This window comes from Borostomias antarcticus (assembly GCF_949987555.1).
Source record: "Borostomias antarcticus genome assembly, chromosome: 23".
Lineage (NCBI taxonomy): Eukaryota > Metazoa > Chordata > Actinopteri > Stomiiformes > Stomiidae > Borostomias > Borostomias antarcticus.
In genome coordinates, this window is record NC_140256.1 from 20,066,097 (window position 1) to 20,138,185 (window position 72,089).

Consider the following 72,089-nt stretch of genomic DNA (forward strand, 5'->3'; position numbering starts at 1 on the left):
GCCATTATGTGTCTCTGTACAGTTGTGAAATATCTAGAATAAATGGGTTTAAAGTGAACTATGTGGTGGTTATTTGATTAACTTGTACTGAGCTACAAATTCAGTTTTGTGTTATGGTAGAACTGCTTAGTAAGAACTGACAGTGAATGTGGTATGTACTGTATATCTCAAAATCTCTGCTAAGAACCTTCACAACGCATGTCAGTGTGACCAAACCTGACCCAATCTCACTATGACATCAGAGGTGAGTCACACATGATGCCTGGCCTCACAGTCGTGCCCCATTCCCAGCACACCACTGCTCCTCTGACCCACTGACACCACGGGTAGGCGCTGTTTCATATCAGCTCAGGGATTGATAAGAGTGGATGGCTGAAATAATGAGTTATTTACTGGAGATAAAGAAGGTCGTTCCTGATCTATCTGGTCGTGCCAGATATCTCCGTCCTTTCAGCGCTTAATGGTATATTTCACATGAGCTGCTGTCATAGAAAGCTTAAGAGTGACATTAGGTTCTGCAGTCTGGCTGTAACTGGCCCTGATAACTTCCCCTCTACTATTGTTCTTCACAGAAAGCAAAGCTGAAAGTGAGGTTGGGCCATTATGATTCAGTCAATACAATTAACATTCACCTAAACATAAAAACACCATTGCAACAGCAGTAATGAAGTGTTGTTGGGTTCTAGTCCACCTGTAGTTTTGCTCTTTCACCATCATGGCCGGTCACCTGGATCTGCAGAGGAAGTGGCCATGTGCAGAGACAGAGGCAACTGTGAAAATGACTGAGAGAATTTCATGGTTGACCCCTCAGACACAGTGGACCATGGGCAACCAGAGGAAGAAGAAAGATGGCAACCTCAGAGATTCCTATGGATTTAAAGTATGAAAAAGTGTTTTTGTGTGTTTCAAATTTGGAAAGAACAACTTCCCATCCAGAGTTGCCATTTGTGGTTTATTGAGTCACATTGTTATCTTCCATCCTGCAGATGTCTGAACTGTTCAGCCACCTACCAGTGAAGAGGACTCTCACTAGTGGGGAGCGACCAACCAGCCCCACCCTCCAGACCTCCCCCACCCCCCCTGCAGTCCGGGGCGATGTGCGCTCCAGAGCCCTCCTCCCAGACTGCATCCGGAGACTCTCTGAGGCCCGCTGCAGGAGGCAGTGCCACCAGAGACCCTCCTCCACACCCAACCCCGCCCCCGCCCCGACCCCCACCCAGCTCACCCGCCCAGGAAAGGAGTCACCTGATTGGTTCTTCCTGCCCTATCTGGTGGCAAGAGAGGCTGAGCTACGCTGTGATTCGCTCTCCTCTGTCAAGGATCTGTTGCAGAAGGGGGAGTTGTGTCCAGATATTCTAGGGGTGCATGAGTGGACAGAGCGAAGGTCGAGTGAACCCTGGAGGAAGGCTCCTGTCTCAACGATTTCTATCCAGCCAGGTCAGATATGATGAGACTTAGAGGCAGTACTAATCCAGCCAGGTCAGATATGATGAGACTGAGAGGCAGTACTAATCCAGCCAGGTCAGATATGATGAGACTTAGAGGCAGTACTGATCCAGCCAGGTCAGATATGATGAGACTGAGAGGCAGTACTAATCCAGCCAGGTCAAATATGAGACTGAGAGGCAGTACTGATCCAGCCAGGTCAAATATGAGACTGAGAGGCAGTACTAATCCAGCCAGGTCAGATATGATGAGACTGAGAGGCAGTACTAATCCAGCTAGGTCAGATATGATGAGACTGAGAGGCAGTACTAATCCAGCCAGGTCAGATATGATGAGACTGAGAGGCAGTACTAATCCAGCTAGGTCAGATATGATGAGACTGAGAGGCAGTACTAATCCAGCCAGGTCAGATATGATGAGACTGAGAGGCAGTACTGATCTTGTGTCTGTCACAACATGGCACAAATGATTCCAGATCTGTGTAAGTAAATCAGAGCCCGTTTAGAGAATCTGCATGTAGCTAACTCTGAATCATCTACTACAGTCTTACTGTAACTCTGAATCATTCACTACAGTCTTACTGTAACTCTGAATCATCTACTACAGTCTTACTGTAACACTGAATCATTCACTACTCTCTGCCCCATCATGGTGGACATTATCAATTCCTCACTCGAATCTGGCATAGTAGCCACCAGTTTCAAAACTACCTCAGTCACCCCCATCCTCAAAAAGCCTGGTCACGGGGGGCTCACACGCTTGCGTTTGATGCGTGTCCGTCAACGTATGGCGGAAGGCGTGTCTGCCGCACGCAACAACAACCAATCACATTGGCCAAAACTGCGCTCGCAACAGCCAGTAGATTATCCGATCCTGCTAGCGCGAACTATTTTGAAAACCCACCCGGCTTTTCGTTTAGTGCTCTCATGGATGCTAATCTGGTCGAACGTGTGCCGATCGTCTATGCATTGTGGTTGAGGCAACGTGAACGTGGTGCCCGCAGGTATTGGGTACATCCTATCCTGCAAACAAACAGCGATTGTCCTCCATCTTGGTATCGAAAAATGTGAAAATCCCGCCTTGCGATGACGTCTTTCTCCGTCAAGACATCTGATTGGTCGGCAGCTCCAGCAACGCATCTGAAAGTTGAACATTTCTCAACTTTCGACGCTAGCAACGCAACGGGACAACAACGGAACCAGAATGCCATTCGGCTGCAGCCACTGAAAGTGAATGGCATCCGTCGATGTTGACACATCAAATGCAAGCGTGTGAGCAGCCCGTAACAACCGGCTGATCTCCAACCTTAGTTTCCTCAGTGAAATCCTGGAAAGAGCAGTTGCCGCCCAACTCCATCAGCACATGTCCAACCATGAGCTCTATGAGACCCTCCAATCTGGCTTCAGAACACACCACAGCACAGAGACTGCCCTAATAAAGATCACCAACCATCTCCTCATCGCTGTTGACTCCGGCCACATCAGCATCCTTATCCTTCTTGACCTCGCGGCAGCCTTTGACACAGTCTCCCATTCTATCCTCCTCAACCGCCTATCCAACCACCTAGGCCTCACCAGTACAGCTCTCTCCTGGTTCCAGTCGTACCTCTCCAATAGGAAACAGTTTGTCACCATTAATGGCTCCAGCTTCCTCCCAGCCCGTTAACCAAGGCGTGACTCAAGGCTCTGTGCTTGGACCCCTCCTCTTCACCATTTACATGCTCCCCCCTCGGTCGGATCATCTGCCATCACAGCCTGAACTTCCACGGCTATGCTGATGACACTCAACTGTATCTCAGCCCTACACCATCCACTCAGCTCCCCCCACAGTCCCTTGTCAACTGCCTGCACGAAATAAAAAATATGGATGACTTCCAACCTATTCCAACTCAACTGTAAAAAAACAGAGCTCATGGTTGTGGCACCCAAGGCGCTGCTCCGGAAGGTTGGACATTTTCTTCTCCAGGTAGACGGCTGCTCCATGTCTCCATCTCCTGAAGTCCGCAACCTGGGTGTCATTCTGGACTCCACCCTCTCCTACCAATCACACATTGAATCCATCACGATATCTGCCTTCTTCCACCTATAAAACATCTCCAGACTTCGGCCGTCACTCTCGGACTCTGTCACTGAGACCCTCATCCATGCCTTCATCACCTCCCGCCTGGACTACTGCAATGGAGTCCTGTTCGGGGTACCCAGTAAAACCCTGGACAGGCTCCAGTATGTGCAGAACTCAGCCGCCAGGGTTCTCACCCACACCAAGCCCTGGCAGCACATCACCCCCACCCTCATCCAACTCCACTGGCTTCCAATTAAGTCCCGCATCTCCTACAAACTCCTCCTTCCCACCTATAAATCCCTCTTTGCTCTTGCCCCTCAGTACCTATCTGACCTCCACCAACATGCTCCATCCCGGAGCCTGCGGTCCTCGGACACGGGTCTGCTCTCCATCCCCCACACCAGCCTGCCAACCTTTGGAGACAGAGCCTTCAGTGTGGCCCCACCCTCTGGACCTCTCTCCCCTCAGAGATACACCGCCCTAACACCCCCCTCCCTCTGGAACTCTCTCCCCTCAGGGATATGTATTGCCCCAACCCTGGACACCTTCAAATCAGCCCTCAAAACCCATCTGTTCAACAAGGCTTTTGGCCTGTAGTTGGTTAGGTAGTTAGCTAGTAATTAGTCAGCCAGTTAGTTAGTTAGATAGTTGTCTGTTTTTTAGTTAACTAGTCAGTTAGTTTGTTAGTTAGCTAGCTAGTTAGTTAGTTAGCTAGTTAGTTTAGTTAGCTAGTTAGCCAGTTAGTGTGTTGCTTTGTTCTGGTCTGTGTGCTATCTGTCTTGTCTCTTTCTTTGACTATGTAAAGCGTCCTTGGGTCTCGTGAAAGGCGCTATATAAATTAAATGTATTATTAGGTTACAGATTACACTATTTCTTTTAGTTTTTTAATAATTTAACTTTTAATAGTATTTTTTGTGCCATTGAAACTGCTGGTGGAATGTTCAGTATCATTATGTTTTTAGAGTGGTGGCAGCTGTTGCTTTGAAAATATTCACACATTTTGTAAACTGCTGGCACTCCTACAGTTTTGAAAGCTCACACACGTATTATACATCAAAACGTTCACACAACTGTGCTGATTCGTACAATGTACTGTAAGTATCTAAGTTGTGTGACTTATAGTTTTCACGGTATGACGATTTGTTCGGCAACTGTGCTCCCCATTGAAACGTATGGTGCCGGACTAACTTTTGAGCAGCTAATTTTGCATTTTTACCCCTTTTCTAACTTGTCGCCATGCCTACAGTTTTAACAGCTCATACACATATTATACATCAAAATGTTCACACAACTGTGCTGATTCGTACAATGTAAGTATCTAAGCTGTGTGACTTACCGTTTTTGAGAATTGACGATTTGTTCGGCAACTGCGCTCCCCATTTAAACATATGGTGCCGCACTAACTTTTGAGCTGCTAATTTTGCATTTTTACCCTTTTTCTAACTTGTCACCATGCCTACAGTGTTTAAGCTGTACGGACATATTATACATAGAAATGTTCTGCACGTTCTCAGGATTCCTATGGTATCAATATTTAAGCTGTAACATTTATAGTTTTCGCGATAGAGCTGTCTGAAGCGGACCATGTCTAGGATCAGAGTGTCAGTTGGGATTAGAGTGTTGGCAGCTGTTGCTTTTTTTGAATTTGTGTGCATGTGCAGCCTCTCTTAAAGATACAGGCACCCTATTATAACTAATGTGGTAGCACAGAACTCAGCCAAAGTGGAATAGAGACTCATGATCTTCACTGGTGGGGGCCGGTGGAGATCAGGATAGTCTCATCAGGCTAGCACAGAAAAAAATAAAATTAATACTGAAACTAAAACTAAGCATTTTCAAAAAAAAACTAGCAACTAAAATTAAACTAATTCAAACTAAACTGAAATTGAAAACCTAAAGTTAAAATGATGAAAATAAAAACGAATGAAAAAAGCAAAACCATTATAACCTTGGTACTGCGTGTGTGTGTGTGTACTTCAGGTGTGACGAGTGAACGATACTTTGAGGATCTCAGGAACCTGCAGAGGAAGCTGTTCCAGGGGCTCCTGTGGAGGTCGGCCAACCCCCCTCTATCCAGGACCTCAGGGTTAGAGTCACCTCTATCCAGGACCTCAGGGCTAGAGTCACCACTATCCAGGACCTCAGGGCTAGAGTCACCTCTATCCAGGACCTCAGGGCTAGAGTCACCTCTATCCAGGACCTCAGGGCTAGAGTCACCTCTATCCAGGACCTCAGGGCTAGAGTCACCACTACCCTAATCTGAGTACCCTGAAGCTCTTGATGTGTCAAAAACGTCTGAGAAAAATTTTTGATATTCGTGGACACCAATGAGAAGACTTGGATTTTAAACGCAAAATATGAAGTTGCCCACGCAGTCAGCGGGCTGTGTGGGGAGGCTGATTTGGCCTCGCAGCTTCGAGTCCAGCTGTCGGTAGCATATCTGGCACAGATAGTGTGATTTAGGCTACTTGGACTTTCCTCCATTTTAACTCACTTCACAGAGTTGGCTGGCTACAGTTTTGTATTTTTCTGGGCTGGATGAGTTTTTCATTTAGTCCTGACTATACACTCCTGATGACATTACTTTCAAATGCATGTGGATTTATGTTTGGTTGTTTTCTTGCAGACCAGCGCTGCCCAGGACCTTACGCACCATCAGCCTCAGACCCACCGTCAACGCCAGCTCCCTGCGCTGCTCCCCCCCGCTCGCCTGCCACAAGCACATCATCCACCCTGCCTTCCCATCGCCCCCATCAACACACACATAACACACTTACAACTCATACACACACACATATACTCATTATATACACACATATACAGTACACACACATACACAACACATATACACACATATAACACAGACCAGTTCATCAATATGATCTTGTATTCAGACTTATTTCAGTAGCGTAGCAGCCTGGAGGTTTGTGTGTGTGCGTATATGTGCTGTATGTGTGTATGTGTTGTATGTGTATATATGTTATATGTGTATATGTGTTATATGTCTTTATATCTGTATATGTGTTATATGTCATATGTGTGTATGTGTTATATGTTATAACACAGGCTTCTGCACCATTGGTCATTAATAAACCTTGAGATCATGAGAAACATTTTTTTTCAGCTGTCATTTTCCTTGTTTCAGGTCTTGGTTCGTCTTCTTTAGCAGGGCGGTACACTATGTGCGTGGGGTTTGTGTGTGTGTGTGTGTGCACGCATGCACGCACGCACTCACACACACACGCGCGTGCATCCGTCCGTCCATGCGTGCATTTGTTGAGTGTTTCACATTTCACGGATATTTCACTTGCGTTTTCTGTGGTTAGTGTGATGTGGACTGTGGTTAGTGTTGGGCTTGTGTGTGAGTGTATGTGGACTGTGGTTAGTGTTGGGCTTGTGTGTGAGTGTATGTGGACTGTGGTTAGTGTTGGGCTTGTGTGTGAGTGTATCTGGACTGTGGTTAGTGTTGGGCTTGTGTGTGAGTGATGTGGACTGTGGTTAGTGTTGGGCTTGTGTGTGAGTGTATGTGGACTCACTCAGCAGGTGTTTCTGTGTGTGTTTAGACGCGCCTCATCTCCCCAGAGAGCCGGCTGCTCTAATGTCTCCCTGAGCTGAGATGACCTGGCGCCCATCAGGCTTCTGCTTCTCATAAACACTATAATGACGACACTGTCAGACTGGAGAACCACTTACAGCCGCTCTGCGTCTGAGGGAGCAGCGTGTTCAGTCAGTCTGACCTTTACTGTGGGGCTCATCATCCTCCAGCCAGCGCCGTCATCACTCCACAGGGAGGGGCGGATGAGTCCCATCCTTCTCATTTAATCTGGGCAGCAAACTGTTGTTATTTGAAAAGAGGACAAACAAGGAAACATATTGTGAAACCCCCTTTGTGAAGATAATAGACTCTACCCTTACTTTGAAGTAGAGCTGCTTTGATGTGAGGGGGGTTGAGCTGAGCAGTGCTTTATATGGCCACTGGAGGGGGCTCTCCACTAACATGCAATAACATTCACCCATTCAAAGGCTCTGCAGAGGCATAAACCAGTGCCTTAACCATTTTTCTAAAACAACTAATTTGTCCTCAGTCTCAAGGAACACTGCAGTGCAATGTGGCCTTTATGTAGGTGTGTGCGGAACGTGGCCAGACAGAACCACATGTTCCTGCATCAGAAGTGAAAGTAGCGCTGGGGCCCGAACCCTGACCCTCTCTGCCAGCTCATGGCAGTCGGTAGGGCAAAGTCCCAGGTCAGAGTCCCAGGTCAGAGTGACTGGCAGAGTCTTTCTATCACACAAGCACATTGACGCAAGAGAGACAAACAGACTAAATTCAAATTGACACACTCAAGAACACAATTTTCGCTCTCTGCTCTCTCTCTACTTCATACCTTCCCCTCCTTCTTCCCACCCATCTCTCTCCTCTCCCCCCTGTCTCTCCTTTCCACTCTCTCTCCTCTCCCCTCTCTCCTCTCTCTCTCTCCTCTCCTCTATCTCCTCTCGCCCCTCTCTCCTCTCCCCTCTCTCTCCTTTCCCCTCTCTCTCTCCTCTGCCCTCTCTCCCCTCTCTCCCCTCTCTCTCTCCTCTCCCCTCTCCTCTGCCCTCTCTCCCCTCTCTCTCTCCTCTCTCTCTCTCCTCTCTCTCCTCTATCTCCTCTCGCCCCTCTCTCCTCTCCCCTCTCTCTCCTTTCCCCTCTCTCTCCTTTCCCCTCTCTCTCTCCTCTGCCCTCTCTCCCCTCTCTCTCTCCTCTGCCCTCTCTCCCCTCTCTTCCCTCTCCCTCTCCTCTGCCCTCTCTCCCCTCTCTTCCCTCTCTCTCTCCTCTGCCCTCTCTCCTCTCCCCTCTCTCTCCTCTCTCTCTCTCTCCTCTCCCCTCTCCCTCTCCTCTGCCCTCTCTCTCCTCTCTCTCTCCTCTGCCCTCTCCCTCTCCTCTGCCCTCTCTCCCCTCTCTCTCCCCTCTCTCTCTCCTCTGCCCTCTCCCTCTCCTCTGCCCTCTCTCCCCTCTCTTCCCTCTCTCTCTCCTCTCCCCTCTGCCCTCTCTCCTCTGCCCTCTCTCCTCTGCCCTCTCTCCCCTCTCTTCCCTCTCTCTCTCCTCTCCCCTCTCCCTCTCCTCTGCCCTCTCTCCCCTCTCTCTCTCCTCTCCCTCTCCTCTGCCCTCTCTCCTCTCCCCTCTCTCTCCTCTCTCTCTCCTCTCCCCTCTTTAATCTCTCTCTCCTTTCCCCTCTCTCTCTCCTCTTCCCTCTCTCTCTCAATTAACAATTGTTATACTAAGATCCCCGTAAAAAATGGGAAGAGAGAAAAAATAAATCATCATATAATTCATAACATTTAAGGAAATAGAAAACAATAAAACAATAAACCCTTGCTCTGCTCGAATGTGTGTTTGTGAGAGGTTGTGGAGTGTTTGTGTGTGCATGCATGTGTGTGTGTGTGTATGTTTGTGTTTGTTTTTGTGTGATGTTGGTGTGTGTGTGTGTGTTGATATTGTTATATTAGTAAGACCAAGGGATTACTCAAAATGAACAGATCACTTTTAACAAACATAAAAATAAAACAAAACGTATAATAAAATGATCACTATTAACAGATATTACGGATACATATCAGCTGTGATTGTGTGTGTGTGTGTGTGTGAGAGTGTAAGTGTGTGTTTGCGTCAAGATATTGTCATACAGTATTCATGTTTAATCGTGTGTCTCTCAGTTTGTCATGTGGTCACATATCTCTCAGCTAGGTGTGCTGTGTGTCCCTCCTAATAGGATTTGTAGTTTCTCATTTTCATCTAACTCTGTGAAGTGTGGCACCAACAAATTAAATTTATTAATTCTAATATTAATTAGTTCTCATATTCTTATATTTGTCACATTTTAAGAGTATTCTGTTCTCATATTTTTAGATTTGTTACATTCTCTCTCCTCTCTCTCTCTCCTCTCCCCTCTCTTTAATCTCTCCTCTCTCTCCTCTTCCCTCTCTCTCCTCTCCCCTCTCTCCTCTCACCTCTCTTTAATCTCTCCTCTCTCTCTCCCCTCTCTCCTCTCTCTCTCCTCTCCCCTCTCTCCTCTCACCTCTCTTTAATCTCTCCTCTCTCTCCTCTCCCCTCTCTCTCTCTTCTCCCCTCTCTTTCCTCTCTCTCCTCTCCCCTCTCTCTCTCCTCTCCCCTCTCTCCTCCCTCTCTCTCTCCTCTCCCCTCCCTCTCCCTCCCTCTCTCTCTCTCTCTCCTCCCCGTCTGAACTGAGCTGAATGAGTGGACCAGAGGAGGGGCTGAGCACCACAGACCAGACGCCTCAGCTGAGCAGGACTGAACCACAGACCAGACGCCTCAGCTGAGCAGGACTGAACCACAGACCAGACGCCTCAGCTGAGCAGGACTGAACCACAGACTGACCACATAGTGACCAACTGGCTGAAGACAGCTTCAACAGGAGGGACAGAAGGGACACTTCATACAGGTGACTTCATCCATTTACTTTGATGAGGAGAAATATCAAAACTACCTTTAAAAAAAAACTTGTATCAGTGTGATTAAATAATCTCAATATGATGCACAGTGGAAGATAAAAGGACAGAAAATGATCATAGAAAAGTATGTTTAACTCTATTATCTGATGCAATGTTCAGATAATCTCTAGTTTCAAATGATTACAAAAATAACTATATATTTATTACTCCCCATATTTTCTCTGAGTGGAGCAAGCTGAAAATGTAGTTAAAACCAGACAGTATGTTCACTGAGCAAGACGAGATTATGGTCAACCTGCTGCTCCTGATCTAGACCTGATAGATTCTGTGTGTTGAAACATTTTGTGTGTTGGTAGTATATGAATATCATATGAGATATATTCGGTGGATGTTTGAGCTTTTATTTAGCAGAAGTGGAATGGTTGGGAAGACCCAGGTGACATTAATGTTACATTAATTTACCAGGCTTAGTATGGACAACATGATTCACTCTTTGCTAAAGAGCTTTTCACTAATAGGTAGCCTAGACTAGGTGTGTGTACCAGCTCAGTGGCCTTGTGGTTAGAGTGTCCGCCCTGACATTGGGAGGTTGGGGATTTGATCCCCAGCCGAGTCACACCAAAAACTATTTAAAAAAATGATACCCAATACCTCCCTGCTTGGCACTCAGCATCAAGGGCTGGATTGGTGATACGTCATGTCAAGGGGGTGTACTTGGACTGTACATCAAACTCCCTCACAATCAGGAATCAGGAGATAGGCTCCTGCCTATAGCCCACTAAGCCTGAGAACCATTGGTTCTTACAGGACTGTGTGTTATCTGTTACGGAGTGGACATCTTCTACACCTCATGTGTTTTGTGACGGTCTCATGCTGTTTGTGTCTTGTCCAGAGTTGGACAGATGTAAGCTGATGTGATAACGTGGTGGACCATGTTGTTGTGTTAGTGGTCTGGTGATAACGCGGTGGACCGTGTTGTGTTAGTAGTCTGGTGATAACGTGGTGGACCGTGTTGTTGTGTTAGTAGTCTGTTGATAACGTGGTGGACCGTGTTGTTGTGTTAGTAGTCTGGTGATAACGTGGTGGACCGTGTTGTTGTGTTAGTGGTCTGGTGATAACGTGGTGGACCGTGTTGTTGTGTTAGTAGTCTGGTGATAACGTGGTGGACCATGTTGTTGTGTTAGTGGTCTGGTGATAACGTGGTGGACCGTGTTGTGTTAGTAGTCTGGTGATAACGTGGTGGACCGTGTTGTTGTGTTAGTGGTCTGGTGATAACGTGGTGGACCTTGTTGTTGTGTTAGTGGTCTGGTGATGACGTGGTGGACCGTGTTGTTGTGTTAGTGGTCTGGTGATGACGTGGTGGACCATGTTGTTGTGTTAGTGGTCTGGTGATAACGTGGTGGACCGTGTTGTTGTGTTAGTGGTCTGGTGATAACGTGGTGGACCATGTTGTTGTGTTAGTGGTCTGGTGATAACGTGGTGGACCATGTTGTTGTGTTAGTGGTCTGGTGATGACGTGGTGGACCGTGTTGTTGTGTTAGTGGTCTGGTGATAACGTGGTGGACCGTGTTGTGTTAGTAGTCTGGTGATAACGTGGTGGACCGTGATGTTGTGTTAGTGGTCTGGTGATAACGTGGTGGACCGTGTTGTTGTGTTAGTGGTCTGGTGATAACGTGGTGGACCATGTTGTTGTGTTAGTGGTCTGGTGATGACGTGGTGGACCATGTTGTTGTGTTAGTGGTCTGGTGATGACGTGGTGGACCATGTTGTTGTGTTAGTGGTCTGGTGATAACGTGGTGGACCGTGTTGTTGTGTTAGTGGTCTGGTGATAACGTGGTGGACCATGTTGTTGTGTTAGTGGTCTGGTGATAACGCGGTGGACCGTGTTGTGTTAGTAGTCTGGTGATAACGTGGTGGACCATGTTGTTGTGTTAGTGGTCTGGTGATGACGTGTTGGACCGTGTTGTTGTGTTAGTGGTCTGGTGATAACGTGGTGGACCGTGTTGTGTTAGTGGTCTGGTGATGACGTGGTGGACCGTGTTGTTGTGTTAGTGGTCTGGTGATGACGTGGTGGACCATGTTGTTGTGTTAGTGGTCTGGTGATGACGTGGTGGACCGTGTTGTTGTGTTAGTGGTCTGGTGATGACGTGGTGGACCGTGTTGTTGTGTTAGTGGTCTGGTGATGACGTGGTGGACCGTGTTGTTGTGTTAGTGGTCTAGTGATGACGGGGCCCCCCACGCCTGCCGGAGCCCTGGACTGCCGGCCCGTCAGAGGCGGGTCCCTGTGTAACGAGTCGGCCCCTCTGGAGGGCCAGGGGCCGCCGCTGCTGGTGGACGCCTGGCTGGTGCCCACCTTCTTCTGCCTGATCATGCTGCTGGGCCTGCTGGGAAACTCCCTGGTCATCCATGTGGTCACCAAGCACCAGCAGATGAAGACTGTCACCAACTTCTACATAGGTACTGTAGGCTACTGCTGCTATGTCACCACCATCAACACGCATAACGGAAGTCACATTCCTTATATGTAATGGGTGAACCATCCTGAGCCATGCAGAGTCTGCTCATTTATTCTTTCTTTTTTTTCCATTGTTCCTGGAGGAACTGAGGAAAGTGTTTAGCCTCACCACCATCACTTATACAATGGGTAGTTCTGACCTCGCAAGCTGATAGCTAGCGTCCGCGTTACGTCTTAATTTAGCAACGCTAAACGTGTGTGAGTGTGTTTGTACACAGGACTGCGAGATACGTTAGTGCAGCTGATCAGTGGTGGTAGTGCTTGTAGTTAGTGCTGCTTCTGCACGCTACTCTGCTTTCAGCTACCACCACTGGCTAGCCTTCCTTACTGACTGCTGGCTAGCCCTCCTCACAGACCGCTGGCTAGCCCTCCTCACAGACCGCTGGCTAGCCCTCCTCACAGACCGCTGGCTAGCCCTCCTCACAGGCTGCTGGCTAGTCCTCCTCACAGACTGCTGGCTAGCCCTCCTCACAGGCTGCTGGCTAGTCCTCCTCACAGACTGCTGGCTAGCCCTCCTCACAGACCGCTGGCTAGCCCTCCTCACAGACCGCTGGCTAGCCCTCCTCACAGACTGCTGGCTAGTCCTCCTCACAGACTGCTGGCTAGCCCTCCTCACAGGCTGCTGGCTAGTCCTCCTCACAGGCTGCTGGCTAGCCTTCCTCACAGACTGCTAGCTAGCCTTCCTCACAGGCTGCTGGCTAGCCTTCCTCACAGGCTGCTGGCTAGCCTTCCTCACAGACTGCTGGCTAGCCTTCCTCACAGGCTGCTGGCTAGCCTTCCTCACAGACTGCTGGCTAGCCTTCCTCACAGGCTGCTGGCTAGCCTTCCTCACAGACTGCTGGCTAGCCTTCCTCACAGGCTGCTGGCTAGCCTTCCTCACAGGCTGCTGGCTAGCCTTCCTCACAGGCTGCTGGCTAGCCTTCCTCACAGACTGCTGGCTAGCCTTCCTCACAGGCTGGTAGGACGTCCTCGCGACGTGCGTCCGCGCCATGAAGATGGCTCCTATAACACCAGCTTCCTGTCTGGAAGCTCACAGTGTTTGTAGCAGTGCCCAGCCAGCCTCATTCTCCTTGCTGCTATCCTCCCACTCACCCTTGACCTCTCTCTGTACAGATCTTCAATACCTCAATACTTCAAACTGACATGCAATGCAAGGCAAGGCAAGTTTATTTGTATAGCACATTTCAGCAACAAGGCAATTCAAAGTGCTTTACATGAGACATTAAAAGCATCAAGACAAAGTGCAAGAAACACATTATAAAAGGTCATATAAAATGAAATGCAAGAAAAAACACATTATAAAAGTACATTTATCATGTTTAGCCCTGTTTTAAGGTTACTTATGATCATATACAATGGTTCAGATCAAAAAGTTGACAAAACTAGCACTTTTGAGAAAGTCTGATCATTGCTCTACCACCGTTTAGGTCATACAATGGATGTAGGTGGGCACCGTGAAAAATCATTCAAAAACATGTTAAACTCTCGATTTCAAACACAAGAAGCTCACCGAGGGAGTAATTGGTGTCCGTTGGTGTTCTGACATCAAATTCGCCGCAAAGTATGAATCCTGTAGGGTTTTATTGATCATTTTATGAAATCCATTGACTTGTATTGACGCCACCGTTGTAGATGTGTAGATCAATCCGCAGAGGGGATTCAGGAAGCGGAACTACTTACGGGCCATTCCAGAATTGGAGGACATTTTCAGTCCCAGCCATGAAATGTCATATAATATAAACAAAACATGACATTGTTATGTAATTTATACTTGTCCTGAGACCAAAAATAAATGTAGTTGTTGAAAAAATTATCCCGAAATATTAAAAAAAAAAAAACTAATAACTCTCATGCACCCCCCAAAACAGCATTGTGCTCTTGTCCCGCCTTCTTGTTGACCAACTTGCATGTCAAATATAACATTAAAAATATGTTTTAAATTTACTTTTCTTGCTATTTTTTTCTTGATCTATGTCTCTCATAATTGTTTTATTATTATTATTATTCAACATATTTTAAATAGTTGTAATAATAAACTTAAGTTGTGTCCCACAACATGCATGTAACCCTATTACTTAAACCTATTTAGCCTAGCAGAGGAAGAGAAAAAACTGTGAGTTACGTGTCACACAGGAAATTACATCATCAAGACATTAGCTAAAGAAATGGCAAAACCAAAGTTAAGTCCTCTCTTCAACTTTTCATATTTTTCAAATCTTTTCAGCATTGACTGACTGTGTCACTCTAACTATTGCAACCCTGTTACTCATATTATTAGAATAAGACAAATCTTTTTTATTTTTTTATTCATAACAAACATTAATCAGCTAGCATCTGTTCCTGAGGTAAAAGCTAACATTCGCATGGATTTGCAACCCTGTTACCATAATTTAAGTAACAGGGTTGCATGAGAGTAACAGGGAGGGTTGCATAAAATTAAATGTGTATAATCCCATTTTATTTGAAATGAGTGAGTATTCATGGTGAATTTGACTTTCTTTACTTAATGGTATAAGGATTTACTGAAAAATATTTTAAAATATACTGTTTTCAGGTTCCTGAATTTTGGTAACAGGGTTGCGCCAAGCACACACAGCAAATGAAACCTCTCATAAAAATTGTACTGTACCTTTGATGCCTGAGCTGGCCCAATCACATTTTAGATGTTTTTTTTGCCTGTTTTTCTTAAATACATAACAGAAAATTGTAAAATTAATGGTCAGTTTCAATTAATGGAAGTTTGTTCCAGATATGTGGAGCATAAAAACTGAACACTGCTTCTCCATGTTTTGTTTTAACTCTGGGGACGGGCCTCTGCCAGATGACCTGAGAGGTCTGGATGGTTCATAACGTAGCAGCAGATCAGAAATATATTTTGGCCCTAAACCATTCAGTGCTTTATAAACCAACAGCAGTATTTTTAAGTAAATTCTTTGACAGACAGGAAGTCAGTGTAAAGACCTCAGAACTGGAGTTACTTTCTTAGTCTTAGTGAGGACTCGAGCAGCAGCGTTCTGAATCAGCTGCAGCTGTCTGATTGATTTTTTAGAGCGACCTGTAAACACACCGTTACAGTAGTCAAGTCTACTGAAGATAAACGCATGGACAAGTTTTTCCAAATCATGCTGAGACATAAATCCTTTAATCCTTGATATATTCTTCAAGTGATAGTAGGCTGACTTTGTAATTGTCTTAATGTGACTGTTGAAATTCAGGTCTGAGTCCATGACTACACCAAGATTTCTGACTTTGTTTGTGGTTTTTAGCATTACTGATTAGAGCTGAGCGCTGACTTTTAATTGTTCTTCTTTGGCTCCAAAAACAATTAATTCAGTTGTATCTTTGTTTAGTTGAAGAAAGTTCTGGCACATCCAATTGTTGATTTGTTCAGTGCACTTACTCAGCACTTCTATGGGATTATAGTCCCCTGGTGATATGGTGAAATACATTTGTGTGTCGTCTGCATATCGGATCGGATAAAATTGTGTCATGGTATTGATTTTAATTGGGAACTGGGACAATATATATCCTGTACTTGATATGGAGGCATTGACTGCTTGTCTAATTTTCTGAAATTTTTCATTGAAGAATGAGGCTAATAGAGTTGAGAGGCTACTGACACAGGAGGTTGTTAGCCTATCGTGCGCGTTATCAGAATCAGAATTAGTTATTGCCATTTGTACTATACATACATAGGATTTTTTTGTGACACAGTGGTGCTTTACAACAATAAAACAATGGACAAGTGCAAACAAAAACTAGCAGTGCAACTGGCAAAAATTGCAGGGGGCGGGGGAGAGGGTCAGAGGGGAACCTTGATAAGGCCGATGGCCATAGGGATAAAGCTGTCCCTGTGTTAAACAGTTTTAGTCTTTGACGACCGCAGCCTCCTGCCAGAGGTGAGTGGTGTGAAGAGGCCATAGCCCGGGTGGAAGGGGTCCAGTGATCATGTCCAGTGCTGCATAGCATTCTGGTGCAGCATCTGTCCAGTGACCTCTGCAGGTGGTGGCTCAGGGTCCAGCACTCACAGCCTGGAGTGTGACTGAGCATCAGGGTCCCCAAGCCAAGCCCGAAGATCTGATATGACTGGGTTCTTGGCCAACCCTGGCCTTCAAGCCAAGTACACAGTAGAGCTGAGGAATCACTTTCAGCTGCTGGGTACAGAGGAGAAGGAGGAGAAGGAGCTTATATAAAGTACAGGCAGTTTGTTGCTGCGAATGTGGAGGTGACTAGGATGTGTGTGCCGGTGATGGAGAAGAACAGAATCTCCCTGAGGTCCAGGCATCTGGAGGTCATGGTGGCACGTGAAAAAGTGGAGGATGCACACCGAAGCTTCGAACACGAGCTGACTTTAGAGAATCACAAGGTACTGAATGAGGCCAAACAGCTTCTCTTCAATACTGCGTGACACGGGTCCTGTAGTTTGGAAAAGGAACAACCTGACTGCGATACTGTTTTAACGATTACAAAAAGGCATTTGACTCAATACACAGAGGCGTGATGATGAAGATATTTAAGGCCTTTGGTGTCCTTAACATGATGTGAAGTCGGAACTACCCATCGTATAATGGCCCTACAGTGTAATCATCCTGCCATGTCTACAAGACTCTTTTACTGTTATCTTACCAATAGAACCAACTGGGCCGATTGAAGTCCAACAAGTTGTACATACCCCACCATAGTTATGTCAGAAATAACATTACTGTTACATAAATACTTAATAATGAAAGCTTACAGTATAGTAAGGTTGAAACCACATTTATGATCAGATCTAATGGCAATAATTGTAAGTGTGTAATTGTGAAAGAGTGCTCATTAGTTTTGGCTGTTTTCCAGTGAATCTGGCCGTCACAGACATCTTGTTCCTGGTGTGCTGCGTCCCGTTCACTGCCACGCTCTACCCACTGCCCAGCTGGGTGTTTGGAGACTTCATGTGCCGACTAGTCAACTACCTTCAACAGGTGGATATATACACACACACACACACACACACACACACACACACACACACACACACACACACACACACACACACACACACACACACACACACACACACACACACACACACACACACACACACACACACACACACACACACACACACACACACACACACACACACAAGGCAAGGCAAGGCAAGGCAAGGCAAGGCAAGGCAAGGCAAGGCAAGTTTATTTATATAGCACATTTCAGCCACAGGGCAATTCAAGGTGCTTTACATGAGACATTAAAAGCATTAAAACAAAAAGCAAGACATAATAGACATTTAAAACAAAAGGCAGGACAAATTAAAAGCATTAAAACAAAAAGCAAGTCATTATAGACATTTAAACAAAAAGCAGGACAAATAGAATACAGGAATAAAAGTTACAGTGCAGTATACTGATAAACATAGCTCCTCTTAGAAAGCAGTGGCAAAAAGAAAAGTCTTCAGGCTTGTTTTACACACACACACACACACTCACAATGGAAGGAAATTCAACTATATCCTTGAGATAATACCCCCCCCCCAGAACACACCCACACAGACTGTATTATACACACACAAACAAATAATATATCTTTATACAAAAATAGTAAAAATGGCATTAGTTGTTGGAGAGAGGATAGTTGTCATAGTTGGCCAATCTTGTCCATCCCACTCTATCAGCTTTCTCTACTCACACCCCGGATGTGGGAATCTTGTTCTCAACAAAAGTCTTCATATTTACTCATTCTTTGTTTCACGTCATTATTCTAACTCTAACCCTGCACTGAACAGGCTCCCATCACAGCCCTTTCCCCAGAGGGACGATGCTGAAGGAGTCTTCATGATTAGTTCATCCCCTGATCACAGTTCAATTCCTTGATCGCATTCAAAGGACTCTGATTGGCCTGGCTGGAATTCCAACCAAGAAATCACTCTGGACGAGAGCCTTTTCAGATCCTCAATCACATTTAGAAAATTTGAAAATTCAGATCCAGGGGCTGGAGCCAGGCTATCCAAGGAACTTGTAGCAGTCATTGAGATAAAGATGAAGGGGTGGATGTTTGAAACAATGGTGTTTGAGTCTGCAGTGGCATGAGGGGAGCAAGCTAAATTTTATATATCAATTACACATATCCATGTACACACACACACACACATACATACATATACATTCCATTCTGTGTGTTGCAGACGACAGCCCAGGCTACCTGTGTGACCCTGTCAGTGATGAGTGTGGACCGCTGCTATGTGACCGTCTACCCTCTGAAGTCTCTACAGCACCGCACCTCACGCAGCGCCCTCACCGTCTCTGTGTCCATCTGGATAGGTATGCTCACACACACACACACACACACACACACACACACACACACACACACACACACACACACACACACACACACACACACACATATGTGACAGCGGCTGGTGATTTGGTCCGCAACTCGGCAAACCCCGAAATGCGCTAGAGGGCAAAATATATAAAAAAACGTTTTTTTTCGTTTTTTGTTTTTTGGTGTATTACCAAAGTTGAAGTTGTGAAGAACCTACTTACTATAACAGACAACAGTTTTAGGTTCACGAAATACGTTTAATTAGTCTGCAAACTAAGCTCGTTTTTAGCTGATTTCGAGCCGGGCTTGGGGGCGGGCAGATCGATTAGCATGATTTGTTTTCATTGGCTATTGCTTCCGGCTATTGCTTCCGGGTTCTCTGCCCCCCACCCTTCCCACACGCCGGCTGTTTACATTCAATTATTTTACTGTCCCAAGTTTAACCATGGATGCTCCAGCGTTTGCTAAAGAGAAGACGGGGATGGCATCCAGGACATGGAAAGAGTTTGAAGAGCAGCTAAAACTCCAGCAGAGCAGGACTCGTTCGTACACGGAGTTTATTCTTGATGACCTGTGATACAGAGATGACTGTAACAAAGCAAGCTGCTACCAAGCGCAGAGTTGCGTCGAACGACGTACCAGATTCACACCACCGCCAAGCATTCTGCTTTGCTTTGGGGTAAGCTGATCTTTATACTATCTGTGCTGTTTACATTACATTAACGTTAGTCGTTTAGCAGAAGCTCCTTTCTAAACAAGTGACTAAGTCTAGCTAGCATAACAAACTAACAAAGGCTAGCTAGCTAACGTTAGCCAACATGCTAGTTAGCTGAGCTAGCCCTTTGTTCCTAAACTAGCCAGCGTGGTAGCTAATATCTAGCTAGGTAGCTATATTATAGAGAGAAACAGAATGAGAGAGCATGAGAGCTATGGTAGTCTGACACCTTTTTCTTTGTTTTGTTTACAGGATGAGCAAAAACCAGCTCCAGCTTGTAAGGAATTGCAGCTCTCCCTTCATACCAGCCAGCAAGAAGATCACTGCACTACAGCTTTGATTTTGCACAACAGGTGAGAATACGTTCATCCTATCATGCATTAGCTAGTCTATTTAATCAACACATTCTGGTACTATTGTATCTATATGGAGTGCCAGTACTGTGGGCAATAGTTTAATGTATTTTCCTCCTTCTATTCTATTGCAGTTTTGATGCTGAGAGACCTGGCATGGTTGTGGCCAGAGAACACTGTGATGCACCGGCGCAAGCCTGATGTCCTGCCCCCCAGAGAAGGTCTTCTTGTGCAAGCCCCACCCGGACTGGACATGGCCAGACAGACGTATCTCTTTGACAAGATCAGAGAGTTCTGTTCTGATGAGGGACGAGACGTCACATGTCCCCCGCCAAACTCCACAGCAGCTCAGAACAAGACTGTCCGCTTGTAGATTCACTGCAGATCATCAGGACGGACAGCAATGCAGGAGAAAGGCCACAGCCTTTCCTGTTTTCCTGTTTGTATACTGAAGCGTTGCTTGTTCTCTTGCACAGACTTGCCCACACTTGCACAGACTGCATTGTTAGAATATTGAATACTGAGCTGAGTACTGTTGTTATTACCTTGAGTATTGAGCTGGGGACTGTTATTACTTTGTTGTACACTTGATCACAATGAACACTATGCACCTTGTCTCTAAAACAGACAACTGACTGTACACTTTAACACTTAGACGGTTGCCTTTTTTTGTACACTCAACTACTTATGCTTGTACTTTATATCATGTATGTGACAATAAAGAACGTTAAATTTGAACTTCATCTCATATTGTTCTTAACTGCATTCACAACACAAGATTAATACTGACTCAAAGAGTGTGGGGTCATCAGTGAGAGAGCACCTCACTTGGCAGCCTCTCAGGTAATACCCCAAGTTGACAGCCACTCTGACAGATAATGACAGATCCTCCAGTGGGGGAGTGGCTGGGGGTGCGGTTACCAGGCTATTGTTCACGCCCATTACCTGGCAGTCAGAGGTGTGAAATGTTGGAGAACTTTGGAGGGAGATTTCTCAGCTAAGTTGATTTGGCAGTACTAGCATTCAAATAAGCATATCTTCTTCAAATATGTTCAGATTTCAATGTATGAGACCTCATTTGAAAGCTTACAATCTGCACTTTCATAATCTGTAAAAAACTGAAAAATGAAAATGCCTAGTTGAGGACCAAATTACCAACGGCGGTCACATATATATACATACATACACACATACACACACACACACACACACACACACACATATATATATGTTACGGTGAATGTGAGAAAACGGGGAATGTGAGCTTTTCCCGGTTAATGTGCACATTCTCCGACCTCGCGGGTAATGTAGGAGAAACATGTGCGTTTCTCACATCTCCCGGGTAATGTGCACATTCCCCGACCTTGCGGGAGATGTGAGAAATTGGTTAGTATTTCTCACATCTCCCGCAAGGTCGGGGATTGTGCACATTAACCGGGAAATGCGTACAATTCCCGACCTTGCGGTAAATCTAGCAAAGTCCAACCGTATGCAAAACCTCTGCGCAGCCGGGTGCTGGGAGAGGGATGCTACCGTAGGCTTATGCCAAAAGACAAGTGTGAGTTTGATGCATCCTCAACTAGATCATTAACAGTTAATAATAACAGTCCAGGGATGACTTTTTGTCATGTATTTATTATAGAAAACACAGCTACTCACAATGAGATCTTAACATGATCAAACACACCTGTGTACTGAATCCTAAGGTCTTATTGCAGCGTTGTGCTGCGCATAGAGGCTATTGTGCTTAAATTATGACTACATTTCGGGGTGGGTGGAGGTGAACATATTAAGTCAAGTTATTATTTTCCTTTCATAATTTACAACACCAAAGAATTGTAATTCTGCAAAACATTCTGAAAGGGCATTACAATAACATTCAAAACGAGATCCATTGACTGCATGACCTGTTACGTCTCCGGACTTCAGATTAGGCTCCCCCTTGACCGCTGTGCGAGTCTTGGTGCACGGCCCTCTCTCCAAATTCCTTGGATTATGTTGAATCGCTGCGCTACGCATGCAGTCTGCCACATATTAGTAGGATCAGTAGGCTATATGTAGGCTACATCCCCTGCCCCTTTCTGTAAAACATATTGTGTTGCCTTTGTATATGAAATGAGCTATATATAATGATTTAATTGATCTGTCTAATTATCAGTTATTGCAGTGGTATTCCGCTCGATTCCTTTATATCACCGCAACTGACAAATGTTCCCAGAACAGTAACGTTTCAGTGTTCAACAGGCTTTGTTGGACACCTACTAAGATAAATAACGTTAGACTGATCAACAATGCGGATTTTATTTCGGTTTCACAGCGCAAATAATCTGTCTTCTGGTTGCAATGTTCCTTTTGCGTTTGTTAACTCACCAGTGTATCCTCAATACTACTTACACTGTGTGCAGCATATATTACTGTTCAAAGTAGACCACAGACTGTTATTATTAACTGTAAATGATCTAGTTGGATGCATCAAACTCACACTTGTCTTTTGGCATAAGCTAGAGCCATATCTGAGGCTAAGTTTAATTTGGAACAACTACAACTGGCTAGCGATAGTCGGATGAAAACATGCATCATCATTTCTGTCTTCCAGCTGTCTCAACTGAGCAGCTTGTAATCTGGCTGCACCTAGCTTCATTTTTTTCAACTCCCTCTTTTCAATGTGATCACGAAGACGCTCCGCATAGCGGAAATGGTCAACAACTTCCTTGAGAGAAGTTGACTCCCAGGTGTGGCACGTCAACCTAACTTGGTCGGACAAAGAGGAGAGAGAGTTATTCATTAACTGTTTTTTCAAAATCTTTTTATAATCGGCATTCGCTTTGTCCATGCCACTGTGTCCGGCGAAGACTGATTCTAACCGTTCCCAAAACTTCTCGAACTGTTCATCGGATTTTTGTTTGCAATATGTGATACGGTCCCAATCCATCTTTTTAGGGAATCGAGTTTTGATTCTGTTCAACAGCGCAGCGTTTTGGCCAGTAAAATCGACATGAGAAAAAGGTAACGTAATGTCAAACGGATCTTTCATATCAACCCATTTTAAACCAAGCACTTGTCGTATGATCATGGCGATTTCCTCCGTGTGAGGCTCATACATTCGAACTAAACTGTTAAAAAGATTTTAAAACTCGCAGTTCATCAGAACGCCACGGTCTATAAACCCTAATCTCTGGAGTCCAGGCCGCGTAACCAGCTGCATCATTTATTTGAGAAGGGCGAGGAACAGGATTTGGGCAGCGTATCAATGGGGCTTGTATTTGCGGTCCCTCCAGACTATCTCTAGCCATTTGCAGTTGTTCCAAATTAAACTTAGCCTCAGATATAGCTCTAGCCAATTCTTCTTTCCTGATCTGTTCTTGTTTGGTGTAATCTCTCGTAGAAAGGGGCGCGCTTAATTCGTATTGTAGAGGCGAGAGAGAAGGGACGTGGCTAATAATGGCGGGAGCATGAAAAGGGGGAAGAACAACAGCCTGGTTGGGTGGTGTGAGCACGGGGCAACGAGTCGAGGGGGACAGATCTAATTTTAAATCAGAGTGACTCAATGGGGGAAGCGGCGGAGACGCCGTTGGCTGTACAGTTTCTTTGTATTTTTTCTCTGACCTCAAAAATCCTTCCCGCGCTACTGACTCCCAAATTTTAAATGCAGCCCAATCGATGGCATTACCACTTTTCCTCCCCAACTTAGTTTTCTCAAACGCTTCTAGTTGAGCCCTAACGTTGGCCAAGGCTTTAACGCTAAGCGTACCAGATGGAGACGGAAAACTGCTATGCTTATTCCATAGTAGAATCTGCCAACAGGCACTAGCAGAATACTTTAGGGCAACAATTTTAGCTGGACCAGACAATTTAAGAATATCAAGCGATGAGCTAGTAGTGGAACCCATAATGCACAAGAATACAATCTAAAATAGCAATGAAACTCAAATACACAGGAAATAGAAACAATATCGAAAGAAACAAAGACACATTAAACCGCTAAGTAACTCACCCAGCAACTGGTCCTTTGTTGTCCCTCTGGCTCGGGCGGGATCACCGGGAGAGCGGAGTAGTTGTTGGCGTTTCCTTTGTCTCCCAGACAACCAGCTACCGGAAACCTAGCAGTTACGATTTATGGCAGTCGAAATAGTGTCGAAAATGTAAACAATACTTACCTGGATAATAGGCGCACTTAACAAACAATACAAGGCAAGAGCCGAAGCTCAAACAGTAAACAACAAAACGAACAACCCCGTGTAGGGACACGGAACACAAAGGACGAACAAAGGCCTACGTTAAAACAAACAAAAAGCATATGCCTGCCCGGCTGAACCACCAGCCCTTGGGTGGAAGCTAAAACTCGTTTAGGCTATACCAACCACCCGGGATAAAGGGGAAAACGTTTCTCCAAGAAACGCTGATCGGACACTACCAAATCACTCCCAGTAGCTACCTTTGTTGAGAAAACATACAACGGCTTGCAACCGATCAACAACCTAAACTGTACATCAACTGCAGGGGAACAAATGAGTCACAAGACCAAAATCACACTTCTACTGAAAGGCAAAACCCCTAGTAACGAAACAAGGACGAAGTCAAAGAACAATACAATATCATATATCGCTATTGTTGAGTTACAACTACTTAGATCGATACCACCTACTCCCCCCCCCGGGGAGTTTGTTTCCAACAATACGCCAGCCCAACCACACAATTCGAAACGAAAGCAAGGCAAATACAACTCAGAACAATAAGAGGGTTCGTTCAAACGTACCTGTGAGTTCAAGAAGCCAGTGGAAGAACTGAGGAAATAATCTCAGCGTGCGCTCTGGCGCAAGAGAGAAAACTGACTTTCCGAACCCACTATGGACCGACACGTCTGTCGACCAGTTCATCCACTGGAATCCCGAAGCAACACAACAGGCAGTCCTCCCATTTCGTCATCCCCGTCGCCAACTGTAATGGATTTTAACTGATCTAGTCAAAAAGGATTTACCAAGATTCGCTCAAAAGGTTAAGTCTGGTTTATTGAGAAAACATATACGAGCGCAAGGACTTCCTGGACAACGCAACAAGAGTGGTTTATCCAAAGAAGTGAAGCCTCCTGATCTTGTGCTGCCTTATATTCAAGCAAAACACAGGTACGGCGCTTCCAGGATGTGATTGGCTAATCCATTGTACGTCATATGAAATGGCAGGCGTGGCCGAGAATACAGACATGTGACATGAGAAAAGGCGGCAATTTCTTGGAGACAAAGGGACAAAGGATGGTTATTCTGGAGTAGACATTTCTAGGTGTGTGGACCTCCTGGAGGCCACCCTGTCTATGTGAACGGTTGAGGGAGGTGGTGAGTTACAAAAGGAGAGAAAGAACAAAGGTTTAAGGTGTTTGGAATAGGAAGGTCTTGAGGCCAGATGTAAATTCTATAACACCATCCACCCCCCCACCCATCCATCTATCCACCCATCCATCCACCCATCCATCCACCCACACACCCACCCGTCCATCCACCCATCCATCCACCTGTCCATCCACCCATCCATCCATCCCCCCCACCCACCCACCCATCCATCCATCCACCCATCCATCCACCCATCCATCTACCCACCCACCCACCCACCCATCCATCCATCCATCCATCCATCCATCCATCCCCCCACCCATCCATCCACCCACCTGTCCACCCACCCATTCATCCACCCATACATACATACATACATACATACATACACCCATCCATCCTCTCATAGATTACTAAGTCTTAGTAAATACTAAGTTTAAGTACTTAGTATCAACTCTGAATCAATGGAAATAGCTCCTCAAGTAGTTCACCTTTTGGAAGATCTTCAAATCAAACTTTATTTGTATAACGCATTTCATACACAGAGGCAACACAATGCGCTTTACAGAGTGGAATGTGAGGGGGGGCATAGGTCCCACCCGAGCTGAGTCTCCAGGGCCTGCTACAGGGTGGCCTGGCCGGGGTGTCCACAGGACCTGGTTAGAGTCTCAGAGGGAGAGACTCTAGGGAGGAGGACGGCGGGGTCAGTGGCTGTACTGGACACCCACTGCAGACACTGGGGTATCTATCGGACTCAGGGTGGTCTGCAGGTGACAGTGGGGCCTCCACTGGACCTGGTTAGAAGGTAGGAGGGAGAGAGAGAGGCACTAGGGAGAGGGGAAGCAGAAAAGGGTTAGTAGCACGCAGAGCCAGTCCTATCCATGGAGCATTGTACTGCATAAACATAATCTGATCTGTGTGTGTACTTTTACTCTGTACTCTAGGCCATTAACCAGGGCAGATTTCAACTTAAGTCCAACCCCTCCGAGGGAATTGTTTGAACGACATGAACATCACGGTGACAAGAAAAACAACTGGTCTCTAAATCCTACTAGAAGGATCATTATAATGGGTGACTCAAATATTAGCAGGTTGCCTCCAGTTGATGATAAACGGATCCAGGTCGATAGCTTCCCGGGGGCCAAAATTAACCATGCAACTCACATTCTCAGACAAAAAACTCCGACTACGGACCACGTGGACATAGTTCTCCTGAGCTTTGGCCTCAATGATAAGGAGAACAAATCGCCAGTCTCCCTGGATAACTCTCTTAAAAAGCTTCTCCAGGCAGCACACGCAACCTTCCCTCATGCGGCGGTTTACATACCAAATATCAACTTCTCAGACAGACTGCAGAGTAACCATAAAAGAAACCTGGGGGTTCTGAACTCCATCATCTCAAATATGGTCAACAACATTCCTTACTTGAGTAAGAGACTTTTCAACACAGAACGGGACAACATCCACTGGACGGGAGAGACAGCAAAGAACATGTGGAACCTCTGGAGCTCTTTTTTGTCCTTGGACAAACGGAGCAACACTCCAACATAACAGACAAGTCAATAATTAACCTTTCCCAAACTTACTCACTCTCATCGGATCAAACGAAAGTTCTCAAAAAGGGCCTTTCTTTTGTTCCTTCCCCCCTAGATAACAGTAACATCAGGCTTTCCCTTTTGGGACATCTCTCTTCCTATCACCGTTGCCTAAAATTAGGTGCCTATTTTGGCCACACTCCAAAAACTGAACCCCCTCCATTCCAACCGAAGTCAACATGGGAACCACACCCTTCATGCCTCCCCAAAGAACTATTGGACTTAATCAAGAAGGACAAAACGGACCTCCAAGAACTACAATTGACACCCATAACACAGAACCTGCCTGAGGGTGAAAGACGAGCTATTACGGAACTTTCCTCTAACACGTCCATAGTCATTAAACCAGCCGACAAAGGCAGCTCTATAGTCATTATGGACAGAAACCAATACATACAGGAAGCACAAAGACAGTTGGAAGACTCCAATTACTACCAGCCGTTGGAGAACCCAATTTACCCAGAAACGGACATCCTCATATCAAAGGTCCTCTACTCAATGGTAGAGAACAAATACATCACCAAGAAACAATGGTCATACCTGACAGACCAAGACATCCCACGTCCAAGGTTGTTCTATCTTTTACCAAAAATCCACAAAGACCCTGAAACATGGCCGGTCCCCCGGGTAATACCCCCAGGAAGACCGATAGTTTCGGATTGTGGAAGCGAGAGCTGCCGTATAGCAGAACTCTTGGACTACTACCTGAACCCCCTATCCTCTCGTCATGTCAGTTACATAAAGGATACATATGACTTTGTAGAAAAAGTTAGAAACACCAGACTACAGGAACCATGCCTCCTGTTTACCTTAGACGTGGATAACTTATATACAAACATCGAGACACCCACGGGACTGGAAGCTGTCAAAGCCATCTTTGAGAAATACCCAGATCCCACACGACCAGACAACCAAATACTGGAACTACTCCACCTTAGCCTGACCCGTAATGATTTTCAGTTTAATGGCAAGTACTACCTACAAACTAAAGGAACGGCAATGGGCAAGAAATTTGCCCCGGCTAATGCCAATATCTATATGGCTATATGGGAAGAAACCATCTTACCCCAATGTTCAAAGTCCCCAACACACTACTATCGGTTCCTTGATGATATCTGGGGTATTTGGCCCTATTCTGAAGGGGAGTTTAGGGAATTTGTGGAAAAACTTAACTCCCACCACCCTTCAATCAGAGTTAAGGCATCAACAAGTATCTCAGAAGTAAACTTCTTGGACGTTACAACGTTCAAAGGACCGGACTTTTGCACCACGGGAATACTGGATACCAAAGTGTTCTTTAAACCGACTGACTCACATACTCTCCTTCACCATTCTAGTTTCCATCCGAAACATACTTTTAGGGGCATTGTTAAATCTCAACTTATTAGATTCAATAGAATCTGCTCCAGAATGGTGGATCGGGATCTGGCCACTACTATCCTCTTTCGGGCGCTAAGACCAAGAAACTACTCCAGAGCTTTCCTACGGTCTGTCCAAAAGGAAGTCTACACCACTGGTACACGTAAAACCAGAACACTAGACCCTAACAAAAGATTGACACCCTTTGTGGCTCCATACTCTCCTTTCGCAAGGGAAATAATCAATCGATCGAGACGTAACTTCAATCAGATCATGTCTGCCTTACCACTCCATGAGGAGATTGAAATCATTTCAGCCTTCATGAGAAACCCGAATCTAAAGGATCTTTTGGTTAGGGCTAAACTTCCCCCGCCGGGGGAAACGACTCAGGTCTCCGGGACGCTGCAGGACAGCCACGAACAGGAACTCGGGCCAAACTTTCTTCCTCCCTAGAGGTATCACTTTGAGACACACAAACTGTATTTACATGATTAGTTGCAGGCGGTGCAACATCGTGTATGTCGGGGAAACGGGAAACTCCATCGCGACCCGGTTAGCAGCACACCGCCAAAACATCGGGGCTGGCAGAAAAGCCAACACCCATCTGGTCCGGCACTTTTCCAAACACGGACTCCACAACGTCCGGACCCAGAGGGTTGAACACAACCCGACCTGGAGTAAAGCAGAGAGACGAGCTGCGGAAAGGAAGTGGATAAGGCGGTTGGGTTCAAGACACACGCAGGGCCTCAATGAGTCGTACTAAGGATGGCATCAAACTCAATGTTTTACCTATAAAAGCTCAAGTTTATCTGAATATGTATAAATATATAAATATATGTCCTTCATTTGTTGAGCCTACGGGTATAATAATAATTGTCAATGTTCTTACAAAGTCTTCTGAATTGTATTGTTAAAAAGATTTTGAGACAGTTTTTGAAAGTGTTTAATACATAAATAAAAAAATATATATTTTTTAAAAGATTGATGAAGGATGGGACCAGTGATGTTGAGGCAACAATCATAACATTACTAAATGTGTGTGATGCCAAATCTGAGTTTTTCCCATTATCCTTCCAGCTTTCTTTGTCCTTAAAATGTAGACATGGCATCATAGACTCTATACCTGACCATTTCCACTTATCCGATCGGCCCTTGCTCATGATCTCTGCACTCAAAATCCTGCCATATGGATCGTATCAATGGTCGAGACTGGATCCAACTACGAGAATGTCCCCCCCCCCCCCCTCTCTCTCCCCTCCCTCTCACTTCTCCTGTTGAGGAGTGTGTGGGGAACACCTCTCTCTCTCTCTGTCTCTCTCCCCCTCTCTCTCTCTCTCTCTCTTTGCCCCTCTCTCTCTCTCCCCTCCCTCTCACTTCTCCTGTTGAGGAGTGTGTGGGGAACACCTCTCTCTCTCTCTCTCTGTCTGTCTCTCTCCCCCTCTCTCTCTCTCTCTCTCTGTCTCTCTCTCTCTCTCCCCTCCCTCTCACTCCTCTTGTAGAGGAGTGTGTAGGGAACCAGAGCAAGCCTAATCAGGTTGGGAAGGTGGTAAGGGGCCTTCGGGCTCCAGCGGTAATCACTGCACCCAATCCCCCCCCCCCCCCCCCCCATGGCATCATAGACGCTATACCTGACCATTTCCACTTCTCCGATCGGTTCTTGCTCATGATCTCTACAATCAAAACCCTGCCCTCGGATCATATCAATAATCGAGACTGGATCCAACTACAAGGCTGTTCCAAAAACTCTCAACGACTTAGAAAAGCCCAAAAAATCACTTAGTTCCCCCCCCCCCCTCCTCTCCCTCTACCCCCTTCTCTCTCTCTCTCTCTCTCTCTCCTCCCTCTCACTTCTCCTGTTGAGGAGTGTGTGGGGAACACCTCTCTCTCTCTCTCTCTCTCTTTCTCTCTCTCAAAACAACAAAGACAAACAACCCCGTGCAGGGACACGGAACACAAACTATCTGGTTGGAACATTTTAGTAGCTCCTAGCTACAGCCAACCACCCGGGACAAAATGGGTAAGGACGCTTCTCCAAGAAACAAGGATTGGAAAACACCAAATCACTCCCAGTAGCTACCTCCGTTGAGAAACACCCAACTGCATGCGGTTTGAATTACACCCGCGACCGGCCAAAAGGGGAAGCCTGTTTCTGTGATAACCTTGGCGCATTGACTCAAACCAACTCAACCGTTCTAAACTACAGCCGATAAACACTCTAAACTGTACATCAACTGCAAGGGAGCAAATGAGTCACAAGACCAAAATCACACTTCTGAAAGACAAAATCCCTCGGTAACGAAACAAGGACGAAGTCAAAGAACAATACAATATCAGCAATTATACATCGCTATTGTTGAGTTACAACTCCTTAGATCGACACCACCTATTCATTGGTTTTCAACAATACGCCAGACCAACAACACAATCCGAAACGAAAACAAGGCAAATACAACTCAAAACCATAAGAGGGTTCGTTCAAAACGTACCTGTGAATTCAGGAAGCCAGTGAAAGAACTGGGGAAATAATCTTACCGTGCGCTCTAGCGCAAGAGAGAAAATTGGTTTTCCAAATACCCACTATGGATCCGACACGTCTGCCGACCAGTTCATCCACTCGGATACCGAAGCAACACAGGCAGTCCTCCCTTTTCATCCCATCCCCGTCGCCAACTGTAGAAGATTTTTAACTGATCTAGTCAAAAAGGATTTGCCAAGATTCGCTCAAACAGGTTAAGTCTTTATTGAGAAAACGTACGAGCGCAAGGATTTCAGGACAACGCACATGAGTGGTTTATCCAAGTGAAGTGCCGCAGCCTGGTCTTGCGTGGCCTTATATTCAAGCAATACACAGGTATGACGCTTCCAGGATGTGATTGGCTTATCCATTGTACACGTCATATTAAATGGCAGGCGTCATCAACAGTGGTCGAGAATACAGACACGTGACATGAGAAAAGGCGGTAATTCTTGCAGGGACAAAGGGACAAAGGATGGTTATTCTGGAGTAGACAACGTCTAGGTGTGTTGACCTCCTGGAGGTCATCCTGTCATGAATTAGGTTAGCACAGCTATGTGAAAGGTTGAGGGAGGTGGTGAATTACAAAGGAGGTGATGAAACTACAATTTCTATGACAATTTCCATTGGCTATTTCTTAAAGAACTTCTATCTGACTTTAATGCTTTGCTCATGAATGCTAATGCATCATCTTTGCAAGCAAAAAAAACCCTAGAGTGCTTTTTAACACCATTAATATGATCGTCAGCCCTCCTCTCCCCTCTGCACCTGTGTCCTCTAATGATGACTGTAATAGTTTTATTCAGTTTTGTGAACAAAGTAGCTGAAGTGAGGGCGAGTGTAATAGCCGAGTTATCCAAGGAACACGCAGAGACCAATAAGGCGAGTTGACTGTTTACTTCCACAGGAGTAGAGCACACCAAACAATTGACTGTGGCACCACCAACATGGCTGCTCAGAGACCCCCCTATGAAACAGGAAGCACCTATATATAGTGTACAGATGAACCCTAGTGTCTCCATCTAGTGGACAGGTAAATACATTACAAGTCAAACCAGCCAGGATATTACACCCTTCCCCCCCTGATAAAGACAGTCTGAAAACAGCATTGAACAGAACCCTGAGAACAAAGTCCAACATATCCTACGGTCTAAAGTAATCTGGCGGTCGGGTCTCCCTGGTAGACCTCCTCAGTGCTGGTGGAGTGGACAAAGTCACAGGGGAGGTCGGCAGGGAAGGCTGGGACACATCTCTGTTGACCCCCAGCTCAGGTAGGCCGTACCCCACTACAGAGGGAACTGGGAGGGGCTCTGTTATGTCCATTTCAGGGACGGCAGACAGACACCGAGCCCGGGGAAGTTCCCTGGGAGTGTCTAGGCATGAGCCCCCTTCCCCGTTGGTAGGTGATGGGGAAACTGGACGATGCCGTACGTGGTCCACATGTCGTCTGACCCGCTGACCACTACCCAGCAGCACTGTGCATGACACCGGACCAGTCACGCACTCTACAGTGCCGGGTATCCAGGTGGGCCCAGAACTGAAGTTCTTGGTGTAGACTGGAGCCCCCTCCTGGAGACTCCTTGCTCTGGCGTGCTGATCGTGCTGTTCCTTCTGCTTCAGCTGTTTGTGTTGCACCCGCGACTGAAGATCTGGGTGCAGAAGATCCAGAGTTGACCGCAGTTTCCTGCCAAGCAGCAGCTCTGCAGGAGATTTGCCGGTGGTGGACTGAGGTGTAATCCTGTAACTGAACAAGGCACGTGACAGCTTTGTCTCAACCGACCCCCCTGCACTCTTCTTCAAGAGGGCCTTCAGTGTCTGCACCCCCCTCTCAGCCAGGCCGTTGGAAGCTGGATGCCAGGGGGCGGTGGTGACATGCTGGATACCATTCCGCACCATGAATTCCTGAAAGTCTCTACTAGTAAAGCAAGTCCCGTTGTCAGAGACCAGCATCTCTGGTAATCCAAACCGGCCGAAGCTGTTCCTCAGGCATTCAATGGTGGCCGCTGTAGTTGATGAGTGGAGAGGGTAGGCCTCCATCCACTTGGAGTGAGCATCCATAATGACCAGAAACATGCGTCCCATGAATGGACCTGCATAGTCCACATGTAGCCTCCTCCATGGCTTGTCTGGCCACTCCCAGGGGTGCAAGGGGGCCTGCATCGGCATCTTCCGGTTCACTTGACAGGTGTCACAGCCGTTCACCACCCCCTCAACCTCAGCATCCAGCTGTGGCCACCAGACGTAGCTTCGCGCCAGGCCCTTCATCCGGGTCATTCCTGGGTGAGACTGGTGCAGTTGTTGCAACACCGCTGGACGTCCCTTCAGAGGGATGACCACCCGGGCCCCCCAGAGGACACACCCCCCTTGGATGCTGAGCTCGTTCTGTCTCTGGTAATAGGGAGCAAAACAGGGATTAATAACCCCTTTAGGCCAGCCCCTCTCAACATACTCACGCACCCGGGCCAAAACAGGGTCTCGGCTGGTCCACCTCTCCACTTGTCTGTCCGTAACTAGAGGTGCCTCCAGGTGATCGAGCATCATCACTCTGCCCTCATCTTCCGGGTCCATCACTCCATCATCCTCCTTTCTTGGCAGCGGCAGGCGGCTCAAAGCGTCAGCATTTCCATGATCCTTTCCTGTTTTGTAAACCATCACATAGTCATAGGCCCCCAAGGTCACAGCCCACCTCTGAACTCGGGGTGAAACCATCTGAGGGACCATTTTAGCTTCACTAAACAGGCTGAGGAGAGGCTTATGGTCTGTAACTATGGTAAATCTACGGCCATACACATAGTTGTGAAACTTCTTCACTCCAAACATCACTGCCAGACCCTCCTTATCCAGCTGTGAATAGTTCCTCTCTGCAGCAGTTAATGTGCGGGATACAAACCCAACAGGTCTCTCCGACCCATCAGGCATCCGATGGGACAACACTGCCCCCACTCCATAGGGAGAGGCATCACAAGCCAGTATCGCCTCCTTCTTCGTGTCATAGTGCACCAGGACCTGTGATGACTGTAGAAGAGATTTAGAGTGATCAAAAGCCCCTTGCTGTGCGGCCCCCCAATCCCAGCGAACATCTTTCCTGAGTAGTGAATGGAGAGGATCCAGAAGGGAAGATAGGTTAGGTAGGAATCGATGATAATAATTCAGCAGTCCTAGATAGCCTTTTAGCTCTGACACAGTCTTAGGTGTGGGTGCATCCTTAACAGCAGCCACCTTCTCAGAAACTGGACGGAGCCCATTCCTGTCAATCATGTGCCCCAGATACATCACTTCATCCTTCAGGAAGGTGCACTTCTGCCGCTTAAGGCGTAGGCCATGGTCCTCCAGACGCTGCAGGACCTCCTCCAGGGTTTTCAGATGCTCCGCCTCTGTTGGACCACTCAAAAGAATATCATCCAAAAACACACAACAGTGAGGGATCCCTCGGAGGATCCCCTCCATAATCCTCTGGAAAATAGCAGGACTGGATGAAACACCAAAAGGCAGTCGGTTATAGGTATACAACCCTCGTTGTGTGTTTATAGTAACATATGGCTTTGAGACCTCCTCCAAAACCACTTGTAAATAAGCATGGCTCATGTCAAGCTTAGAGAACTTGTCTCCTCCAGATAGCTGAGCAAACAGATCCTCTACTCTTGGAATGGGATATTGCTCTACACTGGAAGCCTGATTGACAGTTACCTTGTAGTCCCCACAGATGCGGACCCCCCCACAGGGCTTGAGTATGGGTACTATGGGGGCAGCCCATTCTGAATGAGTCACTGGCTCAATGATCTTAGCTTCCAGGAGCCTATCCAGCTCAGCCTCCACTAAAGGTTTAACCGCATATGGGACCGACCTGGGTTTGAAGAACTTCGGTTTGGCTTCAGGATCCACATGTATAGCTGCTTTGACGCCCTTCAGAGTCCCCAGCTCATCTTTGAACACCGCTTCATGCTTCATAAGGACCTGCTCCAGCCTGCCGTAGTTCATAGTCTCCACCCGGTGGACGGTGTGCACCTCCATGGCCAATTCCTGGAGCCAACTCCGTCCTAGTAGATTTGGGCCTGAGCCAGCCACTACGATCACAGGCAACACTTTAGAGACAGTCTTGTGGGTCACAGTGACTCGGGCCATGCCTTTAACCCTAAGCTTCTCCCCGGTGTATGTCTTCAGCTTAATCGGGCATCTCTCCAAATTGGGCATAACGGCTAGGTCCCTCAGCGTAACATACTGCTTTTGACTAAGAACCGTAACACTACAGCCTGTGTCAACTTCAAAATGGACCTTGGTGCTGTTGATCATCACAGATTGTTGAATAGGGGGCACTTTGTGATTACGCTGTCCTACCAGGCATAGAGTGTGCATTGCATACATATCCTGCTCTGACTCAGAGTCACTACTCTCCCCCTCCTGTAACAAATGAGCCCTGCGGGACTTCCCCCTAGCTGTCTTCGGCACGTGGGACCCCCGTGGACCTGACTGACTCTGGGCGGGTTTTCCCTTGGACCGACACGCCCGCATGATATGGCCTCTCTTACCACAACCATGACATGTCTCTGTAGCGAACCTGCAGTCAGCCGGGTTGTGGTGCCCCCTGCACCTGAAGCACAGCTGGTCCGAAGATGGCGAGACTGTGGATCTCCGCTCAGACACCTGGTAAACCGCCTCCCCAGGTTTGCTCCGCCCCGCCGCTCCAGCCTCATCTCTCCACAGGGCCTGTATATCCTTAACATCTTTATTAGCCGTTTCCATAGACTGTGAAATTTCCCAGGCCTTCTCAAAGGTTAGATCCCCATGTGACAGAAGCCTCCTCTGAATACTGTCATCATTCACCCCACACACCAAACGGTCCCTCAACATCTGTAACAGAGACTCTCCATAATTACAGTCACGTGCAAGCTTCCTAAGTTCAGCCACATATTCAGCAATCGATTCCTCCGGACGTCGAGTTCTTGTATTGAACTTGAACCTTTGCACGATCTCACTAGGTTTGGGGTTGAAATGGGCCCGCAATGTCTCGACTAATTGAGGGTAGGTCTTTTCCCCAGGTGTAGCAGGGCTCACCAAACTCCTCAACAAGCTGTATGTAGCTGGGCCACAACAACTGAGCAAAATAGCCTTTGTCTTACCAGCATCAGTGATATCATTAGCCACGAAAAAAAAATCCAAAACCTCACAGTACTCCTCCCAAGTTTGGGACTGGCTGTCAAATGGGCCCACAGTTCCTACTGTGCCCATACTGGCTCCTTTCCTCCTCCACCTCCAGTTGATCCCCGTCGCCAATGTAATAGCCGAGTTATCCAAGGAACACGCAGAGACCAATAAGGCGAGTTGACTGTTTACTTCCACAGGAGTAGAGCACACCAAACAATTGACTGTGGCACCACCAACATGGCTGCTCAGAGACCCCCCTATGAAACAGGAAGCACCTATATATAGTGTACAGATGAACCCTAGTGTCTCCATCTAGTGGACAGGTAAATACATTACAAGTCAAACCAGCCAGGATATTACAGCGAGCATCACCCCCTCTCCCCTCTCTATTTGCCCAGCCAGGCAGTCTACTTTGAGCTGTTTCTCTAGTATTTCCCTGACTGACCTAACTGACATAATTAGTTCTATGAAATCTTCCTCAAGCCCCCTAGATGTTTTACCAACAACCTTGCTAAAGGAAGTTATTAGCTCAGTCGGCCCCAGTCTGGTCTCTATTATAAATAGCTCCCTAGAGTCAGGCTCAGTCTCAGCCTATTTTAAGCAGGCGGTCGTCCAGCCCCTCCCTACCACAAAACTATCGGCCCATCTCCAAGCTTTCATTTATCTCTAAGGTTTTAGAAAAAGTAGTTGCTAACCAGCTCAACACTGTTCCAAAGAACCAGAATATCTTAGATAAATTCGAATCTGGCTTTCGACAGAACCACTCAACAGAAACTGCCCTCCTAAGAGTTTCTAATGATATAATGATGTCGACAGACTCTGGTAACTGTGGTGTTCTGGTACTGCTCGACCTTAGTGCAGCTTTTGATGCGGTAAATCATAGCATCCTGTTAGACAGGCTTAGGGAGTGGGTGGGCATCACTGGGAGCGCTCTAGATTGGTTCACCTGCTACCTCAAAGAAAGAAGCTTTTCTGTCGCCGTAGGTCCCTTTAAGTCTGACTCTGCCCCCCTCTCCTGTGGCGTGCCTCAGGGCTCTGTCTTAGTCCCAGTCCTATTTGCCCTCTACATGCTCCCTCTTGGTCTCCTAATCAGCAAATTCAATCCATCTCCTATCATTGGTATGCAGACGATATCCAACTGTTTTTCTCTTTCAAACTAGATAAGATTGAAAATCTCAGTGTTCTGCATGAGTGTCTAGCTGCCATTAAGGAGTGGACAGCGAGCAACTACCTTCAACTACCTTCAACTACCTTCAACTCAGGGAGGTATTTATCCCACTGTTTATGCTGTTGGCCAACATAAGAGGCTATCATGGTCTTCAGGGTACGGTTCACTCTCTCCGTCAGGTTCGTTTGCGGGTGGTATGCAGATGTCATCCTGTGACCCACATTCCAGGTTCGGCACAGGTCCTGGAAAACCGACAAGACAAACTGTGTTCCACGATCTGAGAGCAGGTAGTCCGGTACACCCCATCGGGTGAAGATGTCCCTCACCAGGACTTGGGAGACGCTGTCCGCAGTCGCCGTCCTCAAGGGAAACAATTCCACCCACCTGGTATAGTTATCCACGAAAACGGTGGTACACAAAACTGGTATAAGGCCTGACACTCCTCATCCTCCTGCTGCGCTCTCCACAGGGTCTCGACGGAAATGGAAATCTCAGCAGAGTTCAGGCTGCGGCTGGCGAACGCGAGGACTTCCTCTGTCCCAGCAGACTTCTGGACCAACCAGAAGAGGGCAGATGAAGGCAGTGATTTCCTGCATCTCTGGGTCCATCTCAACCTGCCAATACCCCGCTATTTAAATCCAGAGATGTAAAGATGGCAGCACCTGCAAGGCTGTCCAGTATCTCCTGGATGGTGGGCATAGGGTAGGCATCTGTGACAGTGTTTTTATTCACCCTTCTGTAGTCAATGCAGAACCTGATTTGACTGTTCTTCTTGGGAATCAGGACTACAGAGGAAGCCCAAGCAGAGTATGAAGGTTTGATGACACCTTTCTCCAGAATATGATATATATATGAGAAAGATCTGATGTTTCAGTAGACCTGTATGTCCCACTGTTGTTGTGCACACATCTGCATTATTGAAAAGGAGGGTCTTTAACTGCAGGTTTCATGTGGTCCTCCAGATGAGACTCCTGGATTGCCCTTAGGGACAAGTCTGAGTCCTCCCGTGTGGCCAGAGCAGGTGTCAGTGCAGAGGCTGATGGAGCTTCCACTGAGAAGAAGGACAGTGAGTTGTCGTCAACCTCCCCTCCCCCCATGGGCGAGGACTCTGCCCTGAAGGGATACCTCCTCCTCTCATCGTCCCTGAACCAGAACATCCCCTCAACAACTTCCCATAGCATTCCAGTGAAATATATGAAGTCCAGTCCCAACAGAGCAGTAAAGACAAGGAACGCGGAATCCAACACCACCACAGGAATCAGCCAGACTCTCTCCTGCAGACGCAGATCTAATTCCACTCAACCAAGAGGCATCTTAGACTGCCCATCAGCCAGATACAGGGGACTGCCTGTCCATGGGGTGAGCTTGTCATCCGAGTGTATGATGACCCTGTATCCACTACCACATTCCCCCTCCAGTTCCTCACTGATATTGTCACCTTCAGCTGCCAGGGTAGGGTGAAGCCACAGCTCAGACCAGGAAATGTGTTAGACCCAAGACCCTGCACAAAGAAAGGTGAGGCAATGCATGGCGCCGAGGGTGTCGTGTGGGCCACAGTCAGTGAAGCTGCTTCTCGACGGTCAGCAGACTGAGAGGGTGGTGGGCAGAGCTGCTGAGAGCTCAGGGGCGGCTGAGATTTATGGGGCTGCTGAGGTTGATTACGTTGCTGTGAATTGGAGGGGTAAGAGGGCTTGGAATCCCTGTACCGTTTGTAGTTGGGACATGAATAGGGAACATGACTGTCCTTACATCTCAAACAATAAACCACAGGGGCAGGCTTGTTCTTCTGGGGCAGGTTATCAGTACTGGGTGAATCCACCTTCGTTGGTCTCACTGTTTGCTTCTTTCGTTGTTCATACAGTACTTGACTGGCCTTATCTTTTTCCAGCTGTTGACCCACCCTCACCAGTTCATCCACCGTGGTGACACTGCCTCGGAGTTGGCTGGCCATCCGAGGATTGAGGTTCCTGAAAATCAGTTTGAGGACGGCAGCCTCTTCAATGTCTGGCTTCCACCGCCTGCATAAGGAGCGAAACATATAGGCGAAATCCAGGATGCTTTCTCTATCACCCTGAACTCTCGTCCTCACTCTCTCCGCCAGTTCGTCCTCATAGTCTTCGGACAGAAAGGCAGCTCGGAACTTCTTCTGGAAGTCTGACCAGGTATGTGTGTTTAAACAAGCCACATCCAGCCAGTCCCTCGCTGTTCCATGTAGGATATTTCTTAGAGTTGCCATCACTTCCTGATCGGTCAGTGAGTTTAAGGCCAGGAAATCGTTTCTCCAGATATATCAGAGGGTCTGTTTCATCCCCCATCTTCCCGAAGGTGGGAAACAGCAGTTTCACCGGGCATTTTCCAGGCGCCCGTCCCCTGACGTCAAACAGAGCCGAGGAATGCTGAGGGGTTTCAAGCAGTTCATGCATCACCTCAGGTAACGCGGTAGACTGAAGTCGCTACCTCTGAGCCTCCCATCTGCCCAGGAGCGGGAGTCTCGGCAGGGGTCCCAGCTACCTGGACAGGGACAGACGTATTGAGGGTATCTCTCATTGTCACCATGTCTTGGGACATCAAATCCATGCTGTGCGTCAGTTTCCCAATAATATCCTCCAGGCTGTCCACCGCCTGCACCACCGGGGTCATGAATTCTCTGACGTCCTTCAATAATTCTCCATGGTGGTGTGACAACCGCCAGATAAGGCTCACGGCAACCTTATCTCTCAGATAAATACTCTGCTTCTCCATGGTCTGCTCCATTTTGTCATGGACGTCCTTTAATAAAGTCTTTACTGTACTCAGGAGCTCCTCCTTGTGTTTGGTTTGGGCGTCCATGAGGAAGTGCAATTTCTCCTCCATATTCATATCAGAAGTATCCTTAGGCTCATTCATCGTCAGGTCCATATCCCTTATAGACAGATTTGTTTTATCCTGTGAGTTGGCTGGTCCAGCAGCACATTCCTCCTGTTTTGCAGCAGGGGGCACAAGCAGTGGTTGGTACGCTTTGGCTGGGGGTGTAGCCCGCTGTTGTTCCTCCTGACCACCAGAGGGCAGTCTCCCTTGGCGGGGGTATGATTGTGTGGTAGGGGCAAGAGGTGGTGGTAACTGGCCCTCTGTGTGGACTGGGGGCAGCCCCACCCAGGATAGATCCAGAAGGTCGAATGCGTCAGCCATTTCACCTTCACTCATTATTTTATAAGTGATTTTATTTATAAGCACTTTTATAGCTACTTGTATTTGATGGGTGAGCTTGGGTTTCCTTTGTTTGTCTGATCATGTAATACCAGACCTAAGCCAGGGTTAATTGTGTTCTCCCAACTCGAGCCCCACGTTGGGCGCAATTTTTGTAACAGGTCAGTCCTCTGTGTGGACTGGGGGCAGCCCCACCCAGGATAGATCCAGAAGGTCGAATGCGTCAGCCATTTCACCTTCACTCATTATTTTATAAGTGATTTTATTTATAACCACTTTTATAGCTACTTGTATTTGATGGGTGAGCTTGGGTTTCCTTTGTTTGTCTGATCATGTAATACCAGACCTAAGCCAGGGTTAATTGTGTTCTCCCAACTCGAGCCCCACGTTGGGCGCAATTTTTGTAACAGGTCTTTACCTGCCTCTTGGTTGAGTGGAATTAGATCTGCGTCTGCAGGAGAGAGTCTGGCTGATTCCTGTGGTGGTGTTGGATTCCGCGTTCCTTGTCTTTACTGCTCTGTTGGGACTGGACTTCATATATTTCACTGGAATGCTATGGGAAGTTGTTGAGGGGATGTTCTGGTTCAGGGACGATGAGAGGAGGAGGTATCCCTTCAGGGCAGAGTCCTCGCCCATGGGGGGAGGGGAGGTTGACGACAACTCACTGTCCTTCTTCTCAGTGGAAGCTCCATCAGCCTCTGCACTGACACCTGCTCTGGCCACACGGGAGGACTCAGACTTGTCCCTGAGGGCAATCCAGGAGTCTCATCTGGAGGACCACATGAAACCGCAATTAAAGACCCTCCTTTTCAATAATGCAGATGTGTGCACAACAACAGTGGGACATACAGGTCTACTGAAACATCAGATCTTTCTCATATATATATCATATTCTGGAGAAAGGTGTCATCAAACCTTCATACTCTGCTTGGGCTTCCTCTGTAGTCCTGATTCCCAAGAAGAACAGTCAAATCAGGTTCTGCATTGACTACAGAAGGGTGAATAAAAACACTGTCACAGATGCGCTGAGTCGAGGGACCAGTCAGAGTCAAGTCTGACAAATAATGGCCGGGTTTCCCGATAAAGAACCCCTCTGAAGCAACCCTTTGCATGGGAGTTAAGAAGTACTTTGGAGTTAAGTGCTTCTTAATGCTTTAGGGAAACCAGGCCAATATCAACAAGGTTGGTCAACCCTTACAAAACACAAATACAATAATTCAGGTAATAGTACATAGCATCATAGAACCTCACACAGCACAAGACATAACCACACAGCACAACAGTTTCAGTTTTGCAAGATATATTCAAAAACACCACATTGCGTGTGTGAGTGTGGGTGAGGTGCGAGTGTGGGGTTCAGTCCATCAGAGTCCATTTCCGTTCATTCATTGACCCAGCAAGAGTTCAATCCAGCCGACCTGGAAAATCACTTGACAGCAACACAATAATCCAACTTGATAATAAATTCCACTCCGGGTTTTACCACGGATCCCCGTCCCTACAGCGAACAGAAAATCAGTCACCACATTGCGTTTGGAATATACAAATACACAACAACAACAACAACAGCATGGAAAAATACCAGCAGACAAATAAAATAACAGCAAGTACCTCCCGTTACTTAATACGTAATGTCGGTTAGGTCAGTCAGGGGCGTCAAGGCAGCACTTCTGGAGTCCTTTGGTGGGGAGCTGCCGACCTAACTCAAGGCTCCGTTTGGTGTTGGCTAGCGCAGCCAGCTAACACCGGCTAGCCAGTTAACACCGGCTAGCCAGTTGACTGCCGATGCGTCGTGAGTGAATGCGTAGAGGTATTTATATTATCGTAGAGGTAAGCTTGCGTTGTCCGTAACTGCTGGTATGGGTGTGTTGGTGCTGAGCAGTCGTGGTGTTTTCCGGTAGGCAGGGTTTATAGTACGCGGGGTTGTGGGGATTGGATGGACGGACAAAGAAGTGGGGTGTGCCCCGTGATATTTTTTGATCCTAGTTACCCATGTGAGCGGTGACATGTTCAGACGCAAACGTTCTCGGTGCTACAACGCCTCAACCTGAGGAACCTTGGTGTGACTTTTGATCAGTCTATGGATCTAGACAAGTATGTTAAGTCGTTAACTAGCACCTGCTTTTTCCATCTGAGGAATATCGCAAAACTTCAGTCCATTGTTGCTCATGGTGAGCTGGAAATGTCTGTCCATGCTTTTATATCCTCCAGGTTGGATTATTGCAACTCTTTGTTCACCTGCTTAAACAAAGCATCTGTGGACCAGTTGCAACTGGTCCAGAATGCCGCGGCCAGGCTGCTCACCAGGGCCAAGAAATTGTGCCACATCATCCCCATCCTGGCCTCCCTGCACTGGCTCCCTGTGCACCTCAGGATCCACTTCAAAGTCCTGGGGCCTCATTTATAAACGTTGCGTAGAATCCACGTAACTAAGTTTGCTTAGCTAAGTACGAAAATATACGTACAAAAAATCTCCGATTTATAAAACGCTGCGTATCACAACCCATGTTCACTTAGGCCACGCCAACGCCAGCTGCCCTTTATAAATCACAATCAACACTTAACTTGATGTGAACTTAACGTGAACACGCGTTCTGATCACACCCCAATTAACGCCCACAATTGCCTATAAATGGTCAGTGATACGCCCCTAAAACATATGCAACGACAATGGAGCCGAGTGCAAAAGGCAGAAAGAGAAAGAGACATTTTACAGATGCGAGGTGGAGGTATTGGTCAACGAGGTAGAGACGCCGCAAAAGGATCTTTTCGGAAACGATGATTTCACATGTGCACGACTGATAAGAGCACCTGTTAGGCCTGAGTGGTCCCATTTAGATTATTTAGATATCTATCATGCAGGCTATATTGGCATTCGTTTAGTGTGGTAGGCCTTATTAGGTGGCTGCTTATATGTGACAGCGGCTGGTGACTTGGTCCGCAACTCGGCAAACCCCAAAATGCGCTAGGGGGCAAAATAACTAAAAAAACTTTTTTTTGTTTTTTTGTGTATTACCAAAGTTGAAGTTGTGAAGAACCTACTTACTATAACAGACAACAGTTTTAGGTTCACGAAATACGTTTAATTAGTCTGCAAACTAAGCTCGTTTTTAGCTGATTTCGAGCCGGGCTTGGGGGCGGGCAGATCGATTAGCATGATTTGGTTTCATTGGCTATTGCTTCCGGGTTCTCCGCCCCCCACCCTTCCCCAACACGCCGGCTTTGTTTACATTCAGTCCCAAGTTAACCATGGATGCTACAGCTTTTGCTAAAGAGAAGACGGGGATGGCATCCAGGACATGGAAAGAGTTTTAAGAGCAGCTCAAACTCCAGCAGAGCAGGACTCGTTCGTACACGGAGTTGTATTCTTGATGACCTGTGATACAGAGATGACTGTATCAACAAAGCAAGTTGCTACCAAGCGAACGCGAACGACGTACCAGATTCACACCACCGCCAAGCATTCTGCTTTGCTTTGGGGTAAGCTATCTTTATACTATCTGTGCTGTTTACATTACATTAACGTTAGTCGTTTAGCAGAAGCTCCTTTCTAAACAAGTGACTAAGTCTAGCTAGCATAACAAAGGCACTAGCACTAACTAACAAAGGCTAGCTAGCTAACGTTAGCTAACATGCTAGTTAGCTGAGCTAGCCCTTTGTTCCTAAACTAGCCAGCGAGGCAGCTAATATCGAGCTAGGTAGCTATATTATAGAGAGAAACAGAATGAGAGAGCATGAGAGCTATGGTAGTCTGACACCTTTTTCTTTGTTTTGGTTACAGGATGAGCAAAAACCAGCTCCAGCTTGTAAGGAATTGCAGCTCTCCCTTCATACCAGCCAGCAAGAAGATCACTATGCACTACAGCTTTGATTTTGCACAACAGGTGAGAATACGTTCATCCTATCATGCATTAGCTAGTCTATTTAATCAACACATTCTGGTACTATTTTATCTATATGGAGTGCCAGTACTGTGGGCAATAGTTTAATGTACTTTCTTCCTTCTATTCTATTGCAGTTTTGATGCTGAGAGACCTGGCATGGTTGTGGCCAGAGAACACCGTGATGCACCGGCAGTCGAGTTTCAGCTGCTGCGCAAGCCTGATGTCCTGCCCCCCAGAGAAGGTCTTCTTGTGCAAGCCCCACCCGGACTGGACATGGCCAGACAGACATATCTCTTTGACAAGATCAGAGAGTTCTGTTCTGATGAGGGACGAGACGTCACATGTCCCCCGCCAAACTCCACAGCAGCTCAGAACAAGACTGTCCGCTTGTAGATTCAATGCAGATCATCAGGACGGACAGCACTGCAGGAGAAAGGCCACAGCCTTTCCTGTTTTCCTGTTTGTATACTGAAGCGTTGCTTGTTCTCTTGCACAGACTTGCCCACACTTGCACAGACTGCATTGTTAGAATATTGAATACTGAGCTGAGTACTGTTGTTATTACCTTGAGTATTGAGCTGGGGACTGTTATTACTTTGTTGTACACTTGATCACAATGAACACTATGCACCATGTCTATAAAACAGACAACTGACTGTACACTTTAACACTTAGACTGTTGCCTTTTTTTGTACACTTAACTACTTATGCTTGTACTTTATATCATGTATGTGACAATAAAGAATGTTAAATTTGAACTTCATCTTATATTGTTCTTAACTGCATTCACAACACAAGATTAATACTGACTCAAAGAGTGTGGGGTCATCAGTGAGAGAGCACCTCACTTGGCAGCCACTCTCAGGTAATACCCCAAGTTGACAGCCACTCTCAGGTAATACCCCAAGTTGACAGCCACTCTGACAGATAATGACAGATCGTCCAGTGGGGGAGTGGCTGGGGGAGGGGTTACCAGGCTATTGTTCACGCCCATTACCTGGCAGTCAGAGGTGTGAAAATGTTGGAGAACTTTGGAGGGAGATTTCTCAGCTAAGTTGATTTGGCAGTACTAGCATTCAAATAAGCATATCTTCTTCAAATATGTTCAGATTTCAATGTATGAGACCTCATTTGAAAGCTTACAATCTGCACTTTCATTATCTGTAAAAAACTGAAAAATGAAAATGCCTAGTTGAGGACCAAATTACCAGCGGCGGTCACATATCCAAACTGATAATCATTATAAGCCTATATAGTGTTGTTGCATGGGTAATGGGGTTTGGATCTATATTGCACGTAACCGAATGCTTCACAGGGTGGCCCATGAATAAAAGGCCTAACTTATCAACGTATAAACGGGTCAATTTACAATGACATCCATAACAATGCAAACATGAAGGCCTATAGTGACTACTTAATGCAAGTATCCCCAATTTAACTATACGACAGATCTGAGGGTTCTTTGCAGCAGCCAATTTGTGTATTTTCCGGGATATCATGCATTTCACATACTTTCTCAAAACATTCTGTAGGCATATAGAAGCTGCGTGTTCTAATGGATGTTGCGGGATAGCCAAGCACATTAGAACATCTGTGCCAAGTCCCGGCATATCCAAGGCCCCGTGCGTTATGGCCTACTATAATCTAGCTATATCAGTGCCTGTATCGAGGTCTTGTAAATATATGGGGTCCATGGATGAGTTTCATGTGATTCTATAAAGCGTAATTATAGCTACACACATGACGATTCGGCAAATTAATAATCTAACTTGCTCCCTTGTGTTCTTATAACTTGGAGACGCATCACCTCCATGCGCTGTTTTGCGCATAGCTAATTCTACCAAAGCGGCATGTGAGCATTGGGATGACATGCGTTTTTAGGCCCACATTCCTCGCATGCCTGCTACATGACAATCATAAGACAATATGAGGATATACTATGATGTACAATATAGCCTAATGTAGCCTACAGTTGCCTCAAGTAGGACATTTCCATTCACCGCTCAACATCATTGTAATTGCGGCTTGCCTCAGTGGTCATTCGGGTTTACATAAAAGCCTAATCAAATATAGGCTATAAATACATAAATACATTAACGAATGAATAGGTGGATAATTAAATGTACGAATAATTAACTAAATAAATGATTAACTAAATAAATATACTTCAACGCCGAATGCAACATTTGTTTGGTGCGGTATAGGCCTTATAGTTGTAGGCTATCGACATACGGAATCATTACTATGATAAGCCTATAGGCTCGTGTTGTCTTATCAACGTAATGTGGCTTTTATTCATAGGCTACTGCCCGTGATGCTTCTCGGGATAGCCTATAAATGAATAGGCCTACAACATAACATTATATTATGACACAAATGGGTCAATTCACAGACACATCCAAAGCAATGCTGACATTATTTCGTGATTATAGGCTACGGTTGCGATTGATTCCGTTTAAACTGTGTGACACATTGGAGGGTTTCTTGCAGCGATCGATGTATTTATTATTCAATATGTCATGTGTTTCGCAGACTTTCCCGAGTTTCATCCCTCTGCCATCGGAGTTGCGTTTTCCCCTTTCTCCAGAAACGTGCTTATCGTAGTTACAGGAGGGTCGGAGTGTGCGTAGAGTTACGCACACCTTCCGCCAACTTATCGTTAAGCTTGTTTTTTTATAAATACCGAAAGTTGCGTAGAAAGTTGCTCAGCATGGGTTACGCACGTTTTTGTACTTACGCAACGTTTATAAATGAGGCCCCTGGTGTTCACTTACAGAGCCTTCCATGGACAAGCCTCCGCCTACATCTGCGACCTCATCCACCCCTACTCCTCCAGCCGGTCCCTGAGGTCGTCCGACTAGGGGCTCCTGGTGGTGCCTCGGACCAGGCTAAAGACTAAGGGTGACTGAGCCTCGGACCAGGCTAAAGACTAAGGGTGACTGAGCCTGGAATGCCCTACCCCAGGACCTGAGAGCCTCAACTTCTGAGAACTCTTTTAAAAAACTCTTGAAGACCCACTTGTTCAGACAGGCTTTTGGCGATCTGTAGCCCAACTATTGACCCCCCCCCCCCATGTTGTCATGATTTTTGCCTATGTGAACTGTATGTTTATTTTAATTCTCCACTGTAAAGCACTCTGTGCACTCGTGCTGAGAAGAGCGCTCTATAAATAAAGTTTTACTTTATTTTACTTTACTTACTTACTTTTTTCAGGTCATACCTGTCAGAGAGAAGCTTCTGTGTTAGCCTGGGCAATGCCGTGTCCGCCACTGCATCTCTCCCTTGCGGGGTGCCCTAGGGCTCAATTCTTGGACCAATTTTATTTATGTTGTATCTACTCCCCCTAGGATCTATTTTCAGGAAACATGGAGTCTCCTTCCACTGTTATGCAGATTGTCAAATCTACCTGCCCTTGAAACAAAACAACCCTGACTCTTTAAAACCGTTGTTGGCATGCCTGGAAGATGTCAAAGCATGGTTAGCTTTAAACTTTTTATGTTTTCATGACAGTAAAACCGAAGTCATGCTGTTTGGTCCCAGCAATGCCGATGTGTTTCCCACTGCTAATCTAGACCCTTTTAAACATTTTGTGAAGCCAACTGCCACTAATTTAGGGGTGAAAATTGACTGTGACCTAAAGATGGACAAACAAATCAATGCTGTAGTAGGAAATAGTTTTTTCCAGCTTAGGAAGCTGTCCAAGGTCAAACCTTTTTTTTTTTTTATCACGTTGTGTTTTTGAAAATGTAATACATACTTTTATGACTTCTCGTCTCGATTACTGCAATGCTTTATGTTGGTGTCAGTCAGGCCTCTCTCTCTCGCCTGCAGTTAGTCCAGAGCGCTGCCGCTCGTCTGCTAACTGGTACACGTAAGCAAGAGCAAATTACCCCGGTACTGGCTTTGCTCCACTGGCTTCCTGTGTGTTTTCGGATTGATTTTAACATTTTGCTGTTTACTTTTAAGTGCCTAAATGGCTTGGCACCCATCTACCTCTCGGAACTGCTGGAACCCTATGCTCCTTCAAGGTCCCTCAGGTCCTCTGATCAGCTTCTCCTGGTTGTCCCCAAATCCAGGCTGAAGCTCAGGGGGGATCGGGCTTTTGCATGTTAGACAGGCACTTGCAGGTGTTTAAATCACGCCTCAAAACACACTTATATTCTTTTGCGTTTTCCTGACATGGCCTAAGAGATTTGTCCTTTTTCATGTGACATACTGCGTATGTTTTACTATGTGCTCTTTGTGTGTTATTGTTGTTTTTAAATGTGCTCTATAAATAAAGTGGTATGGTATGGTATGGTATATTTTCAGGTATGAGGGTGTCTGATAATGTGCATCTGGTAACTGGGGTTAAAGAGCATATATATGCAGGTTGATTTTTTTATTTTTTGATCTCATGATGGGCCAACTTAATGAATAAAATCTGAAAAAAATCCGTCTTTACAGACACCAAGGGCAGAAATATGGTGAAAATTGTGGCTTTCTAAGCTGCCTGCCAAAAACTGTCATTTTTTCATATTTCAGCAATGATGTAGCATAGGGGAGTCCCCGACCCTGCAGGCTGTCGCAGCCATGGACGGCTATGGACACGGCGAACTGCTGAATCCAGAATAAGCTATCTGCAATAGCACATACTGCAGCAAACTAACATTAACTAGAAAAGGCAAATTCATCCAGACATTTTTGCTGTGGTAAACCATTCACACTGCTATCCTAATGTGTTGCATCTGAAAGATAGCTAGCCGGCTTAATGCTGTCTTCACATAGGCTAATGGCGTAATGATGTCTTCACACAAGCTAACGGCGAAGGCTAATGCTGTCTTCACATAATGTTAGCCCAACAAACAGGTGATTTACGAGTTTGAGCTATAGCAATCAGCTTCAAGGTTTTCTTAATAGTGTAGCTATATCAGCCAGTTCAAGTTTACACATGACATGTAGCTTCAAATAGCCTAGATAGCCTACCTACAGTGTAGCTAAACAGTTAGGCCTGGGGTTTTTTGCTTTTAAAATACTGTAATCTCTTTGAGTCTTGAGTCTTTTTTGGGACGAATCCAAAAAGGCTATTTAATCTCTGGTTCAATCTCAATCCACGCCACTGTGATGACAATAGGCTATCGTAGGATGAAACTGGGGTGTCGGAGACATCACTTAAATCGCAATTTGTCCACTATTAACCTTAGACTATGCGAATGTTATATACATTGTGTAGGCCCATGCGTAAGTGATGAATGGTTGTAACCATGAACAGCCAGTTAGATTATCAGCATTCATCACCAGCCTCAATTTATTTGATAAATTGTCGCGTGATGATTTCCCTCTTTATTGTCATTCATTTAAACCACCATCTCATCTAGGCTACTTCGCATCTTTATGCTTTCATGATTTTAGAGAGCAATCAACAATTTCCAGGATTCCAAATTAAGTCCATCCATTCATCCAACTTTGTCCTCTCCAATGAGCGCAGAGGTCCGTAGCCTACGGAACCAACAACACCAACAAACACATTCATCTCCCTTTGTGTTCCAGGGCTGGTGCACATTGCCTGGTTTAAAATAGGCTAGGCTACTCACTTTTTTTGTGACGAATCCAAAAACATACTTTCTTTCCAAGTAACTATCTTGGACACCAACATCATAATCTTACCAACGCTTCCAATTGCGTGCAATTTGTAGCCTACTCTATATGGTTTTGTGAATAAATAGATCACCGAATCGAAAGACACCGAACGCATTGATCATTGTGTAGCCTATTAGGTTACGTGTCCGAAAGGCTATAGCCATTCACCTCTGCTGCATGGTTGAATTTGTTGAAAGTCACTTGAAATTGTTATTGAATGTAGTCTACTGTTTCTCTTCCTTATATTTCCTTCCATTGTTAATATAAATGGTCAATGTGTAAAATATGTATTATCGATGGCCCCTATGGCCGTTCTCGGGAGCACACTAGTAGGTGCGCAGAACGGAGAGTCGCGCCAGTTTTAAATACTGCAGCAATGAAGATCCACATTACCAGCTTTAATGTAGCCTACCTGTAAAAGTATTGTGTTGAATATTGAGTTGGGTAGGCGTATTATGTTGTTGTGCTATTATGGGCTAATTAGGCTACCCCACGAGCGAAGCCTGCCTCCGCGAAGTGCATTTTTCGGAGTGTAGCTATCCCGCTTAGCCTACCATGGCCACTTGCCAAAGACAAAAAATACGTGCCATTTACTCTTACTATTATTTATTTATGCTTTGCTCACGGCTGCTTGTAACTTGAAGAGTCTACTCCTGTTTGGGTTATGATTTGAAGTGTAGTTGTTTGGGAAACTGTAAGAATTGAATAAGCTACTAGGCCTACAGTTCAAGTCCATCCTAGCTTATTATCCGCGTGGCTGTTTTTTTTTTTTTTTTTTACGTGACTTTGTTATTCTTATTTCCAAATTGATATTATCCACAAATATACCCTATTTTTGCTTTAACTCAAATTCATAAATAACCTGTTTGATTGTTAGGCCTATAGCTAATGTGAACACAGCGTTAGATACGGTTAGCTAGCTAACGCCGGTCACTCACGAAGACACCTGCCCTGTTCTCCTCTGGTTCTCCTCACACCACAACTCAATCTCTCTCCTCTGGCCGTTATTTCTTCTAACCCTAGGTTGATCCTGCTCTCTTTGACGCCTAGCTGGCTCATAATTATAAGGCTGTGGTCAATCTTATGCGTCTGCATAAACATTTACAACCTCTGGGCAATCAGGTAGGTTGGCATTGTGGGCTCTTCTCCACCGGGGTAGGTGTCTAATAGGGGTGTAACAATATATCGCGATACAGAAACGTCACAATACCTATCGTCAAGGTGAAAACAATATCGTGATATGTTTATTGTATATCAGTGAACGCTGGCTACACAACGCTGGTAACAAACATGTCTTTTGTTTCTAGGCCTCTCCATGATATTACAACAGTTCAGCTCTAAATTCACTAAGTGTATTGGAGTAGAAATGTGGAGAAATGCACTATTGGTGTGAACAGCAGCGCTACTGCAACGCTTCACACCTGCCCTTAGTGTATCGTATTGTATCGTATTGTTATCGTCAATCCAATATTGTGTATCGTATCGTGAGATTAGTGTATCGTTACACCCCTAGTGTCTAACAAGTGGACTATTAACGTAAATGCAAATTAACGCTTGTCTTCACCACCAAGTCGTCACACTGGTCCAATGTGATTGGACCAACAAAATGTCAATATCTCAATCCTGTTCAGACAGGGCTGGAGGACAGTCCTCCGATGCGCGTCATTTTCAGTGTTTTGGCCAATCATAAATTAGCAAGAAAAAATGGCATTACGTTGATTTAATATAAAAGAACCCGCCCTAAGGGAGGCTAGCCTCCCTTCCATAGATATCTATGGGTCCTCCAGCTGCATGTTATAGATGTCACTGTTGGAGCTTTAGAATTTCAATAATGGCTTTTTATCCATAGGGAAAACCTGCTTTTTGAACAAAACTGAGATTATATTAAATATTAATTATAAATAAATAAATGCATATATGTATTTTTTAATCCCTCTCTTCTCTACAAAAACTGAGGAGGACTGTCCTCCCCTGCCTCAATGGACGAGCCTCCTCTGACACATACTGTACATACATACATACACACACACACACACACGGCTATGACTGTCTCAGTATACATATGGACATGTACTATACCAGATGTTTGTCCTCTCTGTAGGGTTTTTGTTGCGGCCACCCACAAGGTAGCAGAGCGCTGTTAGGTTTCAGCCAGTTGTTCGGCCTCTCGGTGACAAGACTGACATCCTAGTGTGGACTGGTAGCTAGCCGGAACTGTTTTCCCTCCGCTCATGAGGGAAATTTGACCCATATGGCCTATATTCCATAAACAAAGACTTGTTGTAGACAAGACAACAACAAAAACAACAACACCGTAATGACTTGGTGAATTGACTGATTTAATTGACTCTTGAGGTTGCTTGCTCAATGTCGCCCCTGGTGGTTAGTGTGCAACACATATTTTTTTTAATCTCAATGAGACTGAACCTGGTTATATAAAAGTACAAAAAAAAGAAGACTGATGAAAATTCAGTTCACTCATTTTTAAGATGGGTTTGTATTAACCATGTGTGCAGGTTCCCTCCTGCTGTCCGTGCCCGTGCCTCTCTACCGCCACCTGCAGGAGGGCAGCTGGTACGGTCCCCGGGTCTACTGCAGCGAGTCCTTCCCCTCGGCCCGGCTGGAGACAGCCTTCATTCTCTACAACTTCCTGGCTGTCTACCTCCTCCCCCTGATCACCATCAGTGCCTGCTACGCCTTCATGCTCAAACGCATGGGCCAGCCTAGCGTACAGCCCGCCGACAGCAGCTACCAGGTACACCCTAACCCAGCCCTACCCCTAACCCAGCCCTACCCCTAACCCAGCCCTAACCCCGCCCTACCCCTAACCCAGCCCTACCCCTAACCCAGCCCTACCCCTAACCCAGCCCAGCCCAGCTTACAGCCCACCAACAGCAGCTACCAGGTACACCCTAACCCAGCCCTACCCCTAACCCAGCCCTAACCCAGCCCTACCCCTAACCCAGCCCTACCCCTAACCCCGCCCTACCCCTAACCCAGCCCTACCCCTAACCCAGCCCTACCCCTAACCCCGCCCTACCCCTAACCCAGCCCTACCCCTAACCCAGCCCAGCCCAGCTTACAGCCCACCAACAGCAGCTACCAGGTACACCCTAACCCAGCCCTACCCCTAACCCAGCCCTACCCCTAACCCAGCCCTACCCCTAACCCAGCCCTACCCCTAACCCAGCCCTAACCCAGCCCTACCCCTAACCCAGCCCAGCTTACAGCCCACCAACAGCAGCTACCACACACACACACACACACACACACACACACACACACACTTAGCTGTCCATCGTGTTCAATGATGACGCTTGCTCCAGGAAGGGGGTGGGGGGGTTCAGCGATGTTGCCGCTGGTGCCACTTCTTGTGTCTGTGGAGGCCGAGGCGTGACCCGCACCTCCGTCCACAGAGGGAGCAGGGAACCCAGACGCCAGGGGAACACCGGCCGCCCTCTGCTGTCGCTGGGCGCGCCTCTCGGACCGTCTCTGTTGATCGGTGTGGGTTATTTGTGAAACTGCTCTGGCATATGTGCCCTGCCAGGCTGCTCTGTCGACTGCCAGAGTTAGGGTTGGAGGTGCCATTGTTTTGAGAGGGGGTGGTGCCAGGTGGTTTTGAGCCTGTTCTTCATCTGGAAGATGATGTTAGTGATGACTAGGTGGTGTTCTGCACAGAGGGAGAGGAGCCGTAGCCCGTTGCTGTTCGATTTTCCCCACTCCGTGCTGGCAAATAGCTTTACTCCACACCAGGTGCTCCGTGCCCACTCTAGCATTGAAGTCTCCCATGAGTACGGGTTTGTCCGTAGCCAGGGTTTTCTGTAAGATGGAATCAAGCGCTCTGTAAAAATCCTCTCTGATGTTATACTCGGTGTCTAGTTGGTGCATAAGCACTAATGAGAGTGGTGAAATGTCCCTTTGCGAGGGGAATATGCCATGTCATTAGTCTTTTGTTGATGCTGATAGGGGATTCTGGGATGCGCTGCAGCAGTTGGGACTTCACAGTGAATCCAACCCCATGGATGCAGCTGAGCCTTCAGGGACCCCTTTCCAGAAGAAAGTGTAACCTGCACCAACCTCAGTCAGGGAGTCCTCTCCATGTAATCTGGCCTCGCTGAGTGCTGCAATGAAGATGTTATATCTTGCATTGGTATCTTTGGTATCTTGGTATCTTTTTATACCCTCTCGGGTTTACCCACGTGGCAGTGGCAGTTTGGTAGGGCCCACTGCTAGCAATGGTACACACACACACACACACACACACACACACACACACACACACACACACACACACACACACACACACACACACACACACACACATCAAAAACTCTCCTTTCCTCTCTCCTCTTCTCTCTCCTGTCCTCTCCTCTTCTCCTCTATTCTCCTCTCTCCTCTCCTATCCTCTCTTATGCTCTCCTCCTCTCTTCTCCTCTCTTCTCTTCTCTCCTCTCTCCTGTCCCAGGTGCAGGTGCAGGCAGAGCGGGCAGCAGCAGTGAGAGCCCGTGTCAGTCGTATGGTGGTGGTGATGGTGGTTCTGTTCACTTTGTGCTGGGGTCCCATCCAGGTCTGCATCCTGCTGGAGGTCTTCGCCCCTCATCTTGACAACTACGCCTTCTACAAGGTGACATACACACACTACTGGTCAAGTTTATACATCATCTCCACAGATACGCCCTCTACAAGGTGACACACACATACACACTACTGGTCAAGTTCATACCTGACGGTCATTTGGCCGAAATGTTGGTTGATCCAAAAGTTCAATTCTAGTTTATTTTTTGTTTCAAAATGAGTTCCAGACACCATTGGACTGAATACGTGTGTTTATAGCAAAGTCATATCAGACATAGTAACCTTTGCTGTTTAGATGAGATTTAATTGTCCAGAGGTTCTCAGTGACTTGTTGAAGTTCTCCAAATTGTTCCACATGTCAGTGTGTATCATATCTGTTCAAATGCCTTTTCTCTTCTGGGTTTTTCCATCTGATTTGAATTTGCAGGTGAGGGTCTGGGCCCACTGCATGTCCTACTCCAACTCCTCCATCAACCCCCTGGTTTACGCTTTCATGGGCAACAACTTCAGGAAGGCCTTCAAACACGCCTTCCCCTCCTGCTACAGGCAGGACAGAGGGAGAGCCAGGGTGGGGGAGGCGCAGGGGGAAGGCCAAGCCCCCAACAGGGACACAGAGATGCACTTTCTTTCATCTGGGCGCTGAAGGCCAACAAGCCATTTGGACATGGCATTCGTTATTTATTTATGGTGTATTTATGGAAACAAAGCTTTCAGACTATGGATGCACAAGTTCAATCAAAAGTTATTCTCACAGGTTCTGCATCCATCAATATTTGCTCATTACTTTGTAGACTTGGTAAGAGCTAAATTATTCCAGTCCACATAGATCAGTGTAGTGTAATAGTTGTGTGTGTGTGTTGGTTAGTGCCTTCTTAGGAGGTTAGAATGTGTCATGTGACATAATTTCTCTCATGTGATGTGATCTCCATGGCACAGCTCTACCGGGATGACAGAGCACATTCCTGCTGTGTGTAACCGGCTCCTCCTGCCCCCTCCCTAGAAACTGTGTCTAAACTATTGCAAGTAGATGGGACTTTAAGCCACCCGCTTTCCTGCCTTGCTGTCTTTACTGTAAAGTAAACTATTATTGAGCCTCTACTGGACCAACACGGATTCTGTCTTGACATTCTGTGTTCTGAATATAGAATGTTCCAGTGAACAGTTTAGTTAGTTTTGTATTAGAGTAGTATAGTATAGTATTAGAGTATTCTAGTGTGTGATGTTTTGATGTCAAATTAAAGGATGTTTATTAATGTATACTACCAGATACAGTAGGCTATATGTAGGTTGTATACAGTAGGCTATATGTAGGTTGTATACAGTAGGCTATATGTAGGCTGTATACAGTAGGCTATATGTAGGTTGTATACAGTAGGCTATATGTAGGTTGTATACAGTAGGCTATATGTAGGCTGTATACAGTAGGCTATATGTAGGTTGCATACAGTAGGCTATATCTAGGCTGTATACAGTAGGCTATATGTAGGTTGTATACAGTAGGCTATATGTAGGTTGTATACAGTAGGCTATATGTAGGTTGTATACAGTAGGCTATATGTAGGCTACCATGTGCAATTCTGGTCAAAACGCGACGTTTGCGACCTGTCATGGTCTTCTGGCTTCATCTCAGCTTTATGAAGGACTCTGTTTAGGATCTCAATGTCCCACATGTTCTTGTCGTCCAATGGGTGACCTGCCAATTTCATTAAAGTCTAAGATTAAAGTATATATGAGATTAAAGCAATCGCAATATTTTGGTAGTTAATTCATCTGGAGTGTGTGTGTGTGTGCGTGTGTGTGCGTGTGTGCGTGTGTGTATACGAGCCCGAACACACGATAACAAAAGCATGTATTAGTGGCGTGATAGAAAAACCAATCACAACTGCTTAAAATCCATATCCACCAATGACTGGCGGAATAGTCCTTACGGTCTGTGGATGCAGCCAATGAAAGAGGCTGAATGAGCCGCTGGCTGTAGAGGGGAGTCGAGCTGGAATCACATTTCTGCGGAAGCAGCCAGGCTCTGATCTACAGGAATAAACTATCTGAAAGCATGGAGAAGAAACCAACCATCAACTTTGGTGCTGGACCTGCTAAACTCCCACAGTCCGTAAGTTTGGGTTAAGGGATCGCATGTGTGCCGATAATGTTCTGATTTACCAGCCGTAGCCTACAGCACACCTCGCCACAAAGTTAACATGCAGCTGTGTGCGAGAACTAGCCTAGATTAATCCCTTTATTTCATCAAACTGATTCCTCCCCATTGTAACTCGGGGATTCTAGACATCCCTAAACTCCGCTTGGTTCTTGCAAATGCAAACAATTCAAAAGAAAAAAATAGGTGAAATGTGTAAATCTTGTGTTAGTGGTGTCATCGCTGCATCCCACGGTTGCATCAGCCGTATTGGGGAGGAAAGTGCGTGTTATCTGTAGGCTGCTGACCATTCAGGAGGAAAGTGCGTGTTATCTGTCCCATCTGTAGGCTGCTGACCATTCAGGAGGAAAGTGCGTGTTATCTGTCCCATCTGTAGGGCTGCTGACCATTCAGGAGGAAAGCGTGTTGTTATCTGTCCCATCTGTGGGGCTGCGGACCATTCAGGAGGCCTACAGCTGCACTTCGCCTGTTCAGATGATGGTTACTATAGTATATATTATTATATATTCCCTGATTGTGTTGCAGGTGCTTCTCCAGGCGCAGAAGGAGCTTCTGGACTACAATGGTCTCGGGATCAGTGTTCTCGGTGAGGACCATCTTAATGAAGTCGATTAAACGCCAGTTAAATAAAGCCCATTCATTTTGCCCGGCAAAGTGGCACCAAGGAGAGAGAGGAATTCATTGAGGCCCGGGGGGAGTCGAGTCACTCAAAGATCGTTGTTTACACAAAGTTCTATTGATTAGATTAGATTCAACATTGCACAGTAGCCTACCAGTAACTTACTGGATCCACATCAAAACACAATGAAATGCCGTTGACATCGTAAAAAGCGTTTTGAAGTGGTGTGAATACAATATGGATGTCATGTACAGTATGTCCATGGTATGAATTACCATCAGTGTTATATGCATATTTATACCATGTAGACTACCTAACCCTACCCACCATGTAGACTACCTAACCCTACCCCACCATGTAGACTACCTAACCCTACCCCACCATGTAGACTATCTAACCCTACCCACCATGTAGACTACCTAACCCTACCCACCATGTAGACTACCTAACCCTACCCCACCATGTAGACTATCTAACCCTACCCACCATGTAGACTACCTAACCCTACCCACCATGTAGACTATCTAACCCTACCCACCATGTAGACTACCTAACCCTACCCACCATGTAGACTACCTAACCCTACCCCACCATGTAGACTACCTAACCCTACCCCACCATGTAGACTACCTAACCCTACCCACCATGTAGACTACCTAACCCTACCCACCATGTAGACTACCTAACCCTACCCACCATGTAGACTACCTAACCCTACCCACCATGTAGACTACCTAACCCTACCCCACCATGTAGACTACCTAACCCTACCCCACCATGTAGACTACCTAACCCTACCCACCATGTAGACTACCTAACCCTACCCCACCATGTAGACTACCACCATGTAGACTACCTACCCTACCCACCATGTAGACTACCTAACCCTACCCCACCATGTAGACTACCTAACCCTACCCACCATGTAGACTACCTAACCCTACCCACCATGTAGACTACCTAACCCTACCCACCATGTAGACTACCTAACCCTGTTCTGTCTCTCTAGAGATGAGCCACCGTTCCTCCGACTTCAGCAAGATTCTGGACAAAGCAGAACATCTACTGCGCGAGCTGTTGTGAGTAGCTAGTGAATCTGCTGTCTTAAAATACCAATCACTGTCCTCTCTGTCTTAAAAGACCAATCACTGTCCTATCTGTCTTAAAAGACCAATCACTGTCCTCTCTGTCTTAAAAGACCAATCACTGTCCTCTCTCTTCTCTCTGCATTCTTCCTTTCTGGAGATGACACCAGCCATGGTGTGTGATATAGCGTTTCTATTGAAAACGCCTTTTTGATTTAATTTAAAACTTATTAAAGACATTAAATACACAGACATTTAGGAGGGAACATATTTAAATGTGTTAGTTGTTGAGGGGTATTGTGTTAGGTGCCATGCAGAATCTCTGCACAGACGCCTCCTGCATTCATGAAGGACTCACACCAGGCAACAGTGTTGGTCTCTTGAATGCACAAACAGTTTGGCACCCAAACCTCTCTCTCACAGCCCCTCAGCCGACCTCAGTCTGGCTCAAACCTCTCTCTCACAGCCCCTCAGCCGACCTCAGTCTGGCTCAAACCTCTCTCTCTCAGCCCCTCAGCCGACCTCAGTCTGGCTCAAACCTGGCTCAAAATTCTGAAAGACCCCATCTGAACCATCCAGAAAGGATTCACACCCCTTTGCTTTTTCCACATTTTGTTATGTTACAGCCATTATTCAATCAATCAATCAATCAATCAATCAATCAATCAATCAATCAAAGCTTTATTTGTATAGCGCATTTCATACCCAGAGGCAACACAATGCGCTTTACAGAGAACAAGGGAGGTGGGTATACAATTGTGTATATATATTCAAATATAAAAAAAAAAAATCATTTTTTTCTCATCAATCTACATACAATACCCCATAATGACAAAGTGAAAAAGGTTTTTAGAAATGTTTGCAAATGTATTACAAAACTGAAATATCACATGTAGCCTACATAAGTATTCACATCCTTTGCTCACTACTTTGTTGAGTCACCTTTGGCAGCGATTACAGCCTCAAGTCTTCTTGGATAGGGCTGTAATAAACAAAATTTAAAAAGGCCGTAATATAACAAAATGTAGAAAAATGTAAGTGGTGTGAATACAATATGGATGTCATGTACAGTATGTCCATGGTATGAATTCCCATCAGTGTTATATGCATATTTATACCATGGCCTGGTTTAAAGGAGTAGTAAAGGGAAAAATGCATGTTTAACCCTGTTTTAAGGTTACTTATGATAATATACAATGGTTCAGATCTAGCACTTTTGAGAAAGTCTGATAATTGCTCTACCACCATTTTGGTCATACAATGGATGTGGGTGGGCACCTTGAAAAATCATTCAAAAAACATGTTAAACTCCCCTACTTAGCATTCTGACGTATAATTCGCCATAAAGTAAGATTCTAGTTCATCTGGAAAGGCTTTTTTAAATATTTAGCATAGAACTATTTAGTCGCAGCACATACGTGTGTAAACTTCCGCAAACTAGGAAGCCTAGCAAGAAAAACAATAACAATAGCTACCGTAAGTAGTTCTGCTTCCTGAATCCCCTCTGCGGATTGATCTACACATCTACAACGGTCGCTTCAATACAAGTCAATGGATTTCATAAAATGATCAATAAAACCCTACAGGATTCATACTTTGCGGCGAATTTGATGTCAGAACACCAACGGACAGCAATTACCCCCTCTGTGAGCTTCTTGTCTTTGAAATCGAGAGTTTAACATGTTTTTGAAAGATTTTTCAAGGTGCCCATCCACATCCATTGTATGACCTAAACGGTGGTAGAGCAATTATCAGACTTTCTCAAAAGTGCTAGTTTTGTCAACGTTTTGATCTGAACCATTGTATATGATCATAAGTAACCTTAAAACAGGGCTAAAATGCATTTTCCCTTTACTACTCCTTTAATACTCTTTTCTGATTAGCCAGCAGACGTGCGTTAAAACCGTGTATACGCACATGTAGTTCGGCTGAAGTTTAATTACCGATCTAAATTAATGCGCTGGCTTTGACAGCAACCCAAATGAGCTCATCCCATAGCCTGCTGTACCATTGCTAGCTAGCCATGAACGAAGTGTTGGATACTGAATATTTGTTGTGCAACGCGTCCATTGTCCAGTTGTCAAATCTATTTGCCAACAAACTCTTTATGATAGCCAGACACCTCACTGTCCCCAAATCAAAAACTGTTTTTTCACTTCGTGTTATAACGTGGTGGTGCACGTTAGTGGTGTAGTAGCCAGATATGATTTTGTAACGTCAGTCTGAGTTGCAGTAAAAGAAGCCAGACGTATGGAAAACGGTCTCCGCCTCGTTTATTCATTTACAGTATATACGGCATCCAAATATATCAGTGTGAAGAGGCCATTGCTGGATTCTAATACCCTGTTGCTTCACATAATGATATGACACCTCCCGTCCTCACAAATCAACTCACAATGACGTAAGATACGACTGACAGTGATTTACCACGGCATGAAAACAATACTTTTGGAGTTGAGGACAATCAGGTGTCTGGCTATCATACATAGTTTGTTGGCAACTAGGTTTGACAGCTGGACGATTTATATGTTGCACAGCAAATATGCAGTAGCCTACACTTCTCTCATTGCTATCTAGCAATATCAGGTAGCTACAGTCATAGATATATGGATACAGTAGGCTATGGAATTAGCTAGTTTCAGTTGCTAGGCTAATTGTTTGGTTGCTAGGTCGTATCGCATTAGCAGTGAGGGACTATAATGACACTCAGCAATGAGCAACACATAAATAAAATGTATTTACATTTTAATGTAGAAAATGCGAGTAAATGGCACATTTATTTGTCTTTGGCATGTGAGGCCATGGTATAAGTGAGATAATCAACTCATAGGTGTGCGTTAATTAAGCAATAAACCACGAGAGGCCGTGTGTTATAGTGATTTTATAACAGCTAGTTGTTAGGCACGACGCGAAGCGGAGTGCCTTAAACCCCCCTAGCTGTTATAAAATCACTATAACACACGGCCTCTCGTGGTTTATTGCTTTTATACAACGGTTACTACAGCTATTAGTGTAAAATAAACACACAGCAATGTAAAATATTAACATTTATTCAAAACGAAGCATCATTCCCTCAATTCCGCCGAGCAAAATAGTTCCTCTAACAAAAGGGTTGCCAAGCAACAACAACAACTACAATGCATTGGATCAAATGGGAGGCGCATTCATACTGAAAATGGAATGATATGCGGTCCCAGGTGTGTGTTACAAAGTATTTTAACACGGCTTCCAGCCAATCAGAATCAAGAACCAGAACTAACCGTTGTATAAACGGTTTTAAGGCACTTTGCGGAGGCAACCTGGTTCTTTGCCTCCACGTCGTGCCTTAAAACCGTTTAACGCACACCTACTAGTTGATTATGCCTTACGTGCACAGTTATATGTTCCTGTGATATAGTGTTGAAGGTTAATGAATTCAAAGATGGATCAGGCAGACAATGGATTTGCTGTTTCATGTCTATGCACATGTATCGTTTCATGTCTATGCACATGTATCGTTTTAATGTCTCACGTTGTGCTTTGGGAGTGTAATGCAAAGTTGATGTTTCATGTTGTTTCATGTTGCTATGTTTATGTTACATGATTTTTATGGCGAAAGGTTTTAAGCAGGTGAGTCATGTCTTTTATATCCAGGAATATCCCAGACAACTACAAGATCATGTTTCTTCAAGGGGGCGGGTCTGGACAGTTCAGTGCTGTCCCGCTCAACCTGATTGGTCTGAAGGAGGACAGGTGTGCAGATTACATCGTGACTGGCGCCTGGTCAGCCAAAGCTGCAAAAGAGGCAGAGAAATATGGCAAAGTGAATGTGGTCCACCCGAAACTGGACTGCTATACTAGTAAGTGTGTGTGTGTGTGTGTGTGTGTGTGTGTGTGTGTGTGTGTGTGTGTGTGTGTGTGTGTGCGTGCGTGTGTGTGGGTGCGAGTGTAAGTGCATGCGTGCGTGCGTGCGTGTCAGACAAAAATGAGTGTGAGTAGGACCCAGAGCATGAATAGTGAAAGTAGGTCAGTATGAATGGTGGTAATGGCCGACATGCTGTCCTGGATTTGAAGCTTAATGTAGCGAATGACAGGAATCTGGAGAAAAAACGCTCCACCCCATGGAAGGAGGAGGGTATTAAAAGTACAGTAAAAGGAAGGTGGAGGGTATTAAAAGTACAGTAAAAGGAAGGCGGAGGGTATTAGAAGTACAGTAAAAGTGGAAGAGTAGAAGTGGTCCTGCTCATCCAAAAGAAAGGACTTTAGTTCCCTTTTTTCCCCTGAAGCTTTCATACATCTAGGTTTTTCATTTGTGATAAAATTGGAATAAATGAAGAAAGGATCAAAGAAAGTCTTGACAATCTTCAAATGGAGACTATACAACAGTGACTACTTTCCTCTGAACTGATGCAAAATTAAACTACATCTCTTAATTTCTTGTTGGCCCAGCGAGTGCAGTCAGCTGTCTCACCCAGATTCAGAGTGGGTTCATGATGGGTCTGTATGGACCGGTCTCCTCTGAAAACACACGGGCATGCATGCTGTTTCCGCATGGCTATGCACAAGTTATGACCATGTTGTTACTGGGTCAACTTGGCAGCTTTACATACATACTACTACACAATACACAGACGACAAAGATGGTTAAGATGTCTCCTACCATCCTGCTGTCCACATGTCTCCTACCATCCTGCTGTCCACATGTCTCCTACCGTCCTGCTGTCCACATGTCTCCTACCGTCCTGCTGTCCACATGTCTCCTACCGTCCTGCTGTCCACATGTCTCCTACCGTCCTGCTGTCCACATGTCTCCTACCGTCCTGCTGTCCACACAGGGCTGAGTTGTGGACTCGTCTGAATTACAAACCTTTTGAGGGAGAAGAAAATCTCATTTTGTTGGAGCAACTTTCTGCCATCACTGCTGTGATCAGGGTTACAGGCAGGCAGAGAGCAGCCATGTGGAGAAAGACATTCTCATCAGACTTGGCACCAGATTTCTTCTTTCTCCAGTAGGAAGGGTCTACGTATTTGGCATCATAATCAAATCAAACTTTATTTGTATAGCGCATTTCATACACAGAGGCAACACAAAGCTTGACAGAGAGCAACGGGGGACGACAGATCCTCTGGCTGCAGATACTGTATCTACCTGTCTGCATCTTCACTACTGTGGTTGTAGTGTTTGACCGTGTGGTTGTAGTGTTTGACCTTGCGGTGGTCTTGTGGTTGTAGTGTTTGACCTTGCAGTGGTCTTGTGGTTGTAGTGTTTGACCGTGTGGTTGTCTTGTGGTTGTAGTGTTTGACCTTGCGGTGGTCTTGTGGTTGTAGTGTTTGACCGTGTGGTGGTCTTGTGGTTGTAGTGTTTGACCGTGTGGTGGTCTTGTGGTTGTAGTGTTTGACCGTGTGGTGGTCTTGTGGTTGTAGTGTTTGACCTTGCAGTGGTCTTGTGGTTGTAGTGTTTGACCTTGCGGTGGTCTTGTGGTTGTAGTGTTTGACCTTGCAGTGGTCTTGTGGTTGTAGTGTTTGACCTTGCGGTGGTCTTGTGGTTGTAGTGTTTGACCTTGCAGTGGTCTTGTGGTTGTAGCGTTTGACCGTGTGGTTGTCTTGTGGTTGTAGCGTTTGACCGTGTGGTTGTCTTGTGGTTGTAGCGTTTGACCGTGTGGTTGTCTTGTGGTTGTAGCGTTTGACCGTGTGGTTGTCTTGTGGTTGTAGTGTTTGACCGTGTGGTTGTCTTGTGGTTGTAGCGTTTGACCGTGTGGTTGTCTTGTGGTTGTAGTGTTTGACCGTGTGGTTGTCTTGTGGTTGTAGTGTTTGACCGTGTGATTGTCTTGTGGTTGTAGCGTTTGACCGTGTGTTTGTCTTGTGGTTGTAGTGTTTGACCGTGTGGTTGTCTTGTGGTTGTAGCGTTTGACCGTGTGGTTGTCTTGTGGTTGTAGTGTTTGACCTTGCAGTGGTCTTGTGGTTGTAGTGTTTGCCCGTGTGGTTGTCTTGTGGTTGTAGTGTTTGACCTTGCAGTGGTCTTGTGGTTGTAGTGTTTGACCGTGTGGTTGTCTTGTGGTTGTAGTGTTTGACCTTGCAGTGGTCTTGTGGTTGTAGTGTTTGCCCGTGTGGTTGTCTTGTGGTTGTAGTGTTTGACCTTGCAGTGGTCTTGTGGTTGTAGTGTTTGCCCGTGTGGTTGTCTTGTGGTTGTAGTGTTTGACCTTGCGGTGGTCTTGTGGTTGTAGTGTTTGACCGTGTGGTTGTCTTGTGGTTGTAGTGTTTGACCTTGCGGTGGTCTTGTGGTTGTAGTGTTTGACCTTGCGGTGGTCTTGTGATTCCAGAGATCCCTGAGCCCAGCAGCTGGAGTCTGAACCCGTCGGCCTCGTACGTCTACTACTGCTGCAACGAGACGGTCCACGGCGTGGAGTACAACTTCACCCCCAACACCAATGGAGTGGTCTTGGTCAGCGACATGTCCTCCAATTTCCTGTCTCGGCCTGTAGACGTGACAAAAGTACGCATGGCTACCAACACGGCTTGATCACTGTTTGGACAGTGGATTCATCACTGTTAGTGTTTGGACAGTGGATTGGGGTGGGGTTGTTTTGGCTTGTTAGGTTTGTCACACACTTGTGGAATAACAATACCGTTACACTGTGTAACTAATATTGTTACTATGGGTATTGATACAGTCTGTGGTAACATAGTAACAGGCTATTTGTATTTTGTGTCTCTAACCTCGTATCCTGTCAAATCAAACTGATTTGTCCTTTCTGCTGTAGAAGTGGTTCAAGTCTTACTTGTCACCACTTGAGATTAGCGTTAATGGTCATGTCTGGTTCAGATTATTAATGATCATGTCTGGTTCAGATTATTAATGGTCATGTCTGGTTCAGATTATTAATGGTCATGTCTGGTTCAAATTATTAATGGTCATGTCTTGTTCAGATTATTAATGGTCATGTCTGGTTCAGATTATTAATGGTCATGTCTGGTTCAGATTATTAATGATCATGTCTGATTCAGATTATTGATGGTAATTTGTGTTTGAGATTATTAATGGGTGTGTGTGTGTGTGTGTGTGTGTGTGTGTGTGTGTGTGTGTGTGCGCGTGCGCAGTTTGGGCTGATCTATGCTGGGGCTCAGAAGAATGTGGGATGCGCAGGGGTTACCGTGGTGATTGTGCGAGAAGATCTGATAGGTCACGCCCTTAACGAGTGTCCCGTTGTCCTGGACTACAAGGTGCAGGCTGAGAACAACTCCCTGTACAACACGCCCCCCTGCTTCAGGTACCTCCCCTTTATGCTCAGCCACACCCACTTTCCTTAGACCACGCCCAGAGACCAGTCACCTCAGGTAAAGACCCTACAGACCTCCCCTCCCAACTAGGGATGGATATTGAGAAGATTTTAGTGATTCCGATTCCATTTTCGATTCTGCTTATCGATCTGATTCCTTATCGATTCTCTTATCGATTCTCATTGGGCAAAAGAGTACAAACAGGTTTATTAACATTAATTTCATTTTATATATACTTTGAACATGCCAATTAGGCTACAGTGCGGTTTTTTGTTAGGTGTATTCACCTTGATCTAAAAATAAAACTGACATAAGAAAATCTGTATTTTTTCTATAGAAAAATATAAATAAAACATGAATTATTCTGTTGAATTTTAAATCCAATAATAGTCTAACGTGTTACTAGTAGAACTTGCAATGCTCCTTCCATTTTAAAAGGGTATATGAGCTGAGCTGACAAAAATAAAACTAGCAGCGGCAACTGGCAACAAATAGAATTTGGAAGTGAAGTCCAAATGGAACTGAGTAGGTCTGCAACCATCAACTGTGGAGAATTAACAATTCTACTACTTCTACAAGAACTGACCCAGACCGACTACCACGAGCCTGACTCTGAACGTCATCATTTAATTACATGGATGGAAATGGAGATTATTCATATAGTGAAAGCTGGTTTACACAATTAAACAAATGGCACCAAACAATAGACAGGGACTCTGGAGGAGTTTATACAAAGTTATCGCATGCTGTGCGGCCAAATGTTTTTGCATATTTGTAGTATTTCCCCCCTTTGATGATATACGTTTTTTGCAAGCATTGCAAGTGGCCGTGTTGTCATCTTGTCGCGTGAAATGTAACCACACTTTCGAACGTTCATGCCTAGACGACATGTTGCTGGCTTCTTCTACCGCGGCCTAATAAAACAAAACAAGGCATCGTGCGTGCAACGTCATCACGCATGTGCAGCAACAACAGGAATCGAAAGCAGAATCGTTAAGGATTTTGGCGAACGATTCCAAGGAATCGATTCACTGGGAACCGGTTCTCAACAAGAACCGGTTTTCGATGCGCATCCCTACTCCCAACACACCCAAACACCACCCCCGAACCCTAACCCTAGCCCTGATTCAGAAAGTTCACACACCACAACCCCCACTGATTCAAGAGGGTTAGGGTTAAGGGCCTCCGTCTCTCTTTTCTTGAGCTGTGGATTATGCAGGCTGTCTTTTACCTAGCACCTGGTTACTCTCTCTCATCTCTCTCTCCTCTCCTCCTCTCTCTCTCTCTCTTCTCCTCTCTCTCCTCCTCTCTCTCTCTCCTCTTCTCCTCTCTCTCTCCTCTCTCTCTCTCTCTCCTCTCTCCTCTCCTCCTCTCTCTCTCTCCTCTCTCTCTCTCCTCTCTCTCTCTCTCTCTCTCTCTCTCCTCTTCTCCTCTCTCTCCTCTCTCTCTCCTCTCCTCCTCCTCTCTCTCTCTCCTCTCTCTCTCTCTCCCTCCCTGGTGTCCAGTATCTACATCATGGGCCTGGTTCTGGAGTGGATCAAGGATAACGGTGGCACAGATGCCATGGAGTCCCTCAACAAGCAGAAGTCCTCCATGATCTATGACATCATCAGCTCCTCTGATGGCTTCTATGTGTGAGTACCGCTGTACGCACGTGGCGCCCGCGGCGCTGCTGTCCCCATGGTAACACCCCCGTGTCCACGCCGCAGGTGCCCTGTTGAGGCGGCCTGTCGCAGCCGTATGAACGTGCCGTTCCGCGTGGGGAAGAGGCAGGGAGACCCGGCTCTGGAGAACACCTTCCTGGAGGGAGCTTCCAAACGCGGGATGATCTCCCTGAAAGGACACAGGTAGAACAGAGCTTCTGCTCCCGATATTATATTCTCATTCTACCGTATTTGCCATGGTTTTATATCCGTGTAATTATTTTGGTTAGATTGACAGAAGTGCGTTGAGGGAGTTGTGTTTGCGATGCTGGGCCCGTTAGCTCTGTGTCTCTGTCTCCCCCTACAGGTCAGTTGGAGGAATACGGGCATCTCTGTACAACGCTGTGACTGTAGAGGACGCTCACGCCCTGGCCACTTACATGAAGGACTTCCTCAAGGACCACCAATAAGACAAGCTTATATTAAGAACTTCAACTATGAATGAATGGTTCCATAATCTTTCAGGCAAACCTTGTTTTTATCGTAGTTTGGGACCCATGTTGGATCTAGAGACTGTGATCTAGAGACTGTGATCTAGAGACTGATCTAGAGACTGTGATCTAGAGACTGATCTAGAGACTGATCTAGAGACTGTGATCTAGAGACTGATCTAGAGACTGATCTAGAGACTGATCTAGAGACTGTGATCTAGAGACTGATCTAGAGACTGTAATCTAGAGACTGATCTAGAGACTGTGATCTAGAGACTGATCTAGAGACTGTGATCTAGAGACTGATCTAGAGACTGATCTAGAGACTGTGATCTAGAGACTGTGATCTGACCCTTTAGCTGTTTGTAGTTTTAGTCTTTTGAGACCCGTGTACAGTGCTACTTATGTGTTACTAGGCCTTTATCACTGTTGTATTTTGTCATTGTTGTCTCCAGGTTGATATGGAAGTGGTGGATTTTTAGACTATTAGTGCTTTAATGTACATAGATTTAAAAAAAACAAAAAAACTGTTTAAGTACTCTTTGCATTCCATTAAAACTAACTTGGCTGTATTTTGTCTTTGTGATTTATTCAAAAGAGTGCCAAAAAATATGAAGTCCTTTTGTTGTGCAGCCCTGTATACAGCCACCAGATGGAGCCACTTGCATAGTTATTATAACCTGAAAGTCCATCACAGCCAATCAAAGTGAGGTCATATCTCCTCAATTCACATAAAACCTGCTATCAGTGTTTACAGCCGTGCTTTTGACATGATCACATCAAGTTTCCATGAGGTTTGGCCTGCTGACTCCTGCTTGCTCCCCTCATCCCTGCTGGCAGGGATATTTTGATTTGTATATATTTATGAAATAAATTCCTTGTTTTGTTCCTTTGGCTACAGTACATTTAGAATGCGCTGAGCTTTACATACGGTAGGATTCTACTTTCAGGGCCCAGATTCATGTCTTAATTTTGTAGCATCACAAACGGGAACGCATACATAATACCGTCAAATCATATATCATTGGAAAGCTTAGAATCAAAGCATCCACCAGTAATACATTTGTAATGTTCAGACCAAGTGAACATTGACCTATACATTTGTTTAAAAATATATTCCGGATTATCCCAACATCAACCACGTTCATTATATAGTGTATATAAAAATGAGTTCATTCAACAAAAGCATGAAGCACAACCTAGTTCCAGAACAGTAATGTTGTATGAATTGAACTTGCAGCATGTGTGTAAATCAGACCATTCTGGAATGGGCGTCATGCTTTTGGCATGTATGAGGTTTTTACTGTGTGAATAAGAAAGAGACATTGTGACGGTTTGACTATTTTTATAATGTGGTTGCCAGTCAGGCTAAACCTGACTATGAAAGATTTAAGGTTCTTTTGTATCCCCTATGGTCAGTCAACCTCACAAAGGGTGCATGTATCAGCTCTTTTATATTATATTTGTATATTTTATAGTATAGTGACTTCTCATGAACCCTCATACAGGTACCAATGTTTCCGTTCTTAATATTAAATTATATTTTTCTCATAACCATTATACACACATTTAAATAATACACCGTACCAATGCGTTGCATTCAATAGGGCAAATAAGGCACATGCACACGTAATATACGGAGCAAAATCAAAATATATTCAACCAAAGCATGCAATTAAACAAAACAAATTGCAGTTCATTCGCATAGGCCGTCACCATAAATCAATCACAAATCGAAAATATATCGCACCAATCAGTCAGATCCAGAGCTACATCAGTCCAATTCCGACAGCGCAAAACCGCACAAAAAATTATAATAAGAGTCCTTGGCTCAGTTCAGTCTTTGGATCTGTAGGCTACAACTTAAATCTCGACCAGCACAAAACAAAAGAACAATTCCACTCACGACACCGTCACTGTCACCCTGTAAGTTTCAGCAGTAGGCTACAGTGAATAATCGCTAGTTTGTAAATCCCGCAGCTGAATGCTATTCCTTGGGTGGTTATTATTTCACGGCATTGAATATCAATGTAACAATTCAAACAAAGGACGGTCTAGCCACTTCCTTGTTTTGTCGCGCGCTACTAGGGAATAAGGGAAGAGCCTCTAAATAAACCACTGGAATTGGTTGAGTGGATTTGGTGACAGGTGATTGGTGGAAAAAAATGAGTGATGGTTTGGGAGTCAACTACATCGGGTAGGGCGGTGACCGAGACGGAATCGTCACACTCCCCCCCCTTTGAAGAAAGCCAGACGGCAGGGAGGCGTTACTTCACTCAAAACCAAGGAAATCTTCATCGTCGCTCTCCTCTGCAAAAATGTCCAGGATCCTCTGGCGGTCCGAGCGGCACTGGTCCTCCATCCCCTCAGCCGTAGAGTTGAAACCCAGAAACTCCTCATCCCCACTCTCTTCAGCAAAAATGTCGAGGACACGCTGTCGGTCTGAACGACTTTGTTGTTCCTCCATTTCCTTGGCAGAGGGATAGCAGGGCTTGAGACGGGTGACATTCACCACTCTGACATCCTCTCCAGTGTCTTCCAATGCAATCTGATAGGTAAGGGCACCCACTCTCTGTATGACACGGTAAGGTCCCTTCCATCGCGGGGCTATTTTCGCAGAGAAGGACTTTTCAGCTTTGGAGTACGGGTGGGTGCGCATCCAGACTCGGTCTTGATCCTTATACTCCACTTCCCTCCGATGTTGGTCATAGTATTTCTTCTGTTTCTGTCTAGCGTTCTTGAGCTTGCTGGTGACAAAGTCTTTTAGCTCACACAGCTGGGCAACCTTTCCAAATGCTGGGGCGTCAGGAGTGCACTCTCGGGGCAGCAACAGAACCTCCATGGGTCCCCTGAGAGGCCGGTTGAGGTTCACCTCAGCAGGTGTCACTCCGGTGGATTCGTGGACAGCAGAGTTCAATGCAAACCGGAATTCGGGTAGGTATTTATCCCAGTGCTTATGGTTGTCATCAACATAGGAGGCAATCATGGTTCTTAAATTCCGGTTGATCCTTTCTGTTAGGTTTGTCTGCGGGTGATAAGCGGTCGTCCTCTTCGGACCCACGTTCCACTGCTTGCAGACACTTTCAAAGACAGAGGAAACAAACTGTGAGCCCTGGTCTGAAAGGATGAAGTTTGGTACTCCCCAGCGGGTTAGGATTTCTTCTGTAAGTACCTTGGACACAGTCTCAGCAGTTGCACGTCGTAGTGGGAAAAGCTCCACCCATCGTGAGTAGTAATCTACAAATACCAAGAGGTAGACATTTCCCTTGGAGCTTCTAGGGAAAGGGCCCATCAGGTCAACCCCCAACATCTCCCAAGGGCTATGGACGACAGTCTGTTGGAGTTTTCCAGCAGGTTTCCGGCATTCCGGCTTGTGTTGTTGGCATATCTGACAGCATTGGACATAATGTTTGACATCTAAGCTTAGGTTTGGCCAATAAACCAAGGCTTGCAATCTTTTATAGGTTTTGAACCTCCCCAGATGGCCAGCCAAGGGGTCCTCATGGAAGAGCTGCAGCAGTTGGGTTCGTAGCGGTGATGGTATATATACCTGGTACAGCGTCTTATGAGGCAGCTGCACCACTCGGTATACCTTGTCCTCCAAGATGGTATATTTGGTAGCCGAGTTCTCCACAACTTCACCCTGATCCACAATAGACTGGTACAATTTCCGTACGTCTGGGTCTGCTTGTTGAGCCTTCCAGAGGGCTTCGTCTGAGATCTGCAGGTCTTTCACCAGATCCAGCTTGAAGGACAGGACAGAGGCACAGGTGAGCAAGGGAGGACTATGTCCATCAGCTGGGGCTCTGGACAGCGCATCAGGCACCGTATTGTACTTTCCCTTCCTGTACTCCACTGAAAAAATGAACTCCTGGAGACGTAAGGCCCACCTGATGAGACGGGTGCTGGGTTTCTGGGTCTTGAAAACCCACACCAAAGAGGAGTGGTCCGTCACAACAGAGAACAGCCTTCCTTCCAGGTAGTATCTCCATTTTTCCAACGCCCAGACGACTGCCAGACACTCCTGCTCGGTGGTGGAATAGTTCCTTTCAGCGGTGTTCAGACTGCGACTGGCGTATGCTAGAACCTCTTCGGTCCCAAGTCCCGTCTGCTGAACCAGAACTGCACCAAGGCCAACCTCGCTGGCGTCGGTGTAGACAATGAAGGGCAGGTTAAAGTTTGGATGTCCCAGTATGGGCGGGGACACAAGGCAGCGTTTCAGGGTCTCAAAGGCATCCTGGCACTTCGGCGTCCAGATAAACTTGGCTCCCTTGCGCTTCATTGCATTCAGGGGCTCTGCCAGCTGGGAGAAGTTAGGCACGAACCTGTGGTACCACCCGGACATTCCTAGAAACCTCTGGACTTCCTTGAGATTCCTCGGGACAGGGAAATCCTGTACAGCTTGTGTCTTCTCTGTATCCACCTGAACACCAACTGCAGAGACGACATGGCCCAGGAAGTTAAGGGAAGATCGGAAGAAATGACTCTTTTGCATATTGACTGTCAGTTTGGCATTCCTCAGAGCATTGAAAACAGCTTGAATGTCGTAGGAGTGTTGTTGCCAGGTCGGGGAGTAAATTATGATGTCATCAAGGTATACAAAGCAGATTCTCCCACGAAGCTTCC

General features: G+C 45.9%; 2 protein-coding genes across 2 annotated transcripts; both read left to right on the top strand.

Moving 5' to 3' along the window:
- Nucleotides 1-12,179: 12,179 nt before the first annotated feature.
- Nucleotides 12,180-54,856, top strand: kiss1rb (KISS1 receptor b; the record flags this gene model as incomplete). Its single annotated transcript, XM_084456904.1, has 6 exons — nucleotides 12,180-12,414; nucleotides 17,309-17,433; nucleotides 18,636-18,771; nucleotides 52,155-52,393; nucleotides 54,104-54,262; nucleotides 54,641-54,856. 6 exons carry the CDS (start codon nucleotides 12,180-12,182, stop codon nucleotides 54,854-54,856), a joined length of 1,110 nt encoding a protein of 369 aa, XP_084313030.1.
- A 1,352-nt stretch (nucleotides 54,857-56,208) lies between these two features.
- psat1 (phosphoserine aminotransferase 1) lies at nucleotides 56,209-67,691 on the top strand. The gene is made up of 9 exons (XM_084457124.1): nucleotides 56,209-56,323; nucleotides 56,894-56,954; nucleotides 57,997-58,066; nucleotides 61,706-61,911; nucleotides 64,372-64,544; nucleotides 65,150-65,319; nucleotides 66,835-66,963; nucleotides 67,039-67,176; nucleotides 67,340-67,691. The coding sequence occupies exons 1-9, from the start codon at nucleotides 56,267-56,269 to the stop codon at nucleotides 67,440-67,442; spliced, it is 1,107 nt and encodes a 368-aa protein (XP_084313250.1). The 5' UTR covers nucleotides 56,209-56,266; the 3' UTR covers nucleotides 67,443-67,691.
- The last annotated feature ends 4,398 nt before the right edge of the window (nucleotides 67,692-72,089 follow it).

Bases quoted from the DNA above. Each gene is read 5' to 3' on its own strand.
- psat1 (XM_084457124.1), top strand. From the start codon at position 56,267: ATGGAGAAGAAACCAACCATCAACTTTGGTGCTGGACCTGCTAAACTC. The intron at 66,964-67,038 runs GTGAGTACCGCT...TCCACGCCGCAG, and splicing joins TCCTCTGATGGCTTCTATGT to GTGCCCTGTTGAGGCGGCCT. The intron at 67,177-67,339 runs GTAGAACAGAGC...CTCCCCCTACAG, and splicing joins ATCTCCCTGAAAGGACACAG to GTCAGTTGGAGGAATACGGG.